This window comes from Furipterus horrens, unplaced genomic scaffold, assembly GCF_987537825.1.
Source record: "Furipterus horrens unplaced genomic scaffold, mFurHor1.1.pri manual_scaffold_3, whole genome shotgun sequence".
Classification (NCBI taxonomy): Eukaryota; Metazoa; Chordata; class Mammalia; order Chiroptera; family Furipteridae; genus Furipterus; species Furipterus horrens.
Genome location: NW_028327173.1, coordinates 105,954,441 through 106,026,141, shown reverse-complemented (window position 1 = coordinate 106,026,141; position 71,701 = coordinate 105,954,441). Strand labels below are relative to the sequence as shown.

At 44.1% G+C, this 71,701-nt stretch overlaps 1 protein-coding gene across 3 annotated transcripts; it reads left to right on the top strand.

Moving 5' to 3' along the window:
• Positions 1–20,487: 20,487 nt before the first annotated feature.
• Positions 20,488–69,639, top strand: ARID3B (AT-rich interaction domain 3B). Of its 3 annotated transcripts, XM_090270019.1 has the most exons (9): positions 20,488–20,589; positions 23,063–23,661; positions 48,321–48,392; positions 48,601–48,673; positions 61,534–61,717; positions 63,073–63,350; positions 63,459–63,713; positions 65,116–65,214; positions 67,249–69,639. In XM_090270019.1, exons 2-9 carry the CDS (start codon positions 23,140–23,142, stop codon positions 67,410–67,412), a joined length of 1,647 nt encoding a protein of 548 aa, XP_090126145.1. In that variant the 5' UTR covers positions 20,488–20,589; positions 23,063–23,139; the 3' UTR covers positions 67,413–69,639. The 3 variants fall into 3 exon arrangements, 2 of the variants coding, with proteins under 2 accessions (XP_090126145.1, XP_090126144.1); XR_016509756.1 differs by lacking the exon at positions 67,249–69,639 and adding an exon at positions 64,248–64,613 and having other exon boundaries at positions 63,073–63,713; positions 65,116–65,175; XM_090270018.1 differs by having other exon boundaries at positions 63,073–63,713.
• Positions 69,640–71,701: the final 2,062 nt, after the last annotated feature.

Sequence of the window (71,701 nt, the reverse complement as noted above, 5' to 3'; positions counted from 1 at the left end):
CCGCCGCCAGAATTACAACTCTGAATATTATAGTTGAGTGAAAAGAAAATTGTTTATTTAACAGTTACACATATCCTTGCCTCCCCTCTACCAAACCTAGCCAGTTTTAGGAAGGTCAGAAACACCGTTTCCCTACTTCCTAGGCACAGTTCAGCTTTACCAGCAGCTGCCAATCACTCAATCTGATTGGGGAGGTCCTTTCTGTGCTGTGGTGCCCTTCAGCTCTCAATGCAAAACCGCCGGGATTCTCAGCCTCCTTGCAAACTGTCTTCTTTCTGTAAACCGCGTGGACCTCCTCTCCTTCGTCAGAGCACCTCTGCGAACACCCACCAGCGAGGGAGACAGCCCCAGAGCGTGTCCCCCCTAAAGTATTCGCAGCTGCCTATATATCCCTGACTTCGTCCTCTGACGCAGTGGGTGTTGCCAATAGTTCTGACCATTCACAGAACCCCACGTAGGCTCTGTGTGCTTTCCATACCATCACCTGGTTCAAGACTCCTCCCATCCACCTGAGGCCTTGGAAGCATCCAAGCAATTTTATATAATGAAAGACACCAGCCATCAGCCTCAGGCATGTGGAGGCATTCTGAAAGCTGCTTCCTTCTCCCCATCCCCCAGCCTCAAACTCCAGGGATTTTTGGACTCCCCTGTTTCTGTAACAGGGGGAGATATATATACACACCTATACAGGGTCAGGCAAAAGATGATTTATAGTTGTACACAGAATTCTATGATTTATTGTAAACCTACTTTAGCCAAACCCTGTATACAACTGTATGTAAATTTAACATTAAGTGTATAATTACATTAATTATACAATATATATAATTTTCTGGCTCTATTTCTTGAGAGGGAATAAAAGCAACAAGATACTAACAGCACACTAATAATCCAGGTCTTCTCTTAACTACCATTCTCCACTGAAATGGCTGACTCCAGGGAAGGTAAAGGTGTTCTTTCAGAAAGTGGTCAAAGAAAGATGGAATCACATCACAATAACATAGAAGATAGCCTGGAAAGGTTCCCAGCAATCAAATCTAGACCATTTTGAGAATTAAAATAATTATAATAATGGAACAAAATAAGAATCCATGAGTTCATATTTATACAAATAAATCACTAAAAATACACAGTGGGGAGGACTCTTCCATACAGTAGAATTCCAACTAATAAATGTAAAGAAAATTATGGAAGTGAATTAGAAAAATCAGGACTTCCAACCAGGTGGAGGCGTAGGTAGACACACTGCATCAGCCTCTGCAACTAAGAGGGAATACAACTACCTCAAAACTGGAGACAACTAGAAGTTCCAGAAAATCAAGCTGCATGGAAGTCCAACAAATAAAGACATAAAAAAGAAATACTCATCCAGACAGGTAGGAGGGGCGGAGCCGGGGTGGAGACGATGCAGTGTGGTGGCAATGGCAGTGGCAGCAGTGGCAGCGGCAGTGACAGTGGCTGTGCACAGCCAGTGGAAAGCACAGTTACACATTTTAAAAAGTAGAAAGGGACACCAGGGGAGTGTTCCCAGCACAAGACTAGACCACTCGGACATGGTTCCAGTGCCGGGGAAAATAAAGCCGCATTTCTTGTGACTGAAAATCAGCTGGGATTGGGGCGGAGTAAGAAACTGCCAGTCTCTCAGCAGAGTCCATTTGTTTAGAGGGCCCCCACCATCCTAGAATGTCTGCTGACCCACCCACTCTGGGAACCACAGCCAGAGGAACAGCTAGAGAGGTGCCACTGCCATATGGGAAGTGGGAGAAGTGCCTGGAAAAGGGGCAAGTGCTAAACAAGCGGCATTTTTCCTTCTCAGACCCCTCCTCCATATACAGCGCCACAACATCATGAAATAAGTTGCCTCCACACTGTAGAATACCGAAGGCTCCACCCCTTACAATGAAACAGGTGTGACAGCTCTACCTAAGATACAGAGGCAAACAAACACAGGAGCCTGTCAAGATGAGGAGACAGAGAAGTATGACCCAAAAGAAGGACCAGATCAAGGTTCCAGTGCAAGAACTAAGGGACAAGGAGATAGCCAACCTAACAGACATAGAGTTCAAAACATGGGTGATAAAGATGCTCACAGACTTTACAGACATGCTAGAGTATGGCAAACACATACGGGAGGAAGTGAAGGCTATGCTAAGTGAAACAAAGGAAAATCCAAACAAAACCAATGGTAAAGGGAAGGGAACCAGGGTTCAAATCAATGATTTGGAACATGAGGAAGAAATAAACAGTCAACCAGTACAAAACGAGGAAGCAAGAATTGAAAAAAATGAGGAGAGACTTAGGAACCTCTGGGACAAGTTTAAACATGCCAACATCTAAATCATAGGGGTGCCAGAAGGAGAAGAGGAAGAGCAAGAAATTGGAAACATATGTGAAAAAAATAATGAAGGAAAACTTCCCTAATTTGGTGAAAGAAATAGATACAGAGTCCTGAGAAAGCTAGACCCAAAGAAGACCACACCAAGACACTTCATAATTAAAATGCTAAAGGTTCAAGATAAAGGGAGACTCTTAAAAGCAGCAAAAGAAAAGCAGAGAGTTACTTATAAAGGTTTGCCTATAAGACTATCAGCTGATTTCTCAAAAGAAACTTTGCAGGCAAGAAGAGACCGGCAAAAAGTATTACAAATGATGGAAAGCAAGGACCTACAACCACAATTACTCTATCCAGCATAGCTATCATTTAGAATGGAAGGGCAGATAAAGTGCTTCCCAGACAAGGTAAAGCTAAAGGAGTTCCTCATCACCAAGCCATTATTATATGAAATGTTAAAGAGACTTATTTAAGAAAAAGAGGATCAATACTATGAGCATTAAAATGACAACAAACTCACAACTATCAACAACAGAACTTAAAAAAATTAAAACTAAATAAAGAAAAGCTGGAAAAAAATTAAAACTAAGCAAATAAGCAGAATAGGAACAGAATCATAGGTATGGGGATTATTTGGAGGGTCATCAGCTGGAAGGGGGAGGGGGAGAAATGGGGAAATGGTGCAGAAATTAAGAAGCATAATTGTTAAGTACAAACTAGACAGGGGGAAGTTAAGAATAATATAGGAAAGGGTGAAGCCAGGGAACTTATATGCACGACCCATGGACATGAACTAAGGGGGGGTGGGATCGCAGGAGGGAACGGGGATGCTGGGCGGAGGCGAGCAAAGGGAAAATAAATCGGGATAATTGTAACAGCATAATCAATAAAATATACAAAAAAGAAAAAAGAAATAAAATCACCATTTGGTAACCAATGTACTAATAACTGCTTCAGGCAAGAGGCAAGAATGGATGCTAACACTAGTTGATAAGACTTGATGAGAACAAAATATTTTTTATAGACTCTCGGTGCCTCTCCATATAAAATACTTATTAATAATAAAGGGAGCACTGGCTCATGTCGCTCAGTGGATTGGGTGCCGGTCTGAGAATCACATGATTGCTGTTTCAGTTCCCAGTCAAGGTAGGTGCCTGGGTTGCGGACTGGGTCCCGTTGGAGGCAATGGATCAATGTTTCTCTCCCTCTCGTTCTCTCTCCCTTCTCCTCTCTCTAAAAGTAAATAAATAACACTTAAAAATAATAATAAAAGGGAATAGAGTAACTTTACAATGGAGAAAACACAGACACGACTTTAATCAAGTGATCAAAGTTAACATTACCAGTAATGAGAAATGATGACATCATATGCCTCCTGATATGATGCAACAAGAAAAAACAGCAGCACTTCTGTAGTATTCCTGCTGGAAACGCATATATTCAATTTAATCAGGCAGACTCGAACTGAAGGACAATGTATAAAATAACATGCTTGAACTCTTCAAAAATGTCCGAGTTATAAAAGACAAAGACTGTAGATTACTAACTTAAAGAAAAAAATAGAGACTTGACAATTTTACATGCCATGTATGATCTGGACCAGAAAAAAATTCTTTATTTTATTTTGATATAAAATATATTTTGTGGACATTTGGAAAAATAAGAATATGACCTGTAAATTACATAACAGTATTGTATCAATGTTAACTTCCAGGTTTTGATAATTATGCTACTGTTATGTAGGAAAATGTACTTGCATTTATGAAATAGACATTAAATATTTAGGCATAATGGAACATTATGTCTACAAATTACTCTCAAATGGTTCACAGAGTATGGTAACAATGTGGATACAGAGACATAAAGAATGATAAAGCAAATGTGGTAAAATGGTAACATTTGTGGAGTTTGGGGGCAGGGTACATGGGAATTCTTTGTACTTATTTTGCAAGTTTTCCATAAGTCTGAAGTTATTGCAAGATAAGTTTATGTAAACCTAAACACAGAGTGGAAAATTATGGCCAGTAGCATCAAGAACAAGCAAAGAATAAATGCATGAAAAATAGAGTTAGTGGCTCCTGGGTAGAGGCTTTCTACTTCATACTGTCATCAGGTTGTGCAGTTCAGCAGCAACTTCTAAAAATCACTGCTTTGGGGCAGCTGCCTAGTAACCTGTTTAAAATTTCCAATAAGGGCAATTGTCTGATTTTTATTGTGAATTTAGCTGAGTAGCATGAATCCATAGATTAGTACGTTGGAGTATAACTGCCATAATTAACGTCTTTTTAAAAAACTTTTCTTTTTAATAAGGTCTTTCTCTGATATTGCCCAAATACCCAATCATCTGGTCTACGGCCATTTAAAAGCCAATTAAGTGGTTAGCAAGGGAAAGTGGCTTGTGTCTGTTAGTGATAAGACTGGGTTAAGCCTTTACAACATTTAGCCAATTCTGCCTATAAGAGGTTAGGATCAAATATAGGTGGAAAGTTTCCTAGTCATTGTGGGCCTGCCTGTCAGTGATCAATTCATAGGGAGACAACCTATGAGTTCCTGAAGGGGAAGAATGCAACGTTTTAAGAGCCAAGGATGGTACTTAAGGCCACAGAACTCAAGTATGTCTGATGATTTAGCTTATTTAAGTTTTAATACTTCTTTTATTCTCTCCACTTTCTAGGTGATTGAGAGGGTTTAGAACAGCAAGATTTCTATATGAGAGACAATACTTTACGTAGTCCAAGAATAATTACCCCAGTAAAATGTTCCTCTATCATTAGACAGCTAAGTTGGAATATCCTACAGAGGACATACAAAGTCCACTGTGAGTTTCTTAGTCACTGTTAGTGCATGTGGCTTTTTGACAGGGGGATGCTTCAACTCATACAGAAAAGAAACACACACACCACTACCAATACATATTCTTTTTTTTTTTTCATCACCTGAGGACATTTTCTCATTGCTTCCAGGGAGAGGAAGGGAGAAAGGGAAACATGATGCAAGAAAGAAGCATTTATTGGTTACCTCCCGAAGGTGCTTGGACCAGGGACTGAACCCACAGAGATGTTACAAGGATCCCTTAGGACATGGTTCCAATCTATATCCTACCTTTATTAAGTTTCCTGGGTTATACCGTTCACAGGTGAGGTATGCATTGTTGTCCTCTGCTGTTTCCCCACCAATGTTTAATACCAGGGCCAACTTTTCCCCTCTGTGGTAGTAAGGATCCATTTGGAGTTTTCTGGTGCTATTGGAGGCTGTCCTCATAGATCTTACAACCAATCCTGTGCATATATGATGGAATTCTCAAACCTCACTATAGGCTTATCAACCTGTTTTCAAAAGAAATCACTGTTCCATCTCGTGCCAGAAGTAAAAATGTGCTCCAAGAATGTCAGGCACAGAAGCTAGCTTGAAGGAGTTCCCACTGGCTAAATTTGGGACAATCAGGGCATCAAAACAAGTAATAATACTTACTTATTGAATAAAATCAGAATTCATGGATCCATGTTGACAAAAGTAAATAAATAAGAGGGAAGAAAATATCCTACAGTAAATGTTAACTAAGAGATGCAAAAGGAATTACAGAGTTTAAAAATTATCTGGCAATCATTATAGTAATTTGATTCAGGCAAGAGCTATCAATGTACTATAAGGAACAGTATACAGGTATTCAAAAAACTTCAAATAATCTCCCACACGGTAGTTATTTATTACAAAGAGAAAATAGTAACTTTATAGTAGAGAAACTTTGAAGACACGTCCAGGACTTGGTGATCAAAGTTAACATCACTAATATGGGAACAAGCCACAATGGCCTGCCACCTAGTAGGCTCAATGAGAAGAACACAGTGTTACTTTTGGGGTATTCCTGCCACCTATGCATAACCTGAAGCTAATGATGCATCAGACACACCTAAATCAAGGGACATTCTACAAAATAATTGGCCCTGCAGCCACAAGCCAAATAAAGGCTGAAGCCACAAGGAAATGGAAAAGGCAAGGAATGATTCTCTCTTAGCATCTTTAGAGGGAGTTTAGCCTTGTGTGCAGACATCTTGATTTCAGACTTCCAACATCCAGAGCTGTGAAAGAATAAATTTCTGTTGTTTAAAAAACAAACAAACAAACAAAAAACTGGCCCCATCTCTTCAAAATGTCAAAGTTGAGAGGACAAAGAAAGACTATGACTGATTCCGATGAAGGATGGCTAAAGAGCCATGACAACTGAAATGCAACCGGTGATCCTGGATTAGATCCTGGACCTGACAATTCTTACTGCAGAAGACAAGTAGAACAGTGGGTGAAATCTGAATAAAGTCTGTGGGTTGGATAACTTTGTTTATCAATGTTAATTTCCCAATTTTGTCACATGTGCATTGTGCTAATATAAGAGAGTGTCTTTGATTTAAAATTTTTTAAAAATTCAATCAAAAGAAGTCACTGTTGAAATATTTCAAACAGCCACTTGTGAGTATGATGAGCTGCTGAAGTGTTTTTCTCTAAATTTTTTTGGTATGAGCCTCAACCTAATAAGAGCAATTTCCAAGACATCAGGAACTGAACTTATTTGGTGTCCATTAAAAAAAAAAAAAAATGTTTATTTGGACTTCCGGCAAAGATGGAGGCCTAGACAGACACGCTGCATCTCCCTCCACAACTAAGAAGAAATACAACTACCTCAAAACTAGAGACAATGGGAAGTTCCAGAAAATCAAACTGCATGGAAGTCCAACAAACAAAGATATAAAGAAGAAATACTCATCCAGACAGGTAGGAGGGGCAGAGCCAGGGCAGAGAAGATGCAGTGTGCTGGCGGCAGCAGCAGTGGCAGTGGCAGGCCGGTGGAAAGCACAGTCACACGTTTTAAAAAGTAGGAAGAAACACCTGGGGAGTGATTCCAGCACCAGACCAGACCGCACAGCTCATGATTCCAGCACTGGGGAAAATAAACCCTCATTGCTTCTGACTACGCAAACCAGTGAGGGTTGGGGCGGAGGAAGAAACTGCCAGGCTCTCAGTAGAGTTCACTTGTTTAAAGAGCCCCCACAGTCCTAGAACACACGCAGACCCATCTACTCTGGGAACAATGGCCAGGGCAACAGCTAAAGAGGCCTCAGTCCCATATGGGAAGTGGGAGAAGTGCCTGGAAAAGGGGCGAGTGATGAGCAAGCGGCATTGTCCCCTCTAAGACCCCTCCCTACACATGGCACCACAATGTGGTGGAACAGGTCGCCTGTACTAATGAATACCTATGTCTCCTCCACTTACACCACAACAGGTGCAACAGCTCTACCTAAGACACAGAGGGAGACAAACACAGGAGCCTGTCAAGATGAGGAGACAGAGAAGTATGGCCCAAAAGAGGGAACAGATCAAGGTTCCAGTGCGAGAATAAATGATGAGGTTATAGCCAACCTAACAAACGAGGAGATAGCCAACCTAACAGAAATAGAGTTCAAAGCACCAGTAATAAAGATGCTCACAGACTTGACAGATATGCTTAAGTATGGTAAACACATAAGGGAAGAAGTGAAGGCTATGCTAAATGAAACGAAGGAAAATCCACACGAAACCAATGGTGAAGGAAAGGGAACCAGGGTTCAAATCAATGATTTGGAACATGAGGAAGAAATAAACAGTCAACCGGTACAGAATGAGAAAACAAGAACTGAAAGAAACGAGGAGAGGTCTAGGAACCTCTGGGACAAGTTTAAACATGCCAACATCCGAATCATAGGGGTGCCAGAAGGAGAAGAGGAAGAAAAAAAATCGAAAGCTTATGTGAAAAAATAATGAAGGAAAAGTTCCCTAATTTGGTGAAAGAAATAGACATACAAGTCCAGGAAGCACAGAGACTCCCAAACAAGCCAGACCCAAAGAGGACCACACCAAGACACATAACTAAAATGCCAAAGGTTCAAGATAAAGAGAGAATCTTAAAAGCAGCAAAAGAAAAGCAGAGAGTTACCTATAAAGGTTTGCCTATAAGACTATCAGCTGATTTCTCAAAAGAAATTTTGCTGGCAAGAAGCAACTGGCAAGAAGTACTCAATGTGATGAAAAGTGGGGACCTACAATCAAGACTACTCTATCCAGCAAAGCTATCATTTAGAATGGAAGGGCAGATAAAGTGCTAGCCAGACAGGGTAAAGCTAAAGGAGTTCATCATCTCCAAGCCATTATTATATGAAATGTCAAAGGGACTTATTTAAGAAAAAGATCAACACTACGAACATTAAAATGACAAGTCACAACTATCAACAACTGTGTCTAAAAAATAAGAAGAAAAACAAACTAAGCAAACAACCAGAACAGGAACAGAATCATAGGTATGGGGATCATTTGGAGGGTTATTGTCTGGGAGAGGGAGAAATGGGGGAAATGGTGCAGGGACTAAAAAGCATAATTGGTTGGTACAAAATAGACAGGGGGAAGTTAAGAATAATATAGGAAAGGATGAAGCTAAAGAACTTATATGCATGACCCATGAATATGAACTAAGGGGGGTGAGATTGCTGGAGGGAAAGGGGGTATTGGGAAGAGGGAAGCAAAGGGAAAAGAAATTGGGACAACTGTAACAACATAATCAATAAAATATACTTTAAAAATGTTTATTTATTGATTTTTTTTTTTTTTTTTAGAGTTGGGGGAGAAAGAGACATTAATTTCTTGTTCCACTTATTTATGCATTCAGTGGTTGATTCTTGTATGTGCCCTGACCAGGGATCAAACCCACAACCTTGGTGTATTGGGATGACGCTCTAAACAACTTAGCTCCCCAACCAGAGTCTGGTGTCTTTTTTTTTAAATCCTTACCTGAGGTTATGTTTATTGATTTTAAAGAGAGAGGAAGGGAGAGAGGGTGAGAGTAAGAGAGACAGAAAGAGAAAGACAGAGAGAGAGAGAAAAACACTCCCCCCGACTGAGGAGTGGACCCACAACCTTGGTATTGCCCTGACCGGGGATCGAACCCACAGCCTTTTGGTGCATGAGATGACGTTCCTAACGAGACACCCGGCCAGTGCTTCGTGTCCATTTTTAATAGAAATACTTGAGGAATTAAAAAAAGAAAAACTTTCTTTCCATGGTATTCTGAAGTCATGGACCAAGAGTCAGAATGCTAGAGTGTATTTGTCGTTCCTTGCCGTGTTTAACAAGATATTGTATGAGATAAGCTTAGGCAAGACATACTGGTTTGCAAGCAGAAATGAAAAGGAATAGGAGTCCAGAAGTGGGGCCTTGAATAGCTGGAGAAGCCACTGAACCCCAACAGCAGAAAAAAAGACTGAAAAGTCTTTGAGAAACAGAGGAATTCAGCACTATTGCAGAGAACGGTTTAAAGGCTTTCCTTCCACCAAAGTCCGTTGTTTTATATGGCCTAGTTGAAACTGCCGTGAAGTTGGAAAAAGAGGCACGGAGTAAAGAAATAAACAGAAAAGGGAGAATGGGAAACATGAACCAGTCAGGTCCAAAGCAATTATGGAATCAAGTGTACATTATGAGGACTCCCTTTCCGGCATGATCTAGTTTTACTTTCTAATTTAGGGGTTCACGTACCTTTTTAGCCAAATTACAAAGCTAATATGCAACCATATTGATTCTCTGTAGCCCGCTGTTGTAAAGTGTATATTGAAAAATAAGCTCAAACGGTTACAAGTCATTTATATTGATAGGAGAAATATAGCATGGTGTTTAACAGCATGAATTGCAGTCAGGCAGCTCTGGGTTCAGACCTCTGCTCTGCTACCTATAACATGTAACTTAATATGGGTTAGTTTCTTAACTACAATAAGCATTAGTTTTCTCACCTGTAAAATGGGGGTTACTGGGAGAATTAAATGATAATGTAAGTGAAGTGCTTACTGCATGATAACTATCAGCTAATAAGTACTGTAGTTTTTCCTTAATATATATTCTTTCTAATTAGCAAAGAAAACAAAGAATAAACTTGAGTCTAAGGTTAGGAAATGTATTATAACTACCTTTATTGTTAAGATAGGAAATTATTTTTCAAAAAAGTAAATCATTGCTCAAATTTTTAAAAAAATTCTGTTTTTACTCAATTTTTTTCAAAATGACTTTTTTACATACCTTTCAGTAACTTGCTAGTTTCTTTAAATCCTGCCATTGACAGCGCTGATTGGCTGTCATACGGCGAAGCAAAAGTTCACTGGTTTGATTCCTGGTCAGGGCACATGCCTGGGTTGTGGGCCCGGTCCCTGCTTGTGGTGCATTGTAAGAAGGAACCAATCGATGTTTCTCTCCCTTTCTTTCTCACTCCTTTCCCCTCTCTCTAAAAAGAAATAAAATCTTTAAATCCTATCATTGACATCTTCCCATGTCAGTAGAAATGTATTGACTTCATCCTTTTTAATGACTATAACCATTTTTCTTTGGGTTAACTGTTCATTTTTAATAAGGAGAGAGCCCTCAAATATTGTGACTAATTTGTTTAAGTTTTGTATCCAACTATTAATATTAGGGTTAGGTTGTACTGGGTCAGAGCGGATCCTATATTGTATAAGTACAGGAAATTCAGTCATTGCACATGCCATGATCACAAACAACAGAGGCTTCATGGGCTTTAGGGAGTGAGAGTAAAGGAGTTGTAGAAAACACACACAAATGTAAATGCCATTCTCCTAGCACCTGAATTCTGGAAGCAAAACTGGAGGGCTGAACTGTCCATATTGGGAAATATCTGATTGCTTGATGACCAATGTTAAGTTCAGTATTTTGCCCTTTTTTGGCAGGTGTGGTGGTGGTAGTGGGGAGGATGGGGGAAGAAACATGGGAGGATATTATTGGTCAGGAGGATATTACTATTAATTAGTTAGTTTTATAACCACTCTATTCTCTTCCAACATAATCTAGGGCAGTTATAAGCATTCTAAAATAAAATTTCACTTTAATTGGAGAGACTGAAAACACCCAGCTACGTTTTTAATGATGATGTTTCTGAATCAGATTCCCAAATGAAGTTATGTGTTAATCCCTAAAATTGCAGCAGGGTTAAGAACATGTGTTAAGCCCTGGCCAGTATGCTCAATTGGTAGGAGTGTCATCCCATAAACCAAAAGGTTGCAGGTTCGATTCCTAGTCAGGGCACATGCCTAAATTTCAGGTTCAGTCCCCAGTCAGGGCACATGCAAGAGGCAACTGATCCATGTTTCTCTCTCACATAGATGTTTCTCTCTCCCTCCCTTCCCCTCCCTCTAAAAAATCAATAAGCATGTCCTCCAGTGAGGGTAAAAACAAACAAACAAACAAAAAAAAACCCCAATGTGTTAACACATTGTTGACCAGCAATTTTATACAAAAGTTATTCCATATCATTGGCTATTTTTTCATAATTGAATATGAAAATGAAACTCTAAATAAACTTCAATATACTTTATTCATACATAATGTATTGAAATGAAATTTTGTACATATTTTCTATATAACTTCTAATAACTTTTTTTGGTATGATAAACTGTCCACCCTTCTTCAAAATCATTTAAACTATCAGATTCTATCACATTTCTTTTTTGCCATTTTGGTGGTCTAATATCAGATTCATAACTATCTTCCAACAGACTATCATCTTCCACAGCACTGCTATGTACTTCAAAGTCACTTGGACAATCAGAAAAAGCATCTGCATATAATTCATTGAAAAATTCTTCACTGTTGCAATGAACTATATTTGAAATTTTTGCAATATTAAAATTGTGATAAAACCTGGAATATCTAGAATAACAACTTTTTAATAATACAGTAAACATAGTTAAGAAAACTTTTAGAAAATCCTATATTACTCTCAGTTTCAAGAATTGTGTAAGCTAATGTGAGTGCAAACACAAGTTAATTCATTATTGGTCAACAAACATTTGGGCTTGAAAACACGAGTTTTTTTCGTGACAGGTCAACAATGTGTTAAGATTGGTTTGAATTGCCCAGGCCAGGTGACTCTTTTGGGCCCATGCACTGAAGGTTGCGTTCTATTCTTGGTCAGGGAACATACAGGAGGCAACTAATCAATATCTCTTTCTCAAGTCAATTTTTTTCCCTCTCCCCCTTCCTCTCTCTAAAATCAATAAAAACATATGGTTGGGTGAGAATTAAAAAAAAAAAAAAAAAGATTGGTTTGAATCAAAGCATTCAACATGTTCTTTTGCTACAAAGTAGTAAATGAGGTATAAATAACCTTTTCAACCTCTCTGACACTGAATATATTTCACCTCAATAAAATACCAGAAACTCCCATTATATATGTATATGTATATGCTTAGTTTAGCATTAAGCTTAAACAGGAATATAGATGTGTGGTATGTGCTGTGTGAGGACAATAAAGACACTATGAGCCAGTGGCCCAAACACCTCAAACCTAACAAAAGAAAGCAAGTGCCCCCCACCCCATATTTAGGCAACTTCTTTTCCACTTAATTTCCCCCAGGATACCTTGCATTCTCTGAGCTTGTTTCCAAAATACTTACCCGGTATCCTCCATAACTTCTCTGTACTTTTCTCTTAAAATTGACAGGCTATTTTTTTTTAAACTCAGAGATGACAACTTTAACAATAGAAAAAGCATATTACTGTTCTTGATAACTCAACATTCAGTGTTGGTGTTGGAAGTAAAGGCTCTTGATGGGTGTAAAAGCTACAAGATGGCATGTGTAGATGTGTCTGTGGGCACATTTACAGCAATTGGTTGGCCCCACAATTCTTCCATCTAACCAAGCTGACTGCCAGGTACCCTCTCCTTAATCTCACCAGCACTTGTTATAAGTCTGGTTTATAAGGGCTCTGTCAGATGGGAGGCCAGATGGCTCTCAAAGAGCCCCAACCAGAGGCACAGACCTATGTAGATGTCTTGTTCTAGGACAGATGGCTTGCACTGCTCCCTGTTCCCTTTTGCCCTGGCAGTCTGTGAGACAGCTGAGTGCTGAGGTCACCACAGAAATCTAGATGGAGCTTTGCAAAGACAGCTTTCAAGTAAGTACCAAGAAGAGTGAAATGATCCAATGTTTTCCAAGATAAGGCCCTTTGGTACTGACCTTTTCACTTGCCTTAGAGGTCTGACCTATTCCCAGATGAAGAAAAGAATAATATAATCAAGGCAGTTTTCAGAATGTTGTCAAATCCCAGAGTCACAAGATTGGAAAGGACCTTTGTGGCGAAAGCAGCTACCTGCAGGCAAATGCTGGTTGCCTACTGCCAGGAGGCCTCATTACACAGAAGACCCCAGGGTTCAGCTTTGAGCCTCAATAACTAGGTGCTGGCAGTCCCCAGGGTTGACAGGTTTGTGGAGGCTGACACATCATGTAACTCAGGATACCAGACACTAAATAACAATTGTTTGATTCAAAGTATGAAATTCTGTGAAAGAAAGAACCTAGGAGTCAGTCTGACGGGCATATCTCCCCTCCACTCCCCCACCCAGAAAAGCACACTGGACACTGAAAGAGGCCCCCTCAGGAATGTGTAGACTTGATATGCTCCCTTTCAGACTTCCCCTCGATTGTCATTCTTACTTTAGCATGTTAATACCATTCCCTCAGAGCCCTGGCTGGTTTAGCTCAGTGGATTGAGCGTCGGCCTGCGAGCTAAGTGTCGCTGGTTCGATCTTCCAGTCAGGGTACATCAGAGAAGGAAAACTCTGACTCCAAAAAACCTCCGCTGCCTTGCGGCATACCACTTCTGGGGAAAGGTTAAGGGAGTAAACCCCGACAGAAAATCCGGAGCCGGAGTCCCTAAGGCGGTTTGACGTTGTAGTCAACACCGGCAACTCCTGCGGCGCACCTGAACCCAAGCTGTATCGACTCCGTCTTTCCCTTGGACCCTTCAGCTGCGAAGAGAGGGGGGGTCTGCTGCATGGGCAACAGCAGACCCTCCATATCACCCTGCCCAGGCTCTGTAGCTTCAGCTCCACTGGAGAGGACACTCCAGCGTCATCGCAAGATGTCGATTCAACACGGGAGGAGACAGATGCCGTGTCACTCCCGAGTCGGACTGCACAGCCATTCTCGGCGGTGCAGATAGACACTTAAGAAGCTACACCATCGTCTCTCGAGACAGACGGCTGCCGACGACCATTCCCTCAGCAGAGGCTTTACACATGCTAATAGAGGCTCTCTGAGGCTATACCTTGATCTCAAGAGAGAAGAAACCTTACTCATCAGGTTGCATTTTAATTTTCCATGACAGTAAAAGGTACAGTAACTGTAGGACAGTACTCAGGGTAATCAATCCTGGAAAATCTCTTGTGGGGCCAATGCAAGTTGAAAATGTAGTCACCATTAATTTCAATAAACATTTTGTACGTTCCCAGTGACCCAAAATTGACACACACTCATGCTAAACACCAAATCTCATTAAGATGGGCAAAATTACATCAATAATTAACACTGGCTATCATAAGCACAAACTTAGGCATTTTTCCCTTCATTAGCTATGACTAATTATACTATTATTCTATAATATGGCCATTTACATGTTGTTTCTTAGCTTTTATGCCCTGAACATTTAAGATTAAATTTATAACACACATACAAATGTTACACAATATTTATACAATTCAACCTTTATTTTAAAAAAGTAATAAAATCAATGAACAAGCTGAAATGCAACAGACACAATGTGTAAAATTATAAGATTATTCCTGTTATAAATAAGCAAAACTAGAACTTCCAGCCAAGATGGAGGCGTAGGTAGGCACGCTGCGTCTCCCCCCACAACTAAGAAGGAGTACAACTGCATACTGCAAAACTGGAGACAACCAGAAGTTTAAGAAAATCCAGCTGAATGGAAGTCCAACAAACAAAGATATAAAAGAAATGTTCATCCAGACAGGTAGGAGGGGCGGAGATGGGGCAGAGAGGACACAGTGTGGTGGTGGCAGCAGTGGCAGCAGCGGCAGAGGCGGCAGCGGTGCGCTGGTGGAAGGCACAGTCACTTGTTTTGGAAAGTTGGGAGGGACATATGAGGAGCGCTCCCAGCACCAGACCAGACCTAGCAGCTGGAGAAGGTAAGGTCGCATTGCTTCTGACTGTGAAAACCAGTGGGGGTTGGGGTGGAGGAAGAAACGGTTGGTCTCTCTGCAGTCTGTTTGTTTAGAGAGCCCCCTCGCTCCTAGAACGTCCACAGACCCACCCACTCTGGGAACCACAACCAGGGCAACAGCTAGAGAGAGGCACTAATCCCATAAGGGAAGTGGGAGAAGTGCCTGGAAAAGGGGCGAGTGCTGAGCAAGCAGCATTGTTCCCTCTCAGACCCCTCCCCCACATACAGCATCACAGCGTGGTGGAATGGGTTGCCCCCCCGCACTGATGAATACCTAAGGCTCCTCCCCTTACAACATAACAGGTGCAACAGCTCTACCTAAGACATAGAGGCAAACACAGAAGCATGTCGAGTTGAGGAGACAGAGATGTATGTGAAAGAATAATGAAGGAAAACTTTCCAAATCTGACGAAGGAAATAGACATACAAGTCCAGGAAGCACAGAGAGTCCTAAACAAGCTAGACCCAAAGAAGACCACACCAAGACACATCATAATTAAAATGCCAAAGGTTCAAAATAAAGAGAGACTCTTAAAAGCAGCAAGAGAAAAGAAGACAGTTACCTACAAAGGGGTTCCTATAAGACTATCAGCTGATCTCAAAAAAATCTTTGCAGGCAAGAAGGGACCAACAAGTACTCAATGTGATGAAAAGCAAGGACCTACAACCAAGATTACTCTATCAAGCAAAGCTATCAATTAGAATGAAGGGGCAGATAAAGTGCTTCCCAGACAAGGTAAAGCTAAAGGAGTTCATCACCACCACACCCTTATTATATGAAATGTTAAAGGGGCTTATTTAAGAAAAAGATCAAACCTATGAACATTAAAATGACAACAAACTCAACACTATCAACAAGACAACCTAAAAAAAGAAAAACAAAAATAAACTCAGCAAACAACCAGAATAGGGACAGAATCATAGGTATGAGGATCATTTGGAGGGTTATCAGCTGGGATGAGAAAAGGGGAGAAATGGGGAAATGATGCAGGGGTTAAGAAGCCATAATTGGTTGGTACAAAATAGACAGGGGGAAGTTAAGAATAATATAGGAAAGAGTGAAGCCAAAGAACTTATATGCACGACCCATGGACATGAACTAAGTGGGGTGGGATTGCTGGAGGGAAGGGTGGTGCTGGGCAGAGGGGAGCAAAGGGAAAAGAAATTGGAAAAACTGTAACAACATAATCAATAAAATATACTTAAAAATAATGATAAAATAAAGCTAAAAAAAAAAAAGCAAAACCATGAGAAATTTGATGGGAGAACCTAAGGTAACTTATACCAACTCTAAGATGATGATGCACAGGTGGCATTCTTCTTCAGGCACTCAGTGACTCCAAGAAGTACACCCAAACAAATACAGCGCAATAGATGCAAAGAAATGTCTTGAGTATCATTTATCTTTGATTGCAAAACAAATCATTTCAAAACTTATTGGTTTAACTTTAAAACAATAAAAATTATTTTTCACTGGTCTGTGGGTTCTCTGCGTAGGGATGGGGGGTGTTCTACTGGTCTGCGCCAGCGTAGCTGAGCCTAGATGATCTACAGTGGTCTGGCTCACATACCTGGTATCTGGCAGATTACTTGACCTAAGGGGCCACACTAATATCTGGTAGTTGATTAGTCAGTTGGGAGGATGATCACATGTCTCTCATCATCCACACAGGTTAGCAGGACAATGTGGTAGAAGAGTTCCCAGGAGCAGGAGAGAGCAAGTCACAATTGTAAGCACTTTTTAAGACTCTTCTTGTATCAGGTTTACTAATGTCTCATAGAACAAGGCAAGTCATGTGGCTAAGCCTAGATTCAGAGAATGGAGAAATAAACTTGACCTCTTGAGGGGAGGAGCTGAAAAATACAGGAAGTCCACACTTAACATTGTTAATAGGTTTTGTGACTTTAAGTGAAACGATACATAGCAAAACCAATTTTACCATAAGCTAATTGATATAAACAAGAGTTAAGTTCCCACAGCATCTCATCAATGTTATAACAAAATATTATTCAAAGACTTGCTGTACTGTTTAATCTACCATACCTTGGATGCCAAAGTAGAGGGATTAAAAGATACTCTTTGTAACCAGAATGAGTGTCTATCTCTGGGTTAAAACATACTTCTATCAAGGCGGTGAGGGCTCTTCTGATATAACTACTGAGGTCATGTAGTAAGGCTGCTTTCTTGGGTCCTTTATTATACCTGAGGCAGAGACAAAACCAAAGAGGTAGGCAGAAGCTTGGGCTCTATAGACCATGTGAAGAAATGTATGTCTCAATCCCAAGAGCAATGGGAAGACATAGAGCATTTTAGGAAGAAGCTGCAGCGAGGATAGTAATTCCAGCAGCTCTGTTAGAAAGAATAATGAGATAAGGCTTTAATAACAGAATATGGAGTTAAGCGATTGGTGTTTTATTTATTTTCTTAAAGCAAAAGAGAGTTGAAACTAGAGCTTGTTTGAATACTGATGGAAAGACCCAACATTGCAAAGGGTTAAAGGAAAAGCCCTGAGAATTGGGAAGGGAAATTTCAGCACATGAAAGTTTAGCTAAAAAACCAACAACAACCCCAAAACATGATCATACAATAAATTAATTGTATTTCTGTTGTACAGTTTTACTGATTTTAACACATATAAATTCATGTAACTGCCACCAAAACAGGATACAGAAGAATCCTATCACCCCAGATCCTATTATGCTATCCTTTTATAGTCACTCCTCCAGCCCAGCTCCTGACAACCACTGACTTATTCTCCATCATTATAGTCTCAATCTTTCCAAGAGTGTCATCTTGAGACTAACTTCTTTCAGTCAGTATAATGCCTGTTGTTGTAACCCCAAGTTGTTGGCTGTATCAATACTTTTTTCCTTTTTATTGCCAAGTAGTATTCCATTGGGATCAGTTTCTGATAGCATTCTCCAGGTCAGTAAATGATATCACTATTCTAACCAGTTACTTGGGACAAAACACTCGGCATCATCCTTGACTCTTCTCTAACCTGTACACCCAATCCATTAGCAAATCCTAGTGGCTTTACTTTCAAAATACACCTGGAACCTGACCACTTCTTACCACCCCCACTGTTGTCATCTAGTTCAGGTCACCATCATCTTCTGCCAAGACCAATGCTTCCACTCTTACACCCCACCTTTCATAGTCTATTCCCCACACAATAGCTAGAATTATACTTTTAGAGACTTAAATCTGATCAAGTCCCTCTTCTGCTCAAAACTCTCCAGTGATTTCTGTGGTAACAATCCAAAGGTGTGATCATGACCTACAAGGCCCTGCATGATTGGGCCCCTAGACACCTCTCTCATGTCATCTCCTACCACTCTCCTCATCACTCTCGTGGTCTCCTTGCTACTCCTATATCATGTCAAGCATATTCCTGCTTCAGATCATTTGCATTTGCTGTTGCCTCTGTCTGGAACACCTTTCCTAGACACCCACATGGCCCACTCCCACCAAGTCAATCCCAGTTTCTGCTTAAATGTCGCTTATCAATGAGTCCTTCTCTGACTAACATCTAAAATACCAGCTACCTGACACCACCATCTTTGTTCTTCTTCATAGCACATGTCCCTTCACAGCAGATATATGTTTCTCGGTCTCCCTACACTAGAAAGATCCTTTAGAACAAGGAATTTTTTTTGTTCAACTCTCAACGAGTACCTACATGAGTGCCTTGCCTGGCATATAGTAGGAGTTCAATGAACACTTTTGATTGAATAAATTACAGGAAGAAAGGACAGGAATAGAATATCTGTAGAAGTCTAGACTTTAGGGCATTCTACATTTTCTGTTATATGTATAGTAAGATAATCAGGGGGAGGGGTACAGAAAATGTTGGATTAGAGCTCTGCAGAGATATTGGAAAGCAAGTTAACTAGAAAAGTATAATGAAATTTCCAGGCACTGTTCAGTCAAGGATGAAATTAACTTAGATGCCAATCTGTTGAGCAGGACACATATCTATGACAAGGCACAGGCATAGAGAAGCATGTTTGTCCATTCAGGACAGAGGACTTGGGGAAAAAGGTGTGATGGGCAGGCTTAAGAGTATGCAAGAGTAGGACTGCAATGATGTACCATTGAATATAAGGTGGACAAGGAGGGAAGTGAAGATGAGGATTACGTATAGGTTTTCAACAGACTGGAGGTCCTGATAAAAGTGAAAAAGTAAGTTACGGTGAAGTTCTTGAGCAGTCAAGCTGAAAGGATGTCGGGCTGTGGTTGGACAGAGGGATATTTTCATTATCGATTTCTGACGTGACAGCGTTTCTGTTAAGATTCAGGTTTCAAACCCACTGGGACTGGGAGGCTGATAGAAGGGTCGCTAGAGATGAGACACGGATGTTAACTGGGTTGTCCACACTGACTATGAAATTATCAAGCTGGGAGACAGAGGAAAGTAAGGCAAGGGGGCTGGATACACAAATAAGTAGATGCTCTCTACAGAGACGAGTAAATGGAGTCTTGAAAGTAAGCGTCGGAGAAGCAACGGTCTTTGCGAGGTGACAGCATTTCGCACACGGTCCCCCCCCTTTGGAACCAGGGAAGTGAGAATACTAATCCATGTGAGCAGGGGTTCCGAGGGATGCCTCAAAGGAGAGCCAGGTCTCAGACCAGGAAGGAATGGAGTTCAGATAAAAGTTGATCTGGAAGCGGGAAACTCAGAGGAAGGCTGGCTTGAGGTTTGAGATTGGGGAAAGAACCGAAGCAACAGAAAACCCTGACTCCTTTTCCTTTATTTACCTTCCTCCCAACCTGCCGGCCGCGCCATACCAACCTCCGCAACCAGAAAACATGCAGGGACAACTGCAGGTACAGCAGTTCTTTCAAGCTCTCCGCGGAAGTGTTCACAACATAGCTCCAGTTCCGCACTTTCCACTGGCGGAAGCTTCCGCCAGTTTCGACCCGCTTCCGCTCACGAATTAATTTGGCGGAGCCGTCCCTAGAAGTCACTTCCGTCTGATCCCGCCCCTTGATCCCTTTTTGGCAGCTTCCGGCTTCTAGCCGCGCCCCATCCTCAGCGGTCCCGCCCCCTCCCCACCCAGGGCTGACGGGCGGGCCCCGCGGCGCCGCTTCCGGTGCGGGCCCCGCCCCGGCTGTGGCCCCCGGCTGCCGACTAGTTGGAGGAGCGGTGGCGCCGAAGCTTGAGCGGCTCCCTCTAGCACCGCCCGCAGACCTGGAGCCCTCCGCACAGGTAAGCGGCGGGAGCGGGGGCTGTAGCAGGTGGAGGGAACTGAGGGGCAGGTGTGTAGGGACAGATTTGAAGGCGCTGGCGGCCGGAGACCTGGGGCCGCGGAGGAAAAGTCAGAGCGCTAGAAGGAGACCGGAGACGCTCTGCGCCCATTAGGGTGATTGTAGATAAAGGGATGTGCCGAGTAAGGCTCTCCCTGCCCAACCTCTCGGGAACTGAGAAGGCGAGATAGGTGGAGTTGGGGCAATCAGAGGAAAGCCAGCGGATTGGCTGGGAGGGTTTGGTAGAGGTAAAAGTGATCAGGCTGGATTGGGGGGTATAAAAAAGGGGGGGTGGGGAGTAACCAGGGACGGAGGTATGGGGCTTGAAGTAGGCGGGGGCTAGAGAGATCCCGTAGCGAAGGTAGAGGGAATGATGATTGAGACCTGGTTCAAAGGTGCGGACAGTCCGTTGCTCTGGACTTGGTGGTTCGGGAACTTAAGGGGAAATGGGGGAGGGGGTCGTATAAAGGGATGAAGTGGCTTCGATTTCTGAGACAAGTTTTCTAAATGTAGGCAGGTGGTATTGTCGTTCGGATCAACTGGCTTGCTTAGGGACGGGGGAAGACGGGCTTTTGGGGGTAGGGTGTGTGTATTGAGTTGTAGAACTGAGTCATTTTAGTCTTATTAAAGAGGCTGTGAGACACATCCTCCTTTGCTGGGGACAGCAGAGATGGTGCCGCAAGAAGCAGTTCAATGATTGGCGGGACTTGGTTGAAAAATATCCTGCTCCTCCTGATTGACTGTAATGATTATAAGGAAAATTAAAATGGCCAACGAATTATTTGCTTTATTCTTTCATTTTCTTTGATGTAAATTGTTTTTATTTTAAACAAACACTTGCTAACTGGATTTAATGTGGGTGTAAATCTTTTCCTGCTTCGTTACACTATAAAAAGGGCTAAAGCAGAATGAAAGTGGTACAGGCATAACTCACACTTTCTGAAGAGCAGAACAAGGAATTAAAGGTAGTAGGAGGCAAATTGGAATTACAGTCTCTCAGAATAAAAAGGCAAAAGCAGTGCTTTTAAGATAAACAGAAAATTAGAACATTTTTCCTTTTTTTTGCCTAGCTTTAAAATGAGACCTTTCCCCCTAATCCATTAAAACATTTATATAATCAAAGCAGTTTTTATTGCTAGGGATGTGATTACTTCCCCATGAATTTTTAAAGATGCTAAAGATATTTTGTTTTTTAAACCTTTCCACCCAATCCTAAAACAACGGAACAATGCAAATATCAAGTCCCAACCTGTGCAGTGCATTCTCTTTTCATGTGATGATAGCATTGTACGCCATATTGCAAGCCCTGTTCACTTGAAATTTGCCCAGGCATAGTAGTAATCCTCATTCAGTTATGAAGCTTTGCTGAGGCAACATAACTGGAGGATGCTTGTTGGGGGTAGGTATTGGAGGGGAGGAAGGGAAGGGGGAGTGAGAGGAGGAGAGCGTGTGAAAGGGGTGTGTATTTGGAGACTGATTGGTAAGAATGCTGATAAACCAGCCCCTGGAATATTTTTGGCCTGAAAGACTTTTCTTTTTGTTATTGTCATAGAATATAGTAGAAATGAATCAAAGAAAGGGGATGTGAAGAGTTTACTTGGCTGTGTATAAAAAAAGCATTAACTTACTGTTTAGATAATATTGATATCTGTTTCAAGTTAATTAACTTTAAAATCTCCAGAGGCATTCTCCCCTGTTTGTTTTTGAGTGACGATTGCAATTTGAAACTCTTGCCTCCTTGCTGGAAGTGGGGGGGGCATACATTCTTTCATGTTGTTGAAATTGGATTCTTTTTAGGCTATAATGTCCTGTTCACATGGCCCAGTCCACTTGAAAAGCAGACTGGCAATTTGATCTGGGAAATTTGAAAAGTTTAGACCCAAGAGCAGTTTGCTAAATTCTTCTTGTCTATGAAAGAAATCATTCTCTCTGCCTGATAATTCTGTGTCTGGTGTGGATGATAATTTCTCTGATGGGCCTTAGAACATAAGCAATATTTTCTGTGTTGTAAGCAATCTCTTCTTTTTCTTTATTATTGCGGTTTTCATATTCACAGCCTTTGTACAGTGTGAACCCAGTTGCCTTTCCAGTAATTAACAGATTAATGTTTGCTATGTTGAGGGAGAGAGATCAGAACACATGTTTATATTCTACATGCCTCCTGGATTTACTTCATTTTATACCCACAGTAGTCCATCACTACTGAGATTCATCCCATAGTCCCCTCTTAAATCCTGTTCCTCTTCACACGCTTCCCTACCTACCCACTCCTGAAACTCCCACCACTCACTCATCTTAAAATTCAGGTTTAAGAGCGTAAGTTTAGTGTTCAGAACTCATACCGTTTACTGGAGAAAAGAAAGCCTTCTTAAACCTGTTTTACATAGTGTTTTTTTCCTTTTTTCTTTCTTTATGGTTTCTATTAATCACTTAAGGTTTAGACCCAGTGTGCCTGCTGGGCTGTGCCCAGGTTCAGAGCCATGCCACTTGGTGGGTGAAGCTTGAGGCTGTGATGGAACCACTGCAGCAGCAGCCACCGCAGCAGCCACCAGACCTAGCTCCTCTGGAGATGGATGCCAGAGAGAAGCAGGGACAGCAGATGAGAGAAGCCCAGTTCTTGTATGCCCAGAAGCTGGTCACACAGACTCTCCTTTCTGCCACACCTGGGCGGCCTTCTGGCAGCTCTTCCCTGGGTCCCTTAGCCAGAGTTCCTCCAGCCACAGCAGTGACTCGAGTTCTTGAACAGAACAGCGCAAACTCAGAGCCCGAGGAAGAGGAGGGAGGCTTGGAAGATGATGATGGTGATGATGACATTGCAGAGGTGGCTGAGAAAGATGCCGAGCCTGCTTCAAAATATTCTCAAGGGCAGAAAGTGGCTTGCCAGGACCCCAGAGCGGTACCCATATCTGGTCTCCTTCCAGCACCGGGGGTCCCACCACATGGGCAGCGAGCTCAAGAAGACCATACCAAAGATACTACCAAGGCCCCATCTTCAGTCTCCACTGGCTGGACTCAGGATGAACAGCTTAAACAGGTCAGTCTTTCTCATGTAGGGGCCATTCGTTCTTCCTAAAAATTAGCCGGAGAGGAGTACTGAGCTGTCAGGACCAGGGTCTGTGCCAGTCTGTGCCTTCTCACCCTACTCCAGTGACCAGCAGTTTAAGCATGAATAGACTTTGAATTTTTTCATATTTGTTTCCTTTATTAAGGCAAAGAAATGTGTAAAAGTTACTGCTCATGTAGATTGTTCCAAGTTTGAAGTGTAAGAATGTCAGTATAATCTCTTTACTTTTAAGGATGTGGTTGCAGCAATGCTAAGAGGGATATCTAAAAATGAGATGTGTGACTAATTATAGGTTTTCTAGTAGTAATGTAAAATAACATTTTTTTTTTTTTACTTTAAAAAATCCTCACTCTAGATAGGATATATTTATTGATTTGAGAGAGAGAGAGATAGGGAGAGAAAGAGAAAGAAACATTGACGTGAGAGGGAAACATTGATCGGTTGCCTTATGTCTGCGCCCTGACTAGGGATCAAACCCGCAACCTTTTGGTGTATGGTATGATGCTCCAACCAACTGAGCCACAACTGAACAGTCTTGCTTAAGAGAGTTTCTTAGCTCCGGGCTAACCCAGGATTATGCTTTTTAAGGACAGTTTTGTTGTTTTGCCCCTAAACGTAGTTGACAAGAAGCACTTGCATTGTGTGTATTTTCTAAGACTTTTTAGACATGATTTTATTTCACAGGAAAGGGTAGACCACAAAATTGACATTTTAGCCAAGGCAGACTTAAGTGATTTTAAACATAGTGAGCATTAGAGTCATCTAGGGAGCTTTAAAAATAAATACATTGAAGGGTCCTAATGAATTATCTCAGGGGGTGGAGCCTAAGGAATCTGTTCTCAACCAAGCCTTTGGCTTCCAACTCCTCTTTTTCTGACCTGCCTGCAGTTTTTCCTCACCCAAAGAATGGGAGTAATGATAAGTTGTTCCAGGTTAAGTGACTCTTAGGTGCCTGGGCAGGGAGCCCTTGATAAACCTAATAATTTCTCCATACTCCCCATAAACACATACTCTTCATGTGTCCACTGATGCTGTTCAGACATCAGTTATGAAAAGGTGTGAATTTTCACGGGGCAACCTAAGTCACCTATGAAAACTTCTTTGGAATCTGAAAAATCAGCATCTGAGTTTACAATAGCAATGTTGTCAGGAAATTTCCAGAGCCACAAATCCAATCTCTTCCATTTATTACCTTGTGATCTTTGAGTAGTGCTCTTCACCTCTCTGAGCCTGTGTCTTCTATCTGTGAGACAAAAATCTCACAGGTTTGTGTGAGTATGTGTGCACGCACGTGCGTGCGTGAAATAAAAGAGAATTTTTATTGTAATCACCAGTTGCCAAGTGACGATCACACACCCTTATGAAAAATTTACAGAAGTTATCAGACTTTGTGCCTAGCAGAGAGATATTTAAAGACCTTGTGAATGTACTTGCCAACAGAACAACAACAAAAAACTTGAGAAGGGGAGCCCAAGGCGTTTTATGGCTCCATATAGTTTCATTCTCCTTTTGGCATATCATTTCTCTTATCTGATCCAATGCTGAACTCAGTGGTAAAGAAGTGCTACATTGTGAAAGGGTGACTGAATACAAGAAGAGAAAACTGGTGCAAAGTGTACCAGGGAACAAATGAATTAGCGCATCCTGCGAGGTCTCACTCTTGAAGGATGGTACCTTCTTTGTTAATTGAAAAGAAATATAAAATGGGGGAGATAGCAGGAAAAAAATTAATAAAATAAAAGGCTTTTCTTTCTTCTCTTCCCTGACATTACAGCACACTGTAATGTTTCATAGTCTTGCATTTTCATATATTACTCTGATACTGTCTAGGGATTTTAGAAGGGACTGTGGAGAGACTATCGGTAATTGAAAGTTCTTTCAGGAGAAGTTGTATCAGAGCTGCCGGGGGAATAGGAGGATGTTGTGAGGATTAACTGAGCTAGCATGTGGTAGGTTGTAGTGCTCCAGGCACTCTTTAATACAAACAGTGCCACCCCTGCTGATTCTGCACAGACCTGCTCTGAGGCAGAGAACATGCTGAGACACACAGAGGTTTTTCCTCAGATTGCCAGGGCGGTAGTGGCAGAGATAGGACAAGCATCAGAAGAGCCCAGCTTCCACGACAGCAGCAGCCTGGCGGCCAGCCCAGACCTGCCTCCCGGCTGACTGCTCTAGTTTAGTAAGACATCTGTGAGTTGCCGGCAACCCCCGCACTGCTGGGTGGTTGGCAGGGCTCCATGCTGGCCGCTGAGTCAGCTCATAGTGGGATCCCGCCCTGACAGCACTGGGAAAGTTCAGGCCCTAGGCGGTTGGGCTGCCCCTGGCTTGGCATCTGGCCAGCCTTTGCGTGTGTGCGGTCGTTCCTAGAAAGTGCAGCCGCGTGCGAAGAACAAGTGGAGCTCCAGAGCCTGTCTGTCTTCAGGAAGTGCAGCAGGTGTTGAGGTCAGGCCATTAGAGCTTTGAAAAAAGAGACTCTTTAGAACTGGCATGTGCATGCACGCTTGTGTGCATGATGGCAGACACCTAAGCACGGCAGCAGCCCCGTGACTACACAGTTCAGGGGGATTGGCTATAGGCTTCTCAAATTCTGAGTTCATTTTAAGTCTGAGGCATACTCACTAATTATAGACTGCCTGAAAGAGCACTGCCAAAATGTTTTATAAATGCCAACGTAGCTGAGGCCTAATCTTGTCCCCTGAATTTACCTTCCCCTTGGATTTGAAGTTCAAGAATTGGGTTAGGGGGTCATTGGGTAGCAGTGGCTTTAAACCGTATATGTGTATGTACCTCCTTTTCTTCTGAATTTAATTTTACAAAATCATTATGGTATGTGCCCTCCTCCTTTGTCTGATCCAGCTTTTTATTTATTTATTTATTTTTAAATTTTAATTGTTCTATTATAGTTGTCCCATTTTTTCCCTGTTGCTCTCCCCTATCTTTTTTTCCTTTTTTAATTTTTAAAGTATATTTATTTGATTATGCTGTTACAGTAAATCCAATTTCCCCCCCTTTGCTCCCCGCTGCCCAGTACCCCCTTCCCTCCAGCAATCCTACCCTTCCCTTATTTCATGTCCATGGGTTGTGCATATAAGTTCTTTGACTTCACCTTGTCCTATATTATTCTTAACTTCCCCCTGTCTATTTTGTACCAACCAATCATGCTTCTTAGTCCTTGCACCATTTCCCTATTTCTCCCCTTTACCCCTCCCAGTTGATAACCCTAAAAATGATCCCCACACCTATGATTCTGTTCCTGTTCTGGTTGTTTGCTTAGTTTTTTTCTTTGTTTTTATTTTTTAGATTCAGTTGTTGATAGTTATGAGTTTGTTGTCATTTTAATGTTCATAGTGTTGATCCTCTTTTTCTTAAATAAGCCCCTTTAACATTTCATATAATAAGAACTTGGTGATGATGAACTCCTTTAGCTTTACCTTGTCTGGGGAGCACTTTATCTGCCCTTCCATTCTAAATGATAGCTTTGCTGGATAGAGGAGTCTTGGTTGTAGGTCCTTACTTTTAATCACATTGAATACTTCTTGTCAGTCCCTTCTTGCCTGCAAAGTTTCTTTTGAGAAATCAGCTGATAGTCTTATAGGCAACCCTTTATAGGTAACTCTCTGCTTTTCTTTTGCTGCTTTTAATATTCTCTTTATCTTGAACCTTTGGCATTTAAATTATGATGTGTCTTGGTGTGGTCCTCTTTGGGTCTCGCTTCTTTGGGACTCTCTGTGCTTCTTGGGCTTCTATGTCTGTTTCCTTTGCCAGATCTGGGAAGTTTTCCTTCATTGTTTTTTCACATAAGCTTTCGATTTCTTCCTCTTCCTCTTCTCCTTTTGGCACCCCTATAATTGAGATGTTGGCATGTTTAAAGTTGTCCCAGAGATTCCTAAGCCTCTCATTTTTTTCAATTCTTATTTCCTCATTTTGTACAGGTTGACTTTTTTTCTTCCTTATATTCCAAGTCATTGATTTGAACCCCGGTTTGCTTCTCTTCACCATTGGTTTTGTGTGGATTTTCCTTCGTTTCATTTAACATAGCCTTCACTTCTTCCCTTATGCGTTTCCCATACTTAAACATATCTAGCAAGTCTGCGAGCATCATTATCACAAGTGTTTTGAAGTCTGCATCTGTTAGGTTGGCTGTTTCCTCATCACTTAGTTCTCCCACTGGAACCTTGATCCATTCCCTCTTTTGGGCCATACTTCTCTGTCTCCTCAACTTGATAGGCTTCTGTGTTTGTTTGCCTCTATCTGTTAGGTAGAGCTGTCACACCTGTTACATTGTAAGTGGAGGAGCATTAGGTTCACCACATTGTGGCGCTATGTGTGGGGGAGGGGTCTGAGAGGGAACAATGGTGCTTGCTCAGCACTTGCCTCTTTTCCAGGACTTCTTCCACTTCCATATGGGCCTGAAGCCTCTCTAGCTGTTGCCCTGGTCATTGTTCCTAGAGTGGGTGGGTCTGTGGACGTTCTAAGACCATGGGGGTCCTTTAAACAAGCGGACTCTGCTGAGAGACCAGCAGTTTCTGCCTCAGCCCCAACGCCCACTGGTTTGCGTAGTTAGAAGCAATGAGACTTTATTATCCCCAACGCTGGAACCGTGAGCTGTGGGGTCTGGTCTGGTGCTGGGAGTGCTCCCCAGGTGTCCCTCTCAACTTTTTAAATGTTTGACTGCGCTTTCTACCGGCCTGCCGCTGCTGCCGCCGACACACCCCGGCTCCGCCTCTGCTACCTGTCTGGATGAGTATTTCTTTATATCTTTGTTTGCTGGACAAACAATCCATGCAGCTTGATTTTCTGGAACTTCTGGTTGTCTCTAGTATCAAGGTAGTTATGTTCCTTATTACTTGTGGAGGGAGATGCAGCATGTCTGTCTAGGCCTCCATCTCGGCCGGAAGTTAGTTTTTTTGTTTTTGTTTTTTAATATTTTAAAAAATTTGTTTGTTTATTTTATTTTTAGAGAGAGGGGAAAGGAGAAAGAGAGGGAGAGAAACATCACTGTGTGGTTGCCTCTCACTCGCGCTCTCAACTGGGGACCTGACGTGCAACTTAGTAATGTGCCCTGACTGGGAATCGAACCAGCGACACTTGGCTCGCAGGCCGACGCTCAATCCATCCTCTGAGCCACAGCAGCTAGGGGAGTTTTTAAAATTTTTATTCCATCGATTTGAGAGCGAGAAGGGGTGGGGGGTGACAAAAAACATGTTTGTTGTTTTACTTATTTATGCATTCACTCGTTGGTTCTTGTCTGTGCCCTGACCAGGGATCAAATCTACAACCTTGGTGTATCAGGATGATGCTCTTAACTGAACTACCCGGCCAGGGCTGATCCTGCTGTTAAAGCAGTAAACAATGTGCTTGGAAATTTAAAAACATTTTTCAAGTTGTGTTTTGGAAGAAGGGCTAAAAGAAATAATTGGGAGAGCCTATAGCAACCATTAGGAACCGTGAGACGTTTTTAAAAATTCTAAGTCTTTTGTTTCTTAAGCAATTACTTAGTAGAGAACAGAAATAAAGGATGTCATGCTTCAGCAAAAATTACAAAGACTGACACAAAATGTTCTTATTGTTAATGTGCTGCAGTATTCATTTTATTGTTTTTACACAACAAACTTTTAGAGAGGCTTCTTTGGCCAGGCCTGTATCCATGGACCTTGTAAGGCAAGCTTCTCCCTCAAGGAGCTCATCATGGTCTAGCAGAGGCAGTGTGGGAATCTCAAGAGGGACTGGGTCTTGGATTGCAACAGTTTCACTGTCTTGAGTCAGCTGAAGCCAAACTGCCCGGTCTAAGCTGTGCTGCAGATACTTTAACACAAGGTTTTGCTTCAGACATTCACACTCAAGGTATATTTGAGTTAATTTTGTCTGTAGCATAGCTAACATAAAACTTGGTAAACCAACAAGAATACTCAAAGGTATTTTGCAAGATTTTGATCGGTAGGGGAGGTGGCACATATCTGCCAACTGAAAAGCAGAAGTTGAGAAGCTTAAGGACACCACAGATTATCCTTTGCTTCTGAAATCGCTTTCTTAGAATATGTGAAGTCAAAATAATTTCATGGATTTGTTTTGAAAAAAACTTTTAGAAAGTAACTGCTTCTCAAGCCTGGATCCTTATAAAGAGTATAGGATTCTCTGACATCAGAGTGATTAGAAGATGATTAATGCCACTGAACCCAGGGTTCTAAAGCCAATCAGATTTCAGTGGGCAGAGTAAATAATTGTAAAACAAGACAACAAAGAGTTGAGTGGCCTTTCTCTCAAGGGAGATCAGTGAGCTGTGTCAACATATAACTGATGAGGGGTGTTGCTGGCCTAGTAGGGGTAGGCCTCTGACCTCCTGAAAAGAAGGCAGTTCAGGCAGTACAGGCTTTGTCTTGAACCCATTAGAGGAGCCAAGTTTCCAGAAGGGCATAGACTGCCTCCCATAGAATAGATAGATGAGCGATGGCTTGATAGGCATGTGGAAGCCAGAGTGTGTGGTTCTGATTTTCCATACTTTGGCAGTCACTTTAGTTACTGAATGTGAGAAAGAAAAAGGATGACTGACTCCTTGGCCTCCAGTGTCTGTTACCCAAGAATTCCTCTTAAGTTGTAAGGTGTGTTCTCATGGGGTCAGCCTGGTTTTCTTGATGCATACTGCATGTCTCTAGGACATTAGATGCTTTTTGTAAAGATTGTGCAAACTATTGCCTGGAAAAAAATAAGGTCAAAGCTTTCCCCACTTTCTTTGTAGGTTTATCTTGCCTGCCCATGGCATCTAGAATCACAGTGGAGTTCATCTAGGTCAGTGGTTTTCATATGGAGGCAATTCCCCACCTCTTCCTGCCTCCCGGGAATGTTTGGCAATGTCAGGAAACAAGTTTGGTTATCCTGACTAGGTGGGGAGGAGAGGAATGTGCCACTGGCAGATGGTGGGTAGAGACCAGGGACAGTACCAAACAGCCTACAGTGCACAGGACTATCTCCCACAACAAAGAATTATCTGGTCCAAAATGTCCCAAAGGATGGTAATCCTCTCCCACCATCCTCAGGGAGCGATTTTAAAGATATTACAAAGGGGATTTTTTCCCCCTTTGATTTATTTTATTATCTCCCTCCCAATTTATAGCAAGCAACTAAAAGCCATCTTCCTAGTTACACAAATTGTAATTCTGTTACAGAACGCACAGGCTGTTTAGTTAGGGGTCCGACTGCCCCCCGCCAGAATTATAACTCAATACCAGAGTTTAGTGAAAAGAAAAAGAATTGTTTATTTAATAGTTATATAGATTTAGATTATTTGCGGATTTTTGCCGTTAAGTCTTATGTTCCTTCAAAAACCCACAAACACATATTTCTGCCTCCCCTACCAAACCAGGCTAGTTTTAGAAAAGTTAGAGAAACCGTTTCCCTACTTCCCAAACACAGTTCAGCTTTACCAGTAGCTGCCAATCATTCGATCCTGATTGGGAAGGTCTTTCTGTGTTGTGGTGCCCGCCAGCTTTTAATTCAGAGCCACGTGAATTCCCAGTCTTTCCTTTCCAAAACCACAAAGGTATTCCCCCTTCTCCAAGCTGCAAGGTGTTCTCAAAGCTGCATGGTGTTCCTTTCCCAAGCCGCATGGCATTCCCCGTTTCTAATCTGCATGGAGAGCACCTTCTCCAAACCGCATGGAGAACCCTTCTTTTCAAAGCAGCATGGTGTGTCTAGTTAACATGTCTGCCGCTTATTTTTAAATCCCTGACTACGTCCCCTGACGCGGTGGGTGCGGTAACCAGTTCTGACCATTCACAGAACCTTGTGCAGGCTCTGTGTGCTCTTTCCATACCATCCCATGGCCCAAGATCCCTCCCATTTTATTGGGGCCTTGGATGCATCAATCCATTTACATAACAAAGACACTAGCCACTAGCCCCAGGCACAAAGGCATCCTGAAAGCTGCTTCCTTTTCCCCATCCCCTAGCTCTGCGGGTTTTTGGACACCCCCGTTCTGTAACAATTTCTCTTTATAGTTGCTAGTACCCAAGCTTGTTGGCCATTTATATGCACCCTCCCAGAGTCATTTCAGATCTTCCTAAAATTTATTCTGCATTGGATTCATTAATTTCACTTTCTCCCCAGAAGCTCAAAATTATCTGGAATCAGCCCTGACTGGTGTGGCTCTGTGGATTAGGTGTTGTTCTGAGAACCAAAAGGTCGCCGGTTCAATTCCCAGTTGGGGCACATGCCTGGGTTTTGGGTCAGGTCCCTGTTTGGGGGCATGGAGGAGGCAATCAATCAATGTAGCTCTCACATATTGAGGTGTCCCTGTCTTCCTCACTTCCTCTCCCTCTAAAAATAAGTAAATAAAATCTTTTTAAAAATTACCTGGAATCAGAGATTTTGATGTACTTTTCATTTAGCTCTAGGCCTTATGTTTAAAACAATAAAGATATTACAAAGGTGGAAGAAGAATATGAATGTGAAAGATCTTTGTAAAGTTTATACTATCACACAAAGGTTAGATTGAATTGTTATTAGCACCTAATACTTTTTGAAGCTACAACTTTTCAGTCTTTACTACCATTGTAGGTAAGATGCTCCATAAATCCTAGGTACTACTCTAAAATTACTCCTTTTTTCTAGAGCTGTGACCAAACTCTAGTATTCTGGAGTTCTCTAAAACATTTCAGGATTATGCGAGCTGAAACCATTGCACTTTTGAAACCGCTGCTTCCATTTTAAAATAGGGGTATGTGCATATTTCTCCTTTAGGTAGAAATAAGCTTTATTTATATTAAATTGGTACAAAGGCAAGATCAGTGAATTAACTTGGGTCCTGATCCTTTTTTACTGAACACTTATCCCTCCACGCATGCCCCAGACCCCATGCCGTCCTAATTTTCAGGGACTTGCTTCATTAGTGAACCTCCATTTCCCTGAATCTTCAGAGTCACTCTCTTCTGAAGCCTTTTCCATATTCACAAATGTTCTATTATCTCACAAATTTAAAAAAAAAGCTTTAATAAATATGCCTGATTTGATGGTTACAAGGAAATGAGAGGTCACTTTAAAAAATATTTTCGTTCCAGCACATCTCCTTCCAGCTTGTTCTGTAGTCCTAACTGTGTACCGTTCCTTCACAAGAAAGCTTCTCAGGTGAATTACTTGCACTCCCTGAGTCCACTTTGTCGCCTCCTACTCACTCCTCAACACCCTTCAGTCTGGATTCTGTGTCTTTTGTGTCCCTGATGTTCCTCTTGGTAAGGCTGCCTAATGACCACCATGTTGCTATGGTTTTAAATATATTCTGCAAGCATTTGATTCTGATACCTATCGTTTGAACCCACGTTTCCATTCTGGGCTCAATGGATATATTTCTTACTTTCTTGATGTTTCCACTTAGATGTTTACTGGCATCTCAAGTTTAACGAATATTAAAGTGAACTCTTGGTTTCCAACTTATTCCCCCACAGTTATTTCCTCCTTTATTTTCCTTCTCTGTGAATGGCATTTCTATTGAGTTGGTCATTCATATCAGAAACTTTAGAGTTAACTTTCTAAGATTTTATTTGTTTATTTTTACAGAGAAGGAAAGGAAGGGAGAGAGGAAAACATGTGCGGTTGCTTTTGCAAGCCCCCAAATGGGGACCTGGCCTGCAGCCCAGGCATGTGCCCTGACGGGGATCAAACCAGGAACCCTTTTGTTCACAGGCCGACGCTCAATCTACTGAGCCACACCAGCCAAGGCAGAGCTGATTATCTTTCATACCTCCTATTCTGTCACTCTGTCTGGTGATGTCCAGTCCAGATAAGGGAAAGCCAAAGGGGTTTGTCACCACAAAACTGGTATTACGTGAAATGTTAAAGGGTCTTCTTTAAGAAGAAGAAAAATATATTAAAAATATGAACAATAGAAGGCATTAAATACATATCAATCAACAATTGGATCTAAAATAAAAAAGCAAAATAAAAAACAAGCAGTCCTGGCTGGTGTGGCTCAGTGGATTGAGCACCAATCTTTGAACCTCTAGGTCGCTGTTTCGATTCCTGGTCAGGGCACCTGTCTGGGTTGCGGGCCAGGGCTCTGGTTGGGGGTGTGTGAGAGGGAACCAACTGATCAATGTTTCTCACACATCAGTGTTTTTCTCTGTTGCTCCCTCCCACTCTAAAAAATAAATTTAAAAAATATTTTAAAAAATAAAATATTAAAAAACAAACAAGCAGAACAGAAACAAACTCAGATACAGAGAACATTTTGACAGTTGCCTATGGGAAGGATGTTGGGAGTGACAGATGAAAAAGGTGAAGGGATTAAGAAGTACGAATTGGTTGTTAGAGAATAGTCATGGGATGTAAAGTGCAGCATAAGGAACGTAGTCATTAATGTTCTAACAACTCTGTATGGTTTCAGGTGGGTACAAGATTTACTGAAATGATCACTTAGTAAGTTATGTAATGTCTAATCACTGGGGTGTGCACCTGAAAATACTATAATATTGTATGTCGACTGTAATTGAAAATAAAAAATGATTTAAATTAAAAAAAAATAAAAACACTTCCTCAGGGGCACTGTCTTGACCTTCAGTGTAGATCAGGTTGTATGCTGTCATTGAACATTATAGTTTTATATTTGTGTGGTTTGTTTCATATCTGATTTTAATACTAGATGGTAAGCTCTATGAGGATAGGGACCATACCTGTTTTATCATTATCATTGTATTCTAGCACCCAGCAGAGTGATGGTAGTAACAGACGCTGAGTATTGTATTTATTTTTTTCTACTTGCTTTTAATTTCCCTTGTTTTTTATGTGAATAGCACCATTAGAAAAAAAAAAAGGCTTACTTTTCTAGAGCATTTTTAGGTTCATAGCAAAATTGAGCAGAGATAGTGATTTCCCACCAAAGTGATAATTTGTTTCAATTGATGAACCTATACTGACATCATTATCACTCAAAGTCCATCATTTACATTAGGGTTCACTGTTGATATTGTACATTCTTTGCCTTTGGAAAAGAGTACTCATATATTTTGTTTGTTTTGAACAAAAGTAAAAATGCTACATATTATTCTGTAACTAGCTTTTCTAATTCAGTGTTATGGCAATTCTATGTGTTCATTAAGATCTCTATTAATGTTTTATAATCAGTTATCTCAATTACATAATTATGATGGATGCTCATGAAAACTTAATATATGTATACTTTAAAAAACATTATAGTGTCTTCTTGCCTACTTCCTTCCATCCCACCACCCCTCCTTCCTTCCCACAGGAGGCCACAGTTAGGCATGAATCAGCTTCTAGGGCTGTTCTGTATTTTTACCTATATAAGTGTGTAATCACAGTACACGTGTGTGTGTTTAGCATACATACAGGCTATCTTTGTAGTAGTTGCTGTGTAACTGTGCCTTTGTGTTTCTATATCTGTGGTAGGATAGATTATTCTAAAGGTTGAATTTGCTACATCATCATATTCCTACCTTTTTGTATGTTTGCCTTTTGTATTCTGTGACTGACCTGCTTTTGTAGCCTTTGCCCATTTTTCTTCCTTTTTTTATTGTAAAAAACATGAGGTATACCCTCTTTAACAGATTTTTAAGTGCTCAGTACACATTGTTAACTATAAGCACAATGTTGTACAGCAGCTCTAGAATTTTTTGATTTTGCCTGACTGAAACTTAAACCTATTGAACAGTAACTCCTCATATCCTCATCCTAGCATTCTGTTCTTCTCTCCGCTTCAGTAAGTTGGACTACTCTAGGTACCAGATATAAGTGGAATCATGTATTTTCTCTACAACTGGCTTTAGTTCACTTTATTAACATTTATTTAAGTGTCTGTTTAAAATATTTTTTAAACTTATTTTTAGAGAGGGGGAAGGGAGGTAGAGAAACATCAGTGAGCGGTTGCCTCTCGCATGCCCCTAAGTGGGGACCTGGCCTGCAACCCAGGCATGGCTCTTGACTGGGAATCAAAGTAGCGACTCTTTGGTACGCAGGCCAGCGCTCAATCCTCTGAGCCGCACCAGCCAGGGCTATGTCCACTTTTAATCATTTTTAATACCAATACCATAATCCAACTATACAGTGTGAACAATAGCTTTGTAATGATTTTTGGTTGTATTATTATTTTTTTAATATTGATATGTCTATAGTAAGCATAATGTATATACAATCCTTAAGTTCTGAAAAGGAATGGATTAATAAACATATTCAATTTTATGTATTTTTTTGTTTTTTTAAGTATATTTTATTGATTATGCTGTTACAGTTGTCCCAATTATTTTTCCTTTGCACCCCTCTCTGCCCATTATTGCCCTTCCCTCCAGCAGTCCCACCCCCCTTAGTTCATGTCCATGGGTCATGCATATAAATTCTTTGGCTTCACCCTTTCCTATACTATTCTTAACATCCCCCTGTCTATTTTGTACCTACCAATTTGTACTTAGTCCCTGTACCATTTCCCCATTTCTCCCCGTCCCCCTTCCCAGCTGATAACCCTCCAAATGATCCCCATACCTATGATTCTGTACCTATTCTGGTTTGCTTAGTTGGATTTTGTTTTTGTTGTTTAGATTCAGTTGTTGATAATTGTGAGTTTGTTGTCATTTTAGTGTTCATAATTTTGATCTTTTTCTTAAATAAGTCCCTTAACATTTCATAGAATAATGGCTTGGTGATGATGAACTCCTTTAACTTTACCTTGTCTGGGAAGCACTTTACCTACCCTTTCATTCTGAATGATAGCTTTGCTGGATAGAGTGGTCTTGGTTGTAGGTCTTTGAATACTTCTTCCCAATCCCTTCTTGCCTGCAAAGTTTCTTTTGAGAAATCAGCTGATTGTCTTATAGGAATCCCTTTGTAGGTAACTCTCTTCTTTTAAAAAAAATTATTTATTTATTTATTTATTTATTTATTTATTTATTTTTAGAGAGAGGGGAAAGGAGAAAGAGAGGGAGAGAAACATCACTATGGGGTTACCTCTCACTTGCGCCCCCATCTGGGGACCTTACATGCAGCCTAGTCATGTATCCTGACTGGGAATTGAACCAACAACACTTGGCTCAAAGGCCGACGCTCAATCCACTGAGCCACAGCAGCCAGGGCGCTCTCTTCTTTTCTCTTGCTGCTGTCTTTATCTTTAATTATGATGTGCCTTGGTGTGGTCCTCTTTGGGTCTAGCTTGTTTGGGACTCTCTATGCTTCCTGGACTTGTATGTCTATTTCCTTCATCAAATTTGGGAAGTTTTCATTCATTATTTTTTCACATAAGCTTTCGATTTCTTGCTCTTCCTCTTCCCTTTCTGGCACCCCTATGATTTGGATGTTGACGTGTATAAAGTTGTCCCAGAGGTTCCTAGGCCTCTCCTTGTTTTTTTTTTCATTTCTTGTTTCTACATTCTGTACTGGTTGACTGTTTATTTCTTCCTTTGTTCCAAACTGTTGATTTGAATCCTGGCTTCCTTCCCTTTACCACTGGTTTCATGTGGAGTTTCCTTCCTTTCACTTAGTATAGCCTTCACTTCTTCCCTTATGAGTTTGCCATACTCAATCGTCTGTAAAGTCTGTGAGCATCATTATCATCAGTGTTTTGAACTCTGCATATATTAGGTTGTCTATCTCCTCATCACTTAGTTCTCCCACTGGAACTGATCTGTTCCCTTTTTTGGGTCACACTTCTCTGTGTCCTCAACTTGGCAGCCTCCTGTGTTTGCCTCTGTGTCTTAGGTAGAGCTGTGGCACTGTTACATTATAAGGGGCAGAGCCTTAGGATTCGTCAGTGCGGGTTAACTGTTTCACTGCTTTGTGGCACTGGTTGTGGGGGAGGGGTCAGAGAGGGTACAGTGCCACTTGCTCCGCACTCATCCCTTTTCCAGTCACTTCATCCACTTCCCATATGCAACTGGCACCCCTCTAGTTGTTGTCCTGGTGATGGTTCCCAGAATGGGTGGACTTGCATATGTTCTAGGATTGTGGGGGCCCTCTAAACAGACTTTCCTGAGAGACGGGCAATTTATTCTGCCTTCCCAACCCCCACTGATTTTCACAACCAGAAGCAGTGAGGCTTTATTTTTCCGGAGCTGGAACCATGAGCTACAGGGCCTAGCCTGGGGCTGGGTTTGCTCCCCAGGTGTCCCTTCTGGCTTTTGTCTGCCACAGGTGAATGCAGATAGCTTGTTTTGACCACAGCAGCTGCCTTGTCTCTGCCTTGCCTCTGCCTTGGTTCTCCACACCACACCACACCCTCTCCACCCCAGCTCCCCCGCCCCCCAACTCATCTGGATGAGTATTTCTTTAAATCTTTGGCTACCGGGCTTACATACAGTTCAATTATCTGGCAGTTCTTGTTTTTTTTGTTTTGAGGTAGTTGCTACTCTTATGATTGTGCGAGGAGGTGAAGCATGTCTACTTAAGCCTGCATCTTGATCAGAAGAAGCTCTGGGCTTCCTTTTTTAGTGCACACTCCTCTTATCATCTTGAACCTTGAAATTAAACTTTTTAATAAATGGTTTATGTTTCATTTTAATTCCCTTTTATGGATTTGTAGTTTATTGAAGCCCATCTTTTAATCATGTGATGTCTCCCTTCTGCCCCCAAAATCATCACTTAGCCTGCCTGTGGTGATTCTCCTAAGTTTATTCCTGTGGTTTGTTCTTCAGGTCCTGCCATTCATTTGAGCTCTTCTACCTAATCTGCCAGGCCCTGTGCTGGGTACACCAGCCTCATAGAGGAGTAAGTCGCCAGTCCTATAAAAGAGAAACTCATAGCCCGGGAGAAGTGGCAGGCAGCGCAGGGGCAGCTGGAATCAGAGTTGCAATGAGTACACCGTAGTACCAACCCCCAAATGGGGATGTGGCATTGGGAGAAATTGGGGAGGAGCTCTCAGAGTTATAAGTGGCACGGAATTTTAAACACAAATTATAACTGTATTCTGCCTGAAGAAACCTGCTGTGTACAATTCCAAACCTGAAAACGAAAGAGGGATGTTTTTCTTTATAAAATAATTCATTGTAGCATATTTTAAAAATCTGTTCTTCCTATACATTTAAAAGATGTAGTTTGAGGAAAAGGAGAAGTCTTATGAAACTTTCCTGATGCGTTGACTTTGGGCAAGGTTCCTTAACTCTTCAGGTCTCAGTTTCCCCTCTGTGAGATGCGGTGTCTCCTCTGGCCCTCTGGCTCTGACTTAATGAGTCTTTGGTGTGAATGTATGTCAGCAACCATTGCGAAGTTCAAGTGGTAGGTAGGTCACAGGGTAGAATGAGCAGTGCTGCCAACTCAAATTCTGCACAGAAAGGGAACTGGGACAGTCCTCTGTGGCTTTCACTCTAAGACTTGGACTTCACTGGGCCAGTTCATTCACTCTGGCATAGAGTTGTCCTCATCACCAACACTGCATTTTAGTTTCTCTTCCTCCTTTTATAGGAACACCCCATTTCTGGGCAGTCTTCTTGATTATTGCATGGAATGATCGTATGCCTAGATGGAAAGGTAGGATTGCACCCCCTCTCTCCGTGCCAGCCCATCCTTCTTCGTTCTATTGCTTAATTGGAAAAGGCCTCCTGGAAAAGGCCCGTAGCTCGTTTTCCAAGCCACTGAGTTTGAATTGATCTTTGTTGTTAGTAAGAAGTGGGGAGGCACTTTACAGTTCCTGCTAAAGTTACCTGACAGGAAGGTGTGCATCTGATAATTATAACTCTGGTGCCTCCAAGGCCTGAGCCATTTAGCTAAAAGCGGTAATCCTGATCTTATCAGGAGGGTTTTTGTAGTCCAACAGTTTTGCTTTTAACAGTATCTGTTTTACTTCTGGGACTCCCTCTCCATTTAGGGTTCTCTATAATCTTGCCTATTGTCCCCTAAGGGAAAAGCTGATTTTCTTTTCTTCCTACCAAGATCCGGGAGTTAGACTTTAGTATTACAACATCATCAACAGCCAGCAGTGGAACACTCACAGGTGTGGCACAGGTAATGCCTGGAGAGCCGTGGGTCTAGCCAAAGGGAAGGTAGTTTGTGCCTTACTTATTTAAAATATTACTACTACTACTACTACTAACATCAGAATAGCCCAAATACTTCAGTTACATTTGATATTCCAAAATGATTACTTGGTATCTGTGAGCTTGGGATCCACCCCTTTGAAGTCTAGTGATTTTGCTAGCGACTACTTTAAGGTTCAGGTCCTAGGAATTTGCCAAGATCCTTGACCTTGGAGTTCAGAATTTATTAGATAATAGAGCTTAGGCAGAAATGAAAAACATTACTGTTCTTGTTTTCAGAGAACATTATAAAAGTAGTCAGTGTGTCTTGATGTTCAAATGACAGGACAGTTTCTTCAGGGTTTCAGAATATGGAGAGTCCAAATAGAGAGCTGGTTGGTTAGCCTCTTTACTTTAAACCTGAGGAAAGGGTTAACTCTTGCCCTGAGGAAGAATGAGGAATGGGAACTAAAATTGCTTTGGACATCTGAACTGTGCTTTAATAAGATATTCCAGGTGGCCAAGGAATAATCCTAAAATAGCCTAGATACTTAATTGCTTTTCAGATCTGGCTCTGCTCTCTCTGGGGAGGTACAGCTCTAAAGAATGCAGTGCTGGCTCCTAAGATCTTAGAGGCGTGGTCTGGTTGGCCTTTTTTCCCCATAAATCCCAGTAAAAAAGAAAGGCCCAAGGCAGCCTTCTTGGGTCAGGAGACCCTGGTTAAATTTCTCCTCTTGGACGGCTGGCAGTAGGCCTTTGGCTTTGGTTGCTGCCAGCTGTCATAACCTGGCTTCCTTAGGGCTGTGGGATTGGTCTTGTTACCCCTTGTCCCTAGGCACACATCCAGAGACAGCGGTTTATTTTTATTAGTGCCCAAAAGCTTTCTTCTTGCTCAATCCCCCTCCCTGCTTTGTGTATCTCCATTTCCATCAGAAAATACCTTTCTCATGTTCAGATTCAGATTCATCCTTCTCTTTCTCTTTCATGCCCTCCTTCCAGATCCGCTAGATTCTCTGATTTGGCTACATCTTACTTAACCCATTGTTGACCAGTCATGAAAAAACTCCTATTTTGAAGCCCAAATGTTGTTGAACAATGACAAGTTAACTTGTATTTGCCCTTGCATTAGCTTATACAATTCTTAAAACTGAGAGTAATATAGGATTTTGTAAAAGTTTTCTTAGTTGTGTTTATTATAAAAAAATTATTCTAGATATACCAGGTTTTATCACAATTTTAGTATTGCAAAAATTTCAAATATGGCACATTGTGACAATGAAGAATTTTTAAATGAATTACATGCAGACACATTTTTTGATTGTCCGAGTGACTTTGAAATATATAGCAGTGATGTGGAAGATGATAGTCTGTTGGAAGATAGTTATGAATCTGATATTAGACAACCAAAACTGCAAAAAAGAAATATGATAGAATCTGATAGTGAAAGTGATTTTGAAGAAGAGTGGACAGAAAATGACATTACACCAACCATGGGGGAATTATACAAATATTTCTGGCGTAACTGTTGAATTTAGTGATCCATGAAGTATCATTGAAGTGACAGATTTACTTTTTGATTAAGATTTTTTTTATTTAATTGCTTCTCAAACCAATTTGTACCACCGCCAAGTGGAAAAACTTTATAAAATATCTGCTAAAACGTTACCATGGACGGAAGTTTCCACTAGTCATATGAAGAAGTTTCTCAGTTTATTGATATTGATGGGACAAAAAAAAAAAAAAAAAATCACATCGGAGAGATTACTGGTCAATGGACCCTTTGCTTGAAGTGCCCATATTTCCTAAAACTATGACCAGAATGAGGTTCGAGCAAATACTTACTTTTTTTCATCTTAGTGATAATTCACAAACTACATCTAATGAAGACGGACCTTACTAATAAATTAGGCCTCTTTTGGATTACTTTATTCCAAAATTTCAGTCTTTGTATTGATCTAAACAGGATTTATCCCTAGATGAAGCAATGATATCATATAGAGGGCGTATCGTCTTCAGAACATATAATCCAGCAAAGATAAAAAAATTTGGAATTTTGGTGAGAATCCTTTGTGAAAGTGAGACTGGCTATAATTGCAATTTTGAAATCTATTCGAGTGAAGGCAAAAGCTACAAGAAACTATATTGTCCGTCTTAGAGCAGTATCTTTATTCTTGGCATCATGTTTACTGGGATAATTACTATAACAGCATGTTTACTGCTTAAATATTGGAAAAGAAAACTGTTTGTGTACCATTGCACATACATAGGTGAATGCTCTACATTTAAAATACAAAAAAAAGTTATTAAAAGTTATATAGAAGATATGTACAGTTTCATCTCAACATTATGTATAAATAAAAGTATATTTAAGTTTATTTAGATTGTTTCATTTTCATATTCAATTAGGATAAAAGAGCCAGTGATATATGATAGCTTTTGTATAAAATTGCTGGTCAACAATGTGTTAAGAGAGTCACCTCTCCCTGGTTCTGCCCCCACCCTCAATTGCCCACCCAGATTCTCAGTGTGGGACTGCTGACAGCCAACCAGCCTCAGGTCCGCCCCAGTGCTGGCTTTCCCTCTCAAATCTTCAATATTGTGTACAAAAGTAATATATTGACATTGTAACTTATTACTAAGGGGCACTAAAAATATTTTTAAATGAAGAGTCATATTGCTGTGTTACTTGAAAGACTAAATATTGTGAAGATGTCAGTTTGCTAAAATTATTCTATAATTTCAATACAATCCAAATTTTCTTTGTTGTGGGGGAGAGCAAGTGATGGGTCTTGACAGATGATTCAAAAGTTAATCTAGAAAAAAAATAAACAATTGTGTTTTAATTGTCTCTCTCCATTAAACTGTCAGATCTATGGGGTCAGAGGCTCTTGTGTTCTTTTTCCCTCAGAACCTTTCATAGTATCCAGTATATCCTGGGGTATCAAATGTTTATACATGAATCAGTGTAATGAAAAGTGAAAATTCTTCATAGTCTCAGTCTGTTAGGTGTCTACATACATTTGTATGTGTATATTTATATTTTTTCCAACAAAAATGGGTTATTACAATCATCTGAAATTTTGATTTAATCATTTGTTTTGCCATTCAGAAAATATTCACTGCCTCCCAGCTGTTCACAGTTCAGAGTTTACATTTCTTCCTGGTATTCAAGGCATCTCACAGCCTCTTTTCACCTTAACTATTCAGACTTGGATCCTCCTTGCCAAAACATACTTTGTTTATTCTTTGCTCCATGCTCATTTAAACTGTAAATCCCTCCCTCTACCCTTTCTTCCAGGCCAGCTTTGTCTCCACCTCTGATCCCCAGACCCCCGCCCCCACCTCCTGGGTACTTTGTGTTTTGGTGCTTGTTGCCTTGTGTGTGCTGCTTGTTTTTCCAACTGTGGGAATCGCTTTTTTTTTTTTTTTTCTTTCTCCTTTCCTCCTCAGTAGCTTCTACAATGCTGTATCTGGGATGGTTTCTTGGGAAAACAGTGTTGAATGAATATGTTATAGGATATCAGCTTCTCAGGATAGAAAAAGCCCCTAGAGGCCCTCTTGTCCAGCCCTAGCTCATGTTGGATTCCACACCATGACATCCCAGACAGGTGGTCATCTAGGGACAGGAAGCTGCCCACCTCCTAAGAAGGCCCACTCCATCACCGGGCAGTTCTGGTTGTTAGAAAAGTTCTTTGACCAGAAAAGTTCTTCGACCTGGAATCTTCTTCCTGGTAACTTTGGCCCAGTGACTCTAGTTCTGCCTTCTGCGGCTTTAGAGAAAAAACAAAAACACCCACCTGCTTCCTCTCCCACAAGGCAGCCTTTAGAATTTCAAAGACAGTGAATCCATTCTTCCCTGTCTTTTCCATCTTCCAGGGTTGAGGTGTCATAGAAGCACTATTTTAACTTCGGTAGCAGTCAGCTTAAACTCTGATTCATTATTTTTGAAGGCCTTTTATGTGCATATCACAGTGCTAGGTACCATGTTCTTATGGTCCCCTTACAGGTTTACCATTTCTCGCTTTGTTTCTGTCTCCCCTCTCCCTCAGTCCCATTCCCTGGGGGAAGATGGGGGCCCAGTCTACCCAGGATGTTCTGTTTTAGAGGTTAACAGTTCTTACTTCAGTACCCCAGGGAAGTCTCCTGTGCAGGTGTTGTGGTAGGACTGGTTTTTTTAAACCCATGAGATCAATGAAGGAATAAAAGACTCCCATTGATAGGAGCCATCCAGGGCAATGACTGGACATTATAAGCATTCTATGGACAGAGGAGTTGGTGGTCCTTTTCCTCCCTCTCTTCCTTCCTGGTGTTTTAACCCAGAACACTTCTGTCCTTTCAAGCCACCAGCAGCATGGTGTAACAGAAAGCCAGAAAGACCTGAGTTTAGATGCTCTGAGAACTTGGGCAAGTTACCTGAGCCCTTTGAGCGACTATTTTCACCAGAGCCCTTACCCACCCACTTCTTCCTCATGGGTGTGCCCTGCCCAACAGCACACCCAAACTTCTCCAAACCTCTCCTACCTCTACGTCTCTCAAGGGCATATCCTCCCTCTCTCCCTCTTCTCCAAAGCTCCAAGGGCCCTTCTTTTGTTGTAACTTGTTTCCTGAGTTAATTTCTTCTACGGCATACTTTTTCTACCCCTGTGACTTTCTCAGTAAATTTAGATAGATAGATAGATAGATAGATAGATAGATCCACCCACCTCTACATTGTAGAATTAAGTAAGAAAGTACTTTGTTAAGTTTCTGGCCCAATTCTTGCTACACAGAAGATGCATAAACACTAGCTTTGTGCTCCCTTTTCTCCTTCCCACAACCTTCTTTCACTACCACTTTTGAGGGATGTGAAAGCAAAATGCTCTGTGGCTTCCTGGGGAAAACGAGCTGAATGTGGATACAGTAGCTAAAACTTGACTTAGGTATTTGGGAACAAACTATCATTTACCCTTGAGCTCCTAGTGGGATCAAAGTAGGTAACAGATTTCTCAGGGAGGGAGGCCTAGAGGCCGGAAGTAACGGTGACCCGCTGTGGCCGCTGCCACTGCCCTCCTGCGCACACGCCCTGGGCTGCTTTTACCTCTGCCTGCCGTCGGCGGCTGACAGCGGCTGTTCCCTGGCCATTAGACTTGGAAGCAGTGACTCTTCAACTAAAAGGCTTTTCTTGGGGACTCCTCTTGATCCCTAAACTGTTGAGCTGGCTCTTTGGGGTTGTTTTCCCCATACTTGCCCCTACTGCTCCCTGCTTTCCCTGACTCTAGGTTCTCAGCACACTTAGCATCCAAGAAAAAATCATTTCTGGGCTGATTAACTTTCCAGCAGTCACACCCCCACCCTGTTGATAGGCCAGGAAACTTGCTGCCCACACACTTGAATAGCATAGTGAAGCCTTGTTTTGCAGCAGTTGGCAGTTAAGAACCGAGAAAAGAACTGCTGAAGCCTGCAATCCTCCCAATGAAAGGAGGAGGGAGAGCAGAACTGTAGGGCCTGGGTCCCCATGGGGGAGCCTGTCACTGTCTTTCAGCACAGGTGTCAGTGCTTGCTGTCTGCCGGGCAGGGGGCTTCCCTGACAGGATGTTTACAGACTGGGGACAGAGGCAGGGGCACCAATAACAAGAACCCAAGCGCCACAGCCCAGAGGAGAAAGGTGTTAATTCTGCCTGGTGAGCAGAGGTAGAGGCTTTGTGGAGGAAACCGCGTTCCAGCTGGACTAGGAAGAGTGGGCAGGGTTCAGGAATTACTCTTACCTCAGCCAGAAAGTCCTATGAAGCGGGGTTGAAGTTTAACTGCCCCAATGCAGAGAGTAATGGAAAGAGTGTGGACATTTCATCATCAGCCCCAACTGAATATTTTAAATTAGGTAAGGGACCATTCCTGCTTTGGAACTGGATAACAGGGAACACCTCTCTCCTGGGCAACTGTTTTCCCTGTGTTTCTTCTTTTTTTAAAGGTTTTAAAAAATTTATTTTTAGAAAGAAGGGAAGGGAGGGAGAAAGACAGGGAGAAAAACATCAACATTTGGTTGGTTCTTGCACGCCCCCAACTGGGGACCTGGCCCGCAACCCAGACATGTGCCCTGACTGGAAATTGAGCTGATGACCCTTTGGTTCGCAGGCCAGGACTCAATCCACTGAGCCACGCTAGCCAGGGCCTCTGTGTTTCTTTAAATAGTAACTGACCTTCCTATCTGTGGAATGGGTCAAACCATGGGATTGCTCAAATAATTTAGTGTCTTATTTCTCTCCTGTTTTGAGAAATCTCCTTGTCTTCTCTGGTCATTGAGGTAGGGGCTTTTCATCACTAACAAGATTTTTAGGCTGGATCAAGTGAAGGAGTCATGCCTATACCCTCAGCCCCCATCCTACAAGGCATTCTCTGTTCCTGGAGCTGAGAGCTGTTGCACTTGGGTCTTTTATTGTCACTCATAGACACACAGTGGTTACACTGGCCTGTCTGCTTTTATGCTCCTCTCCTGGTGTGGTAAGCCCTGTCTGAGATTGTACGTTGTGGATTGCGTCCTCTCTACCTGAGTGTTATATGGTTTCCGAGTGAGCATTCAGAGTGCTGGAAGTTATTATAATTATCAAAAAACTGTTTTCATCTCTTCTGGTGATAGAGAAACTGTTTTCATCTCTCTCGGTGATAGAGAATCTGTGAAGAACCAGCTTCAGATCACCAGCTAGAGTTGGGAATTCAGTGGCCACAGTAAACAGCTGACATAACAGAAGTGGCAGTGATCCCCCATTAAATAAATGTCTTTCAGCCGGCAGGCTCCTGGGATAATTGACTTTCCAGCAGGAATTACTGGCTTAAACTAAATCACTGGGCATTAGGGAAGCCTACTGTATCCTTTGAAAGGGGGACTGTGACTGTCTGGTTTTGCTGACCTGACAGGCATAATTCATCTTGATATTCATTGTCCTAGTTGCCACCAGATGACACCAGATTTCTGTTGACTGTAATTACAAGGTGTGGTTGCGTTTTGGCTCCACCCACTTGGTTATTGGCCTCTGGTGCTGTAGGCAGGTTTCTGTGCCTGCCTGGGGAGATGAGTGCGCAGTCAGATAGCATTTACTGAGCACTTCCTCAGTCATGTTTCCTCCATCAACAGGGAAACAATCTGGTGTAGCCTGTTTCATTTCAGCTGACAGGATGTCACTTCTTGGTTATGCTTACCTCCCTGTGTGTGAGATTGCTCCTGTCAGAAAGTGGGTCTACACCTCAAAGCCCACTTGCAGTAAGGGAAGCAAAGGTGGCCTACACATATAACTGATAAGAACTCCTGCTTTCAGGCCAGCTTTATTAAAGGGAGAGGAGGGAGAAAATGGAATTAGACCAGGCTTCCATTTTATTGTCACGGTTCACAACAAGATCCTTATGTAGTCCAAAGAATGTCTTCCCAAGAAACTTCTGCTCCCTGTTCCAAAATGCCCCTCTTCAACCTCACACACCCCAGCCAGCTGGGCGGCCTGTGCCTGTGTGTGCAGGTGTGTGTGAATGTGTTCAGTCCCATCCACTGGGTCGGGGGTGAACAGCAGACTTCTAATGTGACGTTTTATACACCCCACTAGCAGAGGGTGTTTTTTACTCTGCTGTGTGGTATATAGGTTTATATTTTGAAGAGGCATTCAGTTGCCTCAGGTAGCCTTTTAACAATGATTGTAGTTCCTCAAGTATTCACTGGGGCCTAGTAAGTGCCAGGCATTGTGCTATGTGCTGGGGTTACAAAGATGAATAAGATACCTTTGCTGTCAAGGAGTTTACAATACATATAATTCCAAAATAATATATTAAATTCTAAGCTCAAAATGTGCAGAGATTGCTTCTAGTATACTTAGCCCATCCAGGAGTGAAGAAGAGGCTGCCCGTGAAAAATGATGCCTGATTGGAGGAATAAGAGCTATCCAACTAAATCATGCTAGGAAGCACATTCCAAGAACATAAGCAAAGGCATATTTACATTTACCATCTCTGTTCGGCTGAATGGTGTTGGTTTAACTTAATCAATTAAATCATTATTTCTCTGATGAAAATGAACTTCAATCTAGTAGCACAGAGTCTCTACCTTGGGAATAATCTCAGGCCCTGGGGTCCTTACGTCACTAAGGAGTTCTGATTGCTAGACTTAGGGCTTCTAGTGGTAAGGCTGTGCTGAGACACCGCAGCTGTGGGATCTGTGTCCTGCTTCCTTTGATCCTTTAACCCAACTTAGAGTGTTTTATGAAAAGGCAGGCTAGCTATCTTCCCAACATACCATATAATGTGCAACATACTATAAAATACACAAACACATATATCATACAGAACCTGCAGAAAAGTGGTACATCTCAGAGTGATGGCTTCCAGAAGATCAGCTAGGGGCGAGCAGGTTCTCAGAAAATCGGGCCTGTGTTTCCTCCTCTAACAGTATTCTCAGGTGTAAGTAATCCCTACCCTCCTCCAGCAAATGGAGATGATTCTTCCGCCTGACTCCCTCTCATTTTGGAACCATAATTAAAAGCAAGAAGGAAAACAAGAAAGAAAAACCAAGCTGTCCCTGTAAGGGTGGCAGTAGTGACCTGAGCAGTCTTTTATAGGGTAAGCCAGGATAAAACAATTGGTAATGCTCTTGACATCTTCCCCGGAAATGATTGCCTTGTCCTCTTAATGCTCTTCCTACTCCCTTCTGAACTCTGCTTTGTTCTCCTTTAGAATGGTAGCTTGGCTTGGAGTGATGATGGAGATGGAGGCCGAGGAAGAGAGATCTCCCGAGACTTTGCCAAGGTCTGTAATGTTTCCTTTGTGTTAACAAGAGGGGCAGTTCTGTAGTGGGTCATTGTATCCGATTGATCCCCAAAGAATAGGACAGGAGTGGCCCGCGAGTCACATTTGTAGTCATTCAGATGGTTGTGTACCTCTGCTGTAAGACTTCCTGCATAAGAAGGGTTTTTTCATTGTGGTTTTTTTTTCTCTGGGGGGATTGGGATTACAGCTCTATGAACTGGACGGTGATCCGGAAAGGAAAGAGTTCCTGGATGACCTCTTCATCTTTATGCAGAAGCGAGGTGAGTGTGCATTCTTTCAATTCTGTGGCTATTTACTGAGTGCCTGCTGTGTGCAATTCACACTTGGGCTTAACTCCTTCCCACAGAGTGCAGAGTCTTAGACCAGGAAGATGAGGGACATTTACTGCCAATTGGTTATGAATTTAGCCAAACAATTAAACCAGATTGAAGAGGGCAGAGAGGGCCTTGGCAGAAAATGAATGGACTGATTATTCAGAGTTGGTCCTGCCTTATTTTTGTCATTCTTCTGATTAACTGGTCTCTGGAGTCACTTCAAATTTAAATACATTTTTTTCTTAGCCTGAAAGCTTCCCTGGACATCACTTAAACTGGTATGTGGGGCTTCCTGTTGCTGCATCTAGCTTTAGAGAGACTGAGAAAGGCAATGAAAGAATATAGAGGCTCCTCAGTATTTGTTGAGAGGGTCGGAAATGACCCATGAAAACAATAGGCTAAATCTTTTTTTCTTATCCATTGGCTCTTTTATTTTTGCATCCACTGGCTTGGTGGGGGCATTCCTGCAGTTTAACTGCAGGTATATGGATGCCTGCTTTATAATGCACCTTCCCACTTTCTCCTCTTCTTTTAATCTCCCTCACCCACCTCCAGCCATCTCACTTTGGACAAGGTTGTGACTGAGCCTTGAGCCCAGTGACTCAACCTCCTGGCTATAGCTTTTCACAGCAATGGTTTCACCAGCTGGGCCAGCCCTCAGGAAGCATGACCAGACCTCCAGGCTCTCTAGGAGAAGGTCTTCCGCAATCCGTGCAGCTTCACCTTCATCATCCTCAGGATAAGGCCATGGGAGACCACTGCTCCTACCAGCCTCTTCCCCAGGATATATTGGGTTGGCCACAAAGTTGTCCTTAACTTCATTTGAAACAATTTTGTTAGATTGTATTGTGACAGATGTCATATCAGCGTGCATTTTTAAAAAAACATCAAAATTAGTGAATTTTTGTATAGCCATTTTAATATTGAAGATAGAAGAAAATATGCAACATTTTTGGCATATTATGCTTTATTTCAAGAAAGGTAAAAATGCAACTGAAACACAAGAAAAGATTTGTGCCGTGTATGGAGAAGGTGCTGTGACTGATTGAACGTGTCAAAGGTGGTTTGTGAAGTTTCGTGCTGGAGATTTCTCACTGGATTCCATGGTCGGGTAGACGAGTTAAAGTTGATAGCAATCACATCAAGACATTACCTGAGAACAGTCAACTTTATACCAGGCAGGAGGAGATGGCCAACAAACTCAAAATGCCCAAATCAATAAAGTTATTGGTGAAAATGAAGAATGTGTCTTTTATTTTATGGAAAAAAACCACAAGAACTTTTTGGCCGACCCAATACATCTCTTGACTTCTGTGTCAGCTCTGGCGCTGAGAGCTGGCACTGCAGTGCTCCTCTTAGCCAAGGTTGGGCTCTGATGGCAGCCCCAACTGCAAAGGTTTTGCATGAACTCCTCTCCCTGCCTCTCATCCCTCTGTCTCTCCCCCTCCTTCCTCTTCCTATACCTTCCAAAGCTGTATTGCCTTTTTAGTAGCATGCCTATTACTTATGTAGTCATTTCTTTGCTCACAATAGGCAATCACATGGTTTTGAGGTTCAAAACCCCATCTTCAAGCATATCAAAGCAGTCAAAGCAGCCCTCATTAGTTTATTTCTCCAGCTGTTGTCTAGAGCTGCCTGTGTCGGAGAAAAAGCAGACTATAATCCCAACTAGCAGCAGTGAAACGCCTTGGTTGCACTGAGAACAAATCCACTCAATACTTCAGTCTCCCCTCCAATTACCATTTAATTATTCAGCAGCTACACCAGCCCAGCTGGTGCAGACCAGGAGCTGCTCTCATCTCAGGGGGCTTGCTGTAGCAGTGTAGATTTAATCACTGGGGCTGCCACTGCTTTATTTTTTTTCCACTGGATATAGTTTTTCTCCCTTCCCAGAAGAATTTTTAAAGGAAAGTAGAAGTTATATCAGCCTGGCCAAGAGTGAAGATCCATAATTGTTTCTTTGGTACAGTATGTCCCCGATGGATTAGGAGCTCCTTGAGGACAGCAGCCACTGTGTCATTTCTTTGTGTCCCCACTGCTAGCTCGGGGCCAGACAGGTTGGTGCTCATGCAGTAATTAGAGGTCAGCAGTAGAGAGCAGTGAGTGCCAAGTCTCCTGCTACTGTGCAGAGCTAGGGCAGCCAGACTGCCGTCTGGTATATTTCTGGGTGAACCCAAAGCAGGAGTAAGTGATTCTTTGTGTCAGTTCAGGTCCCGAAGAACCCTTCTTCCTGTCTTCAGCACTTATGTCAGGTGTTTCAGTATTTGCTGCCATCACCAATGAAGAGAACTGGCTGAGTAGGTTTCGCTACTTATTCATTACTCTAATACAAGGTTTCTCAGCCTTAGCACATGACTGCGGGGGCCTAGATAATCCCCTGTTGTGGCGGTACCCTCCTCTGGTTGTGATAACAGAAAATGCCTTCAGATATTATAAATTTCCCTGGGGGACAAAATTGCCCCCGTTGAGAACCACTGCCATAGAGGCATGGAAAAGAGGGTGAAGATCTTTAATTTCCTCAGCAGAGAAACTCTATGGAAACCATCTTCCACTCAGGTAGCATTATCTGAGGGCAGCGAGGTGTGTCTCAGGCCATATTACAGGTGCCCCTTCTGTGGCTGAATGCCAACAGTGAAGCTGCTGGGCCCCCCTCCTGGGCTGGGGTACAATGCAGGCCTCGGAGAGGAGCTGAGCTCCAGCATATTGGGGTCACGGGAGTGAAGGAATCCGCCCATGTGTAGGCAGGAATGCAGGGGCAGGCGTGGTCTAGTCACAGCTGGAAGACCCCTTCTCTGTGTCCTGGGTGAGTCAGTTGTCACCAGACTGAAGGACATGCTTGGCCAAGAAGTTAGCCCTCCTGTCTGTGGACGTAGTGGAGTTACTAAAGTTAAAGCACTGGGAGTGTTACCAAAGCCCGACCTCAGGACACTTTGCTGTGGCGAGCATCGTGTAGTTGGACTAGAGAACGGGAACTGAGGCAGGAGGACAGTGTGGAGCTGCCTCCTTAAATTCCCTGGCAAACTCGTGCATGACAATCTGAATTCAAGCGGGTGGTTCAAGAGTGCTAGGAGCAGATCACACCTTTAATGTGAAGCTTGCTGTATTTGCTCTTCACAGAATGGTGAAACCAGGGGCCCTAGACATTCGGGACTTATTTGTCATTCCCAATGGGAGTGTTTGAGGTCCTCAGAAGCCAGATCTTGTTAGCTGGGTCAGAGGTAAAGTATGACAGGCCTGGACAGCAGGTATGCAACAGGCAGCAGGTCGTCCTCCAGAGCTAATCCGACAGGTAAGTGGTGGGTTTCACAGGAGCCCCTCCAGACGGGCTGAGTGTAAAAGCCTGGTGCCACCTGCCTGTGCCGTGGTTAGGGCGGGCAGCTTTGATATAGCTGGCTGCGTCTCAGAAAAAGTGGACAGGGCTCCCAGGGAGGCAGCACCCAACAGGTTTCCCAAAGACTGCAGGTGATGAACCTGCTATTATTCAACAGGAGGGGCCCCTATTGCTGCTGCGTTGTGCTGGCTCTTTGCTTGTTAGCATTTGAGTGAATTGACTGTAACAGATGGACCTGTCAGCTTGCAGCACCTCGGTTTCTAAGCCAGACCGGCATGACCCTTCGCCCACCATCAGAGCAACTATGCTAGAAGGAACCTGAGAAGAGGCCTAGGCAGCACCCAGTTGGGGCTCACTATCTTCCACCTGCCTCAGGAAAGGGCTGTGGGGCACGTGGCAGGGGAAAGAGCTCTACACTGATAAGTGTAAAGCCAGGGGTAACATCTCCCCTTCTCCCATGATCTTGAGCAAGTGCTTCCCTTTCTGAGGAACCGCAGTTTGTTGATCTATAAAATGAGAGGGTTTAATAGGAGTTAATCAGGAAGTTTCTTCCAAGTTCTGTGTTCTGTGTTGTGTGTCAGTGATTGTGTCTGTTGAGCTAAAAACAGAGAATAGCCACCCTTGATGACCAAAAAAAGAAAAGCTTTGTAAAGCAATTTTCTGTCAAAAGAGTTGTATAGACCAGCTGGTGTGGCTCAGTTGGTTGGAGAATCATTGCATAAACAGAAAGGTTGCGAGTTTGATACCCAGTCAGAGCACATGCCTAGGTTACAGGTTTGGTCCCTGATCAGGTTGTGTGTGTGAGAAGCGACCAAACAATGTTTCTCTCACATTTATGTTCTCTCCTTTTCTTCCTCACTCCCTTCCTCTCCTTCTAAAATTAATAAACATGTCCTCGGGTGAGAGCTAAAAAAATTGTTTAAAAATTAGACCAAGGGTCCCCAAGACCAAATGCTTCTCCCATTTTCTTGCTGTGTTTCCTCTTTCGCTGACATCAGCCCAGTTGAATTAAACAATTTTCCTTGATTCTGTTCCCTCAAATGTTTCTCTAGAATGATTATTTAGATTTCAGGTACTCCATTTTGCTCACCTTTTGTCGCATGCACATGTGTGTGTAAAATACAAGGGGGGGATCAAAAAAACCCCGGAATTATCTTCTGAAGGGTGGGTTCCTTATAGTACAGGCTTCCCCCTGCTAGGTGAGTGTCTAGGAACCCATCTGTATCAGTGCACCAGCTGGCGTTGTTGTGAGAGGCTACGTTTGGCTTCAGTGAAATGTTTTTGAAGACTCTTTAAACACTTTTGCCCATTTCATGATGGGTGATTTATGAGCGCACCTGCCCACACTGCACTGTGTTCAGCAGTTTTTGACCAAAAACAGCGTGACTCCTGTGCCCACCCTTCCTAGTCACCCGATCTTGCCCCAAGCGACATTTTTTGTTTCTCCAGATAAAAAAAAATCCTCAAAGGGACACGATTTGCCATTATGGTAAAGGTGAAACAAAAAAGGCAGAAGCACTAAAAGGCATCCAAATCGATGAGTTCAAAACCTGTTTTGAGCAGTGGAAAAAAGTCTCGATAGGTGTATTGCATCAAATGGAGAGTACTTTGAAGGAGACTGAAGTTTAAACATGTAGAGTAAATATACAATTTTTTATAAATAACAGATTTTGGGGTCCCCTCATATACACATGTTTCTTGGCCAAAAATAAAGTCAAACAGTTGCAGATAAAAGTTTGTGGCTAATTGAACTCACTGTGGGTGGTTTCTGAGACAGCATTCCCTGGTGTGTTTTCCAGGAGGAAATCTGGGTGGGAGGGCATAATTTGAAAGTTTGATGAGCAAAGGTTTATAAACAAGTCCATTCTCCCTTCATCAGTGAGGAAGAAAAGTTTGTTCTCTTGGACCCGAGGCAATGAAACAGAAGTGTGGTCTCATCCTCACGGGAAGAGGAGGACAGTGGTTTTGCTGTTGTCTTATTATCCCATGCACTTTACAGAACCCTTTCAACCTGTTACCTGACCTGCTGCTCCCCACAGCTTCCCTCTGTGGGGTAGAGAGAGCAGAGGTTATCAGTTCGCCATGAATAATCAGCCCCCAGGTGAACTGACTTACCTGAGGCTACAACGCAAATTTAACACTTGGTTTCCTGACTGCCAGGCCAGTGCAGCACTGTCACTTCCTGTTGGGGCAATGGATAAGCCCTCTTTCTTCAGCCTTCTGAAGCCCTACAGAGAATGCTGGTCTGTCTCCACAGGCCACTATCTGGTATGGTCTGATAGCATCTTGCTGATTAACACAGGGTAGCATTCGTTGTAGAGGCCCTCTCAGGGAAGGACAGATTCACAGTGGCACCTGTCAGGGCGGGATGAAGTGGGGGTGAGGGGCATGGGAGACAGAGCCTCAACAGCAGGATCTCGCACATACCCAGAACACCCACAAGCAAGGCTGTCCTCTTCAGCCCCTGCCCCAGCTGGGCACAAACAGGCTGAGGAACCGCTTGGTCGTGAGGAAAAGTTGTCCAGACCGTACCCAGAGAGCTACCCTCCCTCCACCAGTTCTGTTCAAAGCTGCAAACTGACCTTGGTTTTCCCAAATGGATTGTTGGCTGTTTTTGATGTGTGTATACGAAGAATAACTGTAGGAAAAGGGCTTGTTCTGCCTTAAAGTGCAATTTGAATGCTTTTCCTTCTGTTGTGTACTTATCTGTTCATCTCAGGCAAGGAAATGCTCATGACATACATTGCTTTGCCTTTGGTGGAGGCAGTTTCTTGTATATTCTTTGTATCTTGCAGTAAATGGTCTGTGTAATGGACACTCTTCCTGATAGACTAAAGTATGTTGTCTTTGTCAGATGAAATAGGCTCTGGGGCTTCATTTTCTAACTTTATCCCCAGATGAAAGTCTAAAATGTGTAAATCTTCATCGAAGGATTAGCCCATTGTCTGAAGCCTGATCTTTTTGTCTCCCCAGGTGATCCAGCTACTGTTGATATATTGTTTATTTTTTTCCATGTTTAATAGTCAATTAATACCCTATAACTACTCAGTTAATTCATGATAGTGGGAAGGGATTCTGATGTTTGAAAAGCATTATTGATTTGAATGGCCCATTTTTTAAATTCAGCTTCTTTCCCTTCAAAATGTTTTATTGGTACTTCTAGCACTTGGTAAAATTGGGTTGATAGCTTTGCCTCCTTTGTTCCAGGGTGAGCTAATATTCAGTAAATTATCCAAGGGCTGGTGTAGGGAAAGTTTGAAATGACGGTTTGGCCTACTTCCACTGTGGGAAAATCTGCTGGGTATCGATAATCTAGTGTCATGGATAGCAGTGGAAGTGCAGACAGCTGTGCACTGCCCAGGCCAAGGCCTGGGAGTTGTGTGTTTCCGCTGCCAGCCTTCTACTCTGTCTCCCGGAGACACTGGCTGGGTCTCTTGATCAGCAACAGACAAAGCAGAGGAGACCTGGCAGTCCTTCTAACTCCTTGGCCAACTTTCTCTCAACACAGTTTTTAAAGAAGGAGACAGCACAGTCAAAACTAAAATTTTATTATCTGCCATAGTAGATACAGCATTGCACATACTGCCAAACTTCACCTAAGGCAATTAATCTAAGCTAAGGTATCAAAAAAGGTGATGAGTTTCAAATTAGCCTCCCAGGTTGTGGTGCCTCCAGAACTTCCAAGTATTGCTGGTGGGAAAATAAATGGCATGACTTTGGAAGTCTGTTTTGTAGTACTCACTAAAGCTAAACATGTGCTGTTCCTGTGACTCAGCAATTCTCCTGAGTGCACAGAAACGAGGGCTTACGTTCACTGACAGACACATGCAAGAATATTCATTATAGCCAGACACTGAAAAGACCTCAAACATGCACCAGTCATGAATGGATAAATGAATGGTGCACCGTCACGTTGCTGGTGAAATACCACACAGCAATAAAAAAGAATGAACTTCTGTACCTAACGGGGATGACTCTCTCAGACCTACTGTTGAGCAAAAGAAGTCAGACACAAGAATATATACTACGTGATTTCACTTATATAAAGTTATAGAAAATCAGCTGTGTGATACATATGCTTACCTCCTGGGTGGGCTGCAGGGGCAGTGGATAGTGATGGGAGTGTTTCCTGGGTGCTGGAAGTGCCCTCTGTCTCATCTGAGGGATGGTTGCAGGAGTGTACACAGAAGTACACGTGAGCTGTATGCTCAAGATGAGTGCACTATACTGTATGTCAGTTAGACCCACTTGGTAGGGAATCAGAGGTGGAGGGCTTAAGGCGCCTATCAGTCCATTTCTAGGATATTTGTACACCCTGACCTCTGCCCAGTCTTGCTGAATGGTCAACTTCATGGTGCACTGCAGTGTGCCAGACACTGCTGCTCAGTTTCCTGGAGGCAGGTATTTTCTACATAAACAAATCGGGGAATGAAGTCATTTCCCTGCTAGTTCGGGGAGCAAGAGTAGAGTAGAGAAAGAATTAATATGCAGAGTGACAGACAGAAAGCCTGCCTGTCTGCCTTTGCATGTTCCCCACTTAACATGGGTCTTAACTCTTCCAGGCTCCCTATGCGACCTCTCAGCATTATTGATGGGCTATGGAAATGATTAATGATCTTTTTCAAAGCCAGGAAAAAGCAGCGAGGGTCCCTGGCAGGGCCACACCCTGGGGCCTGAGGCCTGGGCCCTTGCCCCTGACCCGTCAGCAGGAAGGCAGCTGCCATGTGACTCTGCTCCCTGGCTCCCTGCTTCCTGATTGCTTCTGGTCTTCACTGGAAAGTGCCCCTTCTCTTCTGGGGAGGAAGTGACCCTCCCTCAGGATTCCCAGCATATCCCATCTTTGTTGTGCCAGAGGAGGCTATCTCCATGCCCCTCCCCAGCTCTGTCTTCATAGTCCAAGTGGCAGGAAAGAGAGCCAGCCAAGTGCCAGGGAACAGACTTTGTTTGGCTTATCTGCATGGGAAGCTCTTGATCACAGCTTTGGCCTGCTGGTGCCCTGCTGATTCCGGTACCAGCAGCATTCCCACCACCAAGGGTTAAAGACCAGGAGCCCCGCAGCAGCTTCCCTGGGTCCAGACCCTCATAAAAGCCTTTCCACTGAGCCCTTGGGCTGCTTTAGCGCTCCCTGACTGAAATCTGATAAGAGGCCTCTTTGTTGGGACTGTCAGTCTCCTTTATTGAGGACGGAGCTGGAGAGCAGTGGCATTTCTTGGGGTTGGGATAGATAAGGCGCTGGATTCCTGTCAGAGGGAGCATGATTAATTACCCTCAGTCCTGGCTCCTGCTTTCATTCAGTGACTGACAGTTTCCAGGCTTCCCCATCAGGTGCTCACACCCCTCTAAGAGGCTAGATGAGACTGAGGTTCAGCCTTCTGCAAGGCCAACACTGGTGACCTACAAGGAGCTCTCTGCATGGCTCTCTGTCTCCTTCCTGGTTCCAGGCAGGTGGCCCTTGCATCTGTTGTTGGCAGCAGCCTGTCCCTCTCAGGTGAAGAGCCTCCTTAGTTATAATAAAGCATAATCCAGCCAGAAAGCAGTCTAGAGAACCGACCCTTCCCTTCAAGGCCTCGAACCTAACAGGTTGTCCTAAGCCACCCAGATCGCTGCACAGAAGATCCCAAACTCTCTATCTCAAGGTCACCTGGCAGCATTATTTCATAATTCAGGCAAACTTCTAAAAACAGGTCACCCTCCCTTTGATAATAATAACTGTCAATTTTTGTTTTAAGTTTTTATTCATAGTCTCATAGGACTTAAGAACTGAAAGTCATCTAGTCCAGAATTTTCATTTCACAGATGGGGAAACTGAGGCATGAATCTGTCACAATCCCACCCCTATACACCCAGTATAATGTATTGTTCTCTTTTTTATTTAGTCAGGTAAACTCAGCTAAAAGGCCTCTCCCCCTGTCTTGTCATAGTTGAGTCTCCTTGAGACAAAGGGGACAGCTACCAAGTCCATTAGGCATAGAGAAGACCGCAGAGATGGACCAGCCTGAGGATCTTGCCTCTCTTAGTTGTCTGGGGAATGAAGGCAGGGCAGAGTCGGTGCCTGGATTATCTGGCTCATGTGAGAAAACCAGACCATCATTCAGAGCTCGCACTTACAATAGCCTCAGCTTTGTTTCTGACAGTCCCAAGGTATCCCCCTGCCCTAGGAGCTACTTTCAGCTGTTCCCCTTCCCTACTGGTCTCTGCAGCCACACAGGGCAGGGCTGGGTGGGAGCAGGACTCAGGGCCACTGCCAGGGTTCCAGTACACCCCCAGCCTGGAGGTTTCTCTGTGTAGGTGCTGGGAAGAGGTCGCTTTCGATTAGGCTTACATCTTTGACTACAAACACCACTTTGCCCCTTCTTTGCCTTTTCAGGCTCTGTTTCTCTCTACCTTTTGTTTCCTTTGCCCCTGAGCATTTCTCAGCCTAATGCAGTCACATGTGACGATAAAAAGGTGAATTTTTAATGAAATTTCTACATCTATAACACAAAGAAGCCGTCTCAGATGGCTAGACATCAGCCCAATGACTATATTCAGAGTGAATTTATAATTCCTCGCTGGGGAGTTGGCCTTCAGAGGCCAGTTGAGCCACACTAGAAAACCTCTTGGTGTGTGGTCACAGCCCAGCACTTCATCCTGTTCTGCTGGCCTGCCTCCGTGCACAACCATTTCTAAAAGTAAAATACACCCTTCACGTTTGATTTACCACCACTAGAGACTAATGAAAATAGTGCAAACTCTGAAAGCTATTCACAAATGGAGCTCAAAACTATCATCTTATTCTAGAACTTGGATGCAAAGAGCTTGACCACTCTGGGCCTCACTTCCCTAGTCTGTTTAATAACGAACCTGCTAGGGTCTGAGCATGAAGGTGACTTCTTTCAGGGCTGTCAGCATTAACACTTAAAGATACTCATGGGTCCTGCAGGCACACCACAAGCATGAAGAAAATGTGGTTAAGATTCCCAGTTGGGTTACCATGGAGCTGGTTGCTTTGACTCTTAAGCTTTTTTATTTTATTTTATTTTTGACTCTTAAGCTTTTTTAAAAATCTGCATGGTAGTTTATTGAACACTATGAAGTATAATATTCAAACCATGGTGAAGGAAAAACAGTTGCTGCCTTCAGAGAGCTACAGTCCTCCTGGGATACCAGATGAACATAAGTAATTATGTGCTGAGCATGGAGGGGTTGTAATCGAAATCCTGAAAGGGAAGACATCCACATGAACTAGTGTAGTTAGAAAATTAATTCTGGAGTGAGTGAATGTTGAAGGCTAGTGTGGAGAGGGTTTGAGCAGTGGCAGGTCATTTTAGTCTTGATGAGGAGGGAGAGCACAGAGCCAAAGGCAGAGAAGAAATGAGCTTGATTTTGGGGGTGATGGTGAGGAGACCCAACTAATTGGAGAGTGAGTTGTTGGGATGTACTGGAAATACTTCATACTTGATTTTTTAAGAGTGTCAGAGAACTCAGTCAAGAGATTGAACATGTGGGCTGGGAAGGGTAGGCAGTCAGAGTCTTGGCAGGTTTTTAAACGAGGTGAGTAATATGGTGAAAGTGCAAGGTGAGTGCATGGATAAGAAGATGCTGCAGGCATCTAATTGTAAGCCAGCTAGGGCCTGGTTTAGCATGGTGGCTGCAGCCTGGAAAGGAAGACACCTTTGTAAAGTACCTCAAAGGAAGATGCAGTGGAGCTTCCTAACAACCTATAGGTTGGTGATAGAGGAGAGAGGAGGAGTCAGTGTTGCCTCTGAGCTGCCTGTCTAAAATCTCAAAGAAGGAAGCAACAGGGAAAGAGAGATAGTAACTTAGAGGATAAAGATGAGCTCAGTGCGAACACTCTTGACTTCGAGGTCATACATGTGAAGATGTCTTGGAACCTTCTGGAAATGTAAGCTTAGAGGGCCTCTGTGAGGAGACTTTGGGAGTGGTCTTTCTAGAGCCTATAGGCAGTGCCATGGAGGGTGTGAACGTGCCCAGGCCTTCAGTGTGCTTGGGCAGACAGACCTCCACACGGACAGGGACAGCAGACCTGTCCTGCCGGAGACTGGTTCTGCAGCATCAGGCTCTCGTCTGACAGGACTAAGGGTGAGCCCAGAACAGCACAGGGACAAAAAGTTAACCAACGTAATGAGCTGCGTCTTAGGGTATACCAGGAATCCTCTGAGAGTTCACCTTTGAGTCTTCGAATCTAACTGTTATGACCCCTTTGTCCTTGACCCTCCAAAGATCAGTTGGTCAAGACAAAGGCCTTGGAGGCCTCTTGCTTCCTCCCTACACTGAGAAAGAGGCCATAGCAGTCCCACATGTTCATGTTCACGCGGCTTCCTCTTCATAAGTGTGGGAGACTTCACTCCATTCTCTGGCTTGAATTATCCTATAAAAGAGTTGGTGAGGCCAACATTCCGGGGCTGGAAAGAGAATGCCATTTCTTGAGGGAAAAGAAGCAGGAGGAACCACAGGAACCGAAACAAAGCCCTTCTCTAGTCAGGCTGGCCTAACGTCTTCCAGGCAGGCAGCGAGATCGGGACAGTGGGAGGGGCCAGGGAAGGAGCAGCCTGTGTACAGTACAAGCAGTTTGCCATTAAAAGGCAACAGGTCTCATACCCTGCCCTGGACAGTGACCCTTCCCTTTGGAATTCTCCCCTCTGACCTCCACATCATTAATCCAGAGGCTGCCAAATGACAGTCATCCATCACGCCTCCTGATGAGCTCCTGACCAGCGCCTGTGAAAGGCGCTTGCCCTGCCCTCCCTGCATCCCCTGGTGCTCATTAATGGGCCTTCCTGCTCAGAGGCAGGTTTCCTAGTCACAGCTCTGGCTCCTCTCACTTCCCTTGGGGCCAGTGGGGCAGTCTGCGGAAGCTGTTCTGACCCACTCCCTCCCTTTCTAAGGCCAGGGAGGGGGTGGAGTGATTAGGGAGGAGAGAATTGTTGAGTGGCTTTTCACTCCCCCTAGAAACCTGGGTTTCTTGCAGCTCCTTTGACATGGTGGAGACACAGAACAGAAAAACTCATTTCTCTCCCCTGCAGCAAGAGAGGAGGAAGCAAGCGGTTATCCAGGTAGATGAGCCAGGCAGGAGCTCCCCTGTCAAGGGAGTCAGGGAAGGCTTCCTGGAGGAGAGGGCTGACTGGCACATGAAGGCTGCAGAGGAGTGAGTTGCCACATCGTTAGGAAAGAATCTAGACTTGATACTCCTAGGGGGAAAAAAATCTAGTCCAACCCTCTTATTTGTAGATGGGAAACCAGACCCAGAGAGGCTGTTTTACCTAAGGCCATGCAGCCTGTCTTTCTGTTCATCCTAAGAGAAGAGGCAGCTAATCTGACAGCTTTCAGGCTTTGGGAGTTTGAGTTAAATTATATTCCTAAGCAGATTTCTGAACATATTTCCAACTCAACAAAAGGTGGGCATACACAGATGTCTCTTTTTCTCTGCTTGAGGATGACATAACCCTCTGTTTCTCCCTTTGCACAATCACAGGGACCCCCATCAACCGAATCCCTATCATGGCTAAGCAAATCCTTGACCTATATATGCTGTATAAACTGGTGACGGAGAAGGGGGGTCTGGTGGAGATCATCAACAAGAAGATCTGGAGGGAGATCACCAAAGGCCTGAACCTTCCCACGTCCATCACCAGTGCCGCCTTCACCCTGAGGACCCAGTGAGTGGCCAGGCCTTGGGGAAAGGAGGCAGAGACTGGAGGCGGGGGGGGGGGGGGGGGGGAATGTTTTGTTTTCTTTTTGGGGGTGGGATGGGGATACCCTAAGTGAGGGTTGAACCCACAACCCCAGTGTATCAGGATGATGCCCCAGCCAACTGAGCTACCCAGCCAGGGAGGAAAGGGGATGTTTTAACTTAGAGGAGGGGAAGGAAGAAAATTTCGTTATACAGTGAGCAAGATGAGTGGAATTTCTGAGGCAGCAGGAGCTTCCTGAGATGAATCCCCCACTAGACCAAAATAATGATGAGAGCCAGCATTTCCCAAGTGGCCTGTGTGTTGCTACTTCACCATTCTGTTGCCTTCACACTTCACTAACCCTGTAAAGTAGGTGTCATTCCCATTTTCCAGATTGCCAAAGCTAAGTCTCAGAGGTTACATTGTTTGTTGAAGACCATTTCAGCTAGTAAGTGGTGGAGCTGAAATTCTTTCCACCTGGGCCTTGCCCCTGAAATCCACACTCTTTCCAGGAGAATGTCTCCCACACTGCACCCCCACCCTAATCCTGGCCCTTCCTACCTGAAAGCTTGCCCAACAACATGGGACCCAGGAAAAGGCAGGTGGTCAGGCCCTACTGGGGTTGGTAAATGGGTTTTTTTGTCACCATTTGAGTTCATTACAAGGGTGACAGAAATAGTGAAGTTAAGAGCAACATTGGAGAGTGAGGGCCAGAAGGGATTCTCTCCTTTCATAACACTCTGGAAGTTCCTCTGTGGAGAGTATGGAATGAGCGACTGACATATTAGTTAGGTAGCATGTCATGTCCTTGTTGAAAAGTAGAAAGGACTTACCTGCTGGAACTGTTCCAGCAGAGGTGGAGGTGTGGGTAGAGCTAAAACTAATATAGCAGTCCTTACCTCAAGGTTCTTGGGTAGAGAATTGCTTCCTGGGACATCTGACACACAATGGGAAGAATTGCCCATCTGACCAGCCTGATTTGGGATGGTTAGGAAATCAGGAGCCAGGTAGTCATGTCACAGCACAGGCCTGAGATCTCCCGGGGCATTCAAAAGGCACCAAAATGACTGTGAAGCATTAGTGTATGTTCCTTTTTCCCCTTAGTGAATGATGCCTCCCCTTTGAGCAGTGCTCAGAATTGAGTAGCAGTTAGAGGGGCCTGGGCCAGGGTAGTCAGCAGTCCCAGAGTCTTCTCTTCCATGGGATGCACCAGATTGCAGCCCTCTGTCCTAGAGGCCTGCCCACAGAGGCTGCTGCTACAGACCCAGCAACTTAAATGGGGCAGCCTCTGGTACCATGTTTTGGATTACTCTCTTTTGCTTCCTTCCCCCCCCCTCCAGGTACATGAAGTACCTCTATGCTTACGAATGTGAGAAGAAAGCCTTGAGCTCCCCAGCTGAGCTCCAGGCAGCCATTGATGGCAACAGGCGGGAGGGCCGGCGGCCCAGCTACAGCTCCTCACTCTTTGGCTACTCTCCCGCTGCCCCTGCTACTGCCACTGGGGCCCCTGCCCTTCTCTCCACATCCAAGATCCGCTTCCCCATCCTTGGGCTGGGCTCCGGCAGTGGTACCAGTGCCAGCAGCCCTCGGATATCCCCGGCAACTACTCTCAGGAAAGGTCTGCAGGGCCCTGGGGGAGGAGGAAGGAACGGAGCCAAGTTTCCATGTCCAGGACCTGGGTGGGAGGGTGGATTGTGGGTCAGTCTGGCTTTGGTGCCTTTGCCAGGTGATGGAGTCCCAGTCACAACAGTACCTGTGCCAAATCGATTGGCTGTGCCCCTGACCTTGGCAGGCCAGCAGACTGGCACCCGGGTAGCCACGCTGGAGCAGCTGCGGGAGCGGCTGGAGTCGGGGGAGCCCCCTGAGAAGAAGGCATCCAGGCTGTCAGAGGAAGAGCAGCGCCTGGTGCAGCAGGCTTTCCAGCGCAACTTTCTCAGCATGGCACGGCAGCTGCCCATGAAGATCCGGGTCAACGGGAGGGGTGAGTGTGCCAGGCCACGTGGCATTCAGGGGCCCATTCACGTCCCCCAGGACTGGGTAGGGGCTTCTTCAGCTTCTGCCCTCCAGGCCCCTGGAAGGGTCTAGAAGCCAGAAGGCCACATGGGGCTTCAGTGGCCACAGAAATCTCAGTTCACCGAGCTGAGGTTATTTTCTTGGGGACCAGAAATTGTTTCAGACAGAGCCCTCTTCTCTAGCAAATAGGAAAAAGCAGTGCTCAAGGAGGAGGGATCAGAGAGCTTCGGGGACAGTAGCTGTGTTTCTCTTCCCCACCAGCCTTTGATCTGCCTAAATTAAAGGGCTCAGCCTTTTCTCCAGTGCCTGACAGGATGTGGGGGGGTGTAGGCAAGCATAGGGCACATCTGGGAGGAAGTTGGGACCTCTATTCCTGAGGCTCTGTGAGGCACTGAGTTCCCTCACACCAGGCTGCCTGTGACCCTCAGAACAGGCGGGAAGGAGGAAACACAAGTTTGACAGCATCATTGACACCCTTTCCCTTACCCTCCACATTTTTCAGGTGCCCCATCTTTATGTCCCCTGAACCACACACTCCATGTCCCTTTTTCCTCTTCCCTCCCTTTCCTTTGTCACACACATTTTCTTGGCTGTTCCTGCCCTCGGTGCTGGCCCAGAATAAACATGAAATAAGCGTGCATGGGGAAGAAACCAGGAGTGGAGGAAGCTGTGCACATTCCCAAGCAGCTCCTCCGTTACTGTCCCCTGGGTGAGGAGGAAGAGGCTGGAGGTGACGGCCCAGGCAGCAGGTCTCTGCTCCGTTACCCATTCAAGGCCAGGTGCCCCAGTCCTGCACAAGCCAGAGGCTAACAGAACAAGCAGCTTATCTGAAGGAATTCTTGGCCCTGTGCATGATGAGCGGGCAAAGGTGAGCTGGGCAGTGGCCTTCCACAAGCCCGATACCCAGGCTGAGATGGAGCACCAGGTGTTGAGTAGGTAGACCCTCCCCTTGAGGAGCAACAGAGCCTGGCGAAGGGGAGAAGGAGGCAGGGTGAGACCTCAGAGGCAGAGACTGGATCTTCCTTATCTCTGGTAGCTCAGCTCATGGATAGTGGGTGCTCGGTGAAGTTTGCCGAATCACTTTGAAAGTGTCAGCACACAGCTATGAGCCAAGGGCAGTCTCCTTGCTGATGGTGATCCCTTTTTCTTCAAGCAGAGGGAGTTGGGGAGGTGAAGTGGCTCACGGAGAAAACAAACATTAGCAAGCCTGCATCCTCCTGCCAGACCTTATGCTCAGGAGGTTATCTAGATGCTTTCTAACAAGTGCCTCAGCCTGCTGTGGCCAAACCGGGGGCATGAGAGAGCCTCAGAAAGTTCAACGGATGTGCTGGAAGGCTTGACCAGGCTTGCTGTCTCCCTTGTCCTAGCAGAAGACAGATCAGAGGCCTCGGCTACAGCGCTGAATCTGACTACAGGCAGCATTGGGAGCATTAACATGTCTGTGGACATCGATGGCACCACCTATGCAGGTGAGGCCCATGTGTGGTGGCCAGCCCTCAGTGCGGCGGTCTGACCGGCCCCACCTGTCATCTTCCTGTCTGCGTACCTTCTGGGGTGGCTTCCTTTTAGGTGGTGTCCAAGTTCCACAGGTAGACTGTTCTTCTGGACTAGTAGAGGCTGAGGATTGCTAACATGATGACAGATCCTGCTCCACATTTGATACGATAGAAACCCAGTGCGGAACGCTTTTGGACCAATGATTGGCTTGCTAATTGAATATGTCATTTAATGTGAAGAAGCAATTAACTCTATATTCATGCCTTCAAATGCAGTTACTTAGAATAAGTAATTGTATTTTCGGTCCGCCACTATCATCTTCTAATGCACAGTCCTCCTTTCTTTGTGCTTCAAGTGTTCTCTTTCTAAACTGCTGTCATTCCTTTTCTTTAAAATGGACCAAGGAAAGATGCAAAGGGACCTGAGTGCCTGTATGTTTATGATTTTTCCCATAATTTACAGTTGTTTCTCCCTCAGTCTAATTTGGCAGTAGTGGTTGGTTGGTTGGTTGGTTGGTTGGTTGGTTGGTTGGTTGAACACCTTTACCAAGTCTACCCAAGGCAGTCAACTTGGTTTTCATAGCATCAGTTCTCTTCCCACTCCCATTTTGTGGGTTTAGGGATAAGTTTGGGAACAAACCCAGCCCACTCTTGTTAAGTGCAGCTTAATGAGTTGGGGCTGAAGAGTCCAGGCATTCTAATCAATGGCCTTCTACCAGGAGTCCCAGCATCAGCCCCCGGTTTTACAGAGGGCGTAGAGGTGCCCCTTCCATCAAACACCGGGGGCATTTCCTCAGGGCATGTTTCTGGCCCCTTGAGCCCTCCTGTGCTGAGAGCGAGGCTTCCTCAGGGCGCACCCTGCAGGCCTCATGCTCTGGATCCCTGCTGGACCGTGTGCTGTGGGCATTGGGGTCAGGGCCAGGGAAGGAACAGCCCCTGGAAACAGCCCGCAAAGAGGAGCCACAGTCAGGGGTCTCTGCCTGACACAGGAGGCCCTTGAGGAGACTGGGGGAGCCAGCGGGTAGGGTCTGGGTGCTCTTGGCCTTCTGGTAGTGCTGTGGTGGCCTGGGGTTTAGGGGTGGGAGTAGGTCCATGGGGAAAGCACGGAAGAAGGATATGGGGGCCTGATTTCCACATCCTTTTGTTCGCTTATCGAGAGAAAGGAAGGGCATACTGCCCCCTCCTCTCTCAGAAGAGAGTCGAAGGCTCCCCAAACCTCACCTGCCTCAGTCCTGCTTCCACCTGTGCCCTCTCTCCGTGGGTTTGCGGTCATGTAGGCCAGGAACCTGAAAGTCATTCCTGAGAGCCCCTCACACCCATCCGGGCCCCCCAGAGCTGAGCAGACCCTGCTGCTCTGTGTTCCCTGTCCTCTCCTGGCCTGTGCTCTGGGTCAGGCCTCTTCCCCTGTCAGAGCACCTTCCTTGCAGGTCTCTGTCACCCATGTTCCTCTCAGCCCCACAGAGAGTGTTCTAAAATGCACATCTGATGAGGTTCCTTCCTTCTTATAACTTTGAGGAGCTTCACAACACCTACAGGGTAGGACCCAGGCTTCCTCCAGTCTGTCCAGCCTCATCTGCCTGCATGCTGTAATCAGACCATAGCACGTTCGCTGCCTCTCTGTTCTCTGTTCTCTCAGGTTCCCTCTGCTGGCACACCATTTCCTTCCTCATTTGGCCACTTTTTCTTACAGTCCAGGAACGGCTTCCCCCTGGAGCCTTTCCTGACTAATTTTCCCCTGCCCTCCAAAACCCTTTTGTTCACACAACACCCTGAGGACACTTCCTCAGAGCATTTGTAACATTTCAGCAAGATTACTGTACCCATCTAAGTGTGTCCTCCTCACAACCTCTAAGCACCTGGAAGCAGGACAGTGTTTGGGACTTCTGTCAGCACCTGACAGTGTCCAGAGTGGAGTCTTGCACAGTATGGCAGCAATAATCAGTGGAAATGAATGGAACCCGCCTCTTCTCTCTTATCTGCTCACACTTTCTTCTCCTCCCCACCCAGGTGTGCTGTTTGCCCAGAAGCCCGTGGTCCACCTTATCGCAGGGGCTGCTCCCCAGAGCATCAGCAGCAGCACCAGCAGCAGCAGCAGCTCTCACTGCTCACCCAGTCCTACCTCATCCCGGGGCACCCCCAGTGCAGAGCCCTCCACCAGCTGGTCCCTCTGAGGGGCAGGACCCAGCTGCTACTCCCTACTCTCCTGTCGGGAGTGAAGAAAGTTGATGCACAAAATTTACCTCATCTCACAGATCCCATGTCAGATACCATTTGGCCAGATGTTGAGACTTTGGTTGTGTCCACCTATCCAGGCTCCATTCAGGTCCTGCTGTACTCTGGTGGCAGGGAGAGGCTGGAGGGCAGGACAGGGCAGCGTTGTCCAATCAGGGATTGTCCTGGGGAAATGGGTGGGGTCTCTGGGCAGCCAGCTTCCTGGGGATTCCCAGGCCACCCCCATCCTGGGCACAGTGTATTGACAATCTGTAAGCCAACACAGGGCTGGAAGCCCTCCATATCCTTTCCCCTTTAATTTATTTTTCTTGTCCTGCCTTCTGTCATGACCCCAGGGTCACTGTCCCTTCCCCTGCTCAGTGCCCCAATCTTTAATTCTCATGTGGGTCTGCTAGGAGCCAAGAGCATGCCTTTGTCGCCCTTCTCTGCTGAGCATGAGATGGGGCTGTCCTTGCCTCCCATGTTGGTTCCTGGGGTGTGGGTCCCTCAAATTCATGTCTTGAAGCAATCCTTATGGCCCCTTAATCCCCTTGTAATGGCCCAAAAAGGTCACATGAGGGCAGTCCTGAGGTCCCAGGGCCTATTAGACGTCTGCTGTAGCACCCACTTCATACCCTTTTCTGACCCTTTCAGACCTCATGCTGCCCACTCACCCTTCTTGGCCAGCTCATCCAAGAACAGCCCACTTGTCCCTTGGCCGCCTTCTCATGGGGCCATCTCAGCCCCAACATCCCCAACCTGCTGATGTCAGGTTCATTGAAATACCTCAGATTTGTAATTGTTGATGTTTGATTCTTCAGGAAGTTTTTGCATCTCTGAAATCTTTTTTTATATGTGTTTTGCTGACTTTGTTCTTTTATTTTAGCATTTTTATTGTTATTATAGCACCAAAGAAATGAAAGCAGATCACCCCAAAACCAAACAAATGATTTGGTACCCCAGCCCCTTTGAGACCCTGGTGAATAGGTCAGGAAGCAGGCAGGAGAGACGACTCAGGGATCACAGCGGCAGGGAGGAGGTGGAGTACGAGCCCGCTCCTGCACAGGTTGGGTCCTAAAACCACACCCATTCTGAAGGTGGTCCTCGATCCAGTTCCTGCCAGAGCAGTGCTAGTCCCAACCCCTACCGCCTGCTCTCCAGTGGGTGCCAGACATCTCCCCTTCACTCCAAATTCCCACCTCAGGATGGGCAGGCCATGGGCCTTACAGAGGATGTGATGCTGAGAGAACTGAATCTCCTCTTAGACCCTGGGTGGAGCAGACCGCTCCTGTGTGGTAAGGAAGAACTGATTCTCACACAAGGCTCACCTCACAGTATTCAGTAGGCACCACCCACTGTGACGTTGCCAGGTTGTGGTGGGATCCCATGCTGGCACGAGCCCACACCTGGCTAATGTTCCATCATGTCTAGGAAAGGAAAGGGAATTCCAGAGCTGGAGCACAAAACATGCCTGAGTCTGGTAAGCTGCAGGTCTACTGGACTGTCTCTCTTCCCTCCCCTAGCCTTCCACACACACGCACACAGCCCCTCTACCAAGGCTGACCTCTTCTGGTCTCAGAAACCTTCCCACCTTACCCACCAGGCAAGTGAGGGGACGGGCAGAGAAGGGCTTCTGGGATCTGGTGCCAGGGAGGAGCCCAGTTGGCTGGCACTGGGCCCACTTCAGGGTGTCACAGACATTTTGCCAGTGTGTTTTTCTCAGGGGTTTGGTCATGAAGGATGGACTTTTCCCAGCTAGAGGATGCAGGGACAGCACACTGCATCTTTCTGGTCATTAGATTCCCTCTCCTAGGCAGCTTGCCCAGCCTCCCCCTCAGTGAACCCTTGCTGACCTCAGGACAACAGAAGGGTCTCAGCCTGGAAGTGCAAGAGTTAGGGCACCAGTAGGGGCCCTTGGGGACAGGGCCCTGGGCCAAGAGGAACTTTCCCTAGACGTGCAGTCCTGAAGGCCACATGGCAGGCAACCAGGGCAGCTCCATCCCTTCGCCCTCCCTGTCTTCTGTGTTTTTTAACCAGGAAAATCAGGATAGCACATGGGTAGCCTAGGCAGTGGAGAAATACCTCAGATGCCCTCTTACAGCAAGTGTCTGTATATGTTGTGGTTATTTTCTATCTTACATGTTCTTGAATGTTTATATTTCAATAAACCTCTACCTCTTCACACAAGCAGGTGGATGTTTTCACTGACTTCTGTTGGACTGTACTAGGGGAGCGGTGAAAGCCTTCAGAACAGATAGCGACTGAGTGAACTCCTCTGATCCACCAATTTTTCCTGAACCTTTTCCCCTTCACTGCTCATCTATCCTTTCCCCAAAGATCTCACTCAGCCTTTCTATACCAGTAGGGTACTTCTGGTATTGCCTGATCACCAAAACTGGCACCAGTGATACCACATCAGTGTCCTGGCAGGCACAGGCACGGGGGGTAGCCTCCATTTAGTAATCCCTTTTTGCACTCCTGCTGACTAAGTGGTCTCTATGTATATGGAGCGCCCAGTCTTGACTGGGAGGAGTACACAGACAAATATCAATTCTTTATAGACTATATAGCGTGACTGGGACAGTAGACTATCCAAGGTCATTAGATTCTGGGACAGCTTGCTAAAAAATCTCTGGAAGAGTCAACATAGGTGTTGACATTTAAGCTGCAAAGATGAAGTTTGCCAGCTGGTGACATGAAGAGCTTTCTTAGCAGAGGAACTGATACTGGGTTGGCCAGAAAGTTTGCTTTTTTCAGTAGTTGGCTCTAGTAGTGCTTAGTTGTCTTTAACTTAACTTGAAACAATTTTGATAGATTGTATTGTGACAGCTATTGTATTAGTATGCGTTAAAAAAAATAAATCAGTGACTTTGGGCCAAGATGGAGACATGGGTAGGCATGCGTCTCTCTCCACAACTAAGAAGGAATACGACTATCTCAAAACTAGAGGCAGCCAGAAAATCTAGGTGCATGGAAGTCCAAGAAACAAAGATATAAAGAAGAAACACTCATTGAGACAGGTAAGGGGTGGGGCCAGGGTGGAGAGGACGCAGTGTGGTGCCAGCGGTGGCATGACAGCAGCTTTGGCCAGCCAGCAGGAAACGCAGTCACATATTTAAAAAAGTAGGGAGGGACACCCGGGGATCGCTCCCAGACCATGCAGCTCGCAATTCCAGCACTGGGGAAAATAAAGCCACTTAACCTATAACTGAAAACCAGTGGGGGTTTGCAGAGGAAGAAACTGCCAGTCTCAGCACAGTCTGTTTAGAGGCCCCCACAGTCCTAGAGTTTCCACAGACCCACCCACTCAGAACAACAGCCAGGGCAACAGCTAGAGAGGTACCAGTCCCATACAGGAAGTGGGACAAGTGCCTGGAAAAGGGGCAAGTGCTGAGCAAGCGGCGTTCTCTCTCAGGCCCCTCCCCCACCTACAAAGCCACAACATGGTGAAACGGGTCACCCTGTACTGGCTTTGCCCCTTACAACAAAACAGGTGTGACAGCTCTACCTAAGACACAGAGGCAAACACAGGAGCCTGTCAAGTTGAGGAGACGGAAGTATGGCCCAAAAGAGGGAGCAGATCAAGGTTCCAGAGGGAGAACTAAGCGATGAGGAGATAGCCAACCTAATAGATGCAGAGTTCAAAACACTGGTCATAACGATGCCTACAGACTTGACATATGCCTGAGTACAACAAATGCAGAAGAGAAGTGAAGGCTAAGCTAAGTGAAATGAAGGAAAATCCACATGAGACCATTGGTGAAGGGAAGGAAACCGGGGTTCAAATCAATAATTTGGAACATAAGGAAGAAACAAACAGTTAACCAGTACAGAATGAAGAAAAGAATTGAAAAAAAACAAGGAGAGGATTAGGAACCTCTAGGACAACTTTAAACATGCCAACATCCAAATTGGGTGCCAGAAGGAGAAGAGGAAGAACAAGAAATTGAAAACATGTGAAAAAATAATGAAGGAAAATCCCTGATTTGGTGGAAGAAATTGACGTACAAGTCCAGGAAGCACAGAGTTCTGAACAAGCTAGACCCAAAGAGGACCACACCAAGACACATCATAATTTAAATGCCAAAAGTTCAAGATAAAGAGAGAATCTTAAAATCAGCAAGAGAAAAGAAGAAAAACCTACAAAGGGCTTCCTATAGACTTTCAGTTGACTTCTCAAAAGAAACTTTGCAGGCAAGAAGGGACTGACAAGAAGTATTCAAAATGATGAAAAGCAAGGACCTACAAC

Coding starts and splice junctions, on each gene's coding strand:
- ARID3B (XM_090270018.1), top strand. CDS start 23,140: ATGGAACCACTGCAGCAGCAGCCACCGCAGCAGCCACCAGACCTAGCT. Junction 48,393..48,600: donor TCTCCCGAGACTTTGCCAAG/GTCTGTAATGTT, acceptor TTGGGATTACAG/CTCTATGAACTGGACGGTGA. Junction 63,714..65,115: donor GATCCGGGTCAACGGGAGGG/GTGAGTGTGCCA, acceptor TTGTCCTAGCAG/AAGACAGATCAGAGGCCTCG.